This window comes from Hypanus sabinus, chromosome 4 (assembly GCF_030144855.1).
Source record: "Hypanus sabinus isolate sHypSab1 chromosome 4, sHypSab1.hap1, whole genome shotgun sequence".
Lineage (NCBI taxonomy): Eukaryota > Metazoa > Chordata > Chondrichthyes > Myliobatiformes > Dasyatidae > Hypanus > Hypanus sabinus.
In genome coordinates, this window is record NC_082709.1 from 168730530 (window position 1) to 168802618 (window position 72089).

General features: G+C 41.7%; 1 protein-coding gene across 3 annotated transcripts; it reads right to left on the minus strand.

The window, feature by feature from the left end:
* Positions 1-12551: 12551 nt before the first annotated feature.
* On the minus strand, positions 12552-54738 carry LOC132393473 (interferon-induced GTP-binding protein Mx3-like). Of its 3 annotated transcripts, none has more exons than XM_059968747.1 (16): positions 54620-54734; positions 53759-53826; positions 52344-52431; positions 48197-48421; positions 40665-40857; positions 38643-38780; positions 30955-31109; positions 29829-29967; positions 29136-29334; positions 26827-26905; positions 25948-26070; positions 22795-22939; positions 18874-19032; positions 15522-15598; positions 13804-14004; positions 12552-13069 (listed from the first exon to the last, which is right to left on the minus strand). In XM_059968747.1, the coding sequence occupies exons 3-16, from the start codon at positions 52416-52418 to the stop codon at positions 12842-12844; spliced, it is 2136 nt and encodes a 711-aa protein (XP_059824730.1). In that variant the 5' UTR covers positions 52419-52431; positions 53759-53826; positions 54620-54734; the 3' UTR covers positions 12552-12841. The 3 variants fall into 3 exon arrangements, with proteins under 3 accessions (XP_059824730.1, XP_059824731.1, XP_059824732.1); XM_059968748.1 differs by having other exon boundaries at positions 53759-53815; positions 54620-54674; XM_059968749.1 differs by lacking the exon at positions 52344-52431 and having other exon boundaries at positions 54620-54738.
* Between the last annotated feature and the right edge of the window lie 17351 nt (positions 54739-72089).

Consider the following 72089-nt stretch of genomic DNA (forward strand, 5'->3'; position numbering starts at 1 on the left):
TTTAATTTTAGTCCTAATTTTATATCATGGATTAAATTAATATATTATAAACCTGTTGCTTCTGTTCTTACAAATAATTATAGATCCTCTTTTTTTCAATTATCTCGTGGTACGAGACAAGGTTGTCCTTTAAGTTCTTTATTATTTAATATTGCATTAGAACCTTTAGCTATTGCTATTCGTGAGTCTCCTAATATTTTTGGTATTACCCGTAATGAGAAGTTATACAAATTATCGCTTTATGCTGATGATTTGTTGTTATATATTTCTAATCCTAGTAGGTCTATTCCTGCTATTTTATCCTTGTTGGCTCAATTTGGTAGTTTTTCTGGTTATAAGTTAAACTTAGATAAGAGTGAGTTATTCCCTTTAAACGCGCAAACTTTATTGAGTGATAGGATGCCATTTAAAGTTGTTACTGATAACTTTATCTATTTAGGTATAAAAATCACCAAGAAATATAAAGATTTATTTGGACTGAATTTTTTACCTATGCTTCATCAAATTCAGCAACTTACTACTAGATGGTCTCCCTTATTTTTATCATTAGTTGGTCGGATTAATGCTATTAAAATGATGATTTTACCGAAATTTTTATATTTATTCCAAGCTTTACCAATTTTTATTCCTAAATCTTTTTTTGATAATATTGATTCAAAGATTTCCTCATTTGTTTGGCAAAATAAAAATCCTAGGTTAAGCAAAAGGCAATTACAAAAGTCTAAAAAAGATGGTGGTCTAGCTTTACCTAACTTTAGATTTTATTATTGGGCGAATAATATTCGTAACCTAATGTACTGGAAACTAGATTTGGATTCACCTGTGTGCCCACAGTGGGTAAATTTGGAATGTAGTGAGGTTAAGGGATATTCTATATTTTCCGTTCTTGGTTCTTTTCTTCCTATTGATTTAGCCAAATTCAATAAACAGATATCTAACCCTGTTGTTAAACATACACTACGAATTTGGTTTCAATTTCGCAAATTCTTTAATCTGAAAAACTTTGCTCTGGACAGCCCTATTTTATGTAATTTTTTTTTCAAACCTTCATTGACAGATCAAGCTTTTAGTATATGGAAAAGGAAAGGTATAAAATGTTTTCGTGATCTTTTTTTTGAAGGTACTTTGATGTCTTTTGATCAACTATCCAACAAATTTGAATTACCTAAATCTAATTTTTTTAGATACTTACAAATTAGAAATTTCTTACATAAAATTCTTCCATCTTTTCCTAATTCAACTCCATCGGATTTTTCAGATTTGATTTTTACTTTTAATCCTTGTCAGAAGGGATTAGTAGCTTTTATTTATAACATGATTATGAAGATACAGCCAGAAATATCGGATAGAATTAGACAAGAATGGGAAAAAGAACTTCGATGTAATATATCAACAGATAAATGGGAAAAAATTTTACAAATGGTTAATTCCTCCTCTATTTGTGCTAAACATGCTTTAATACAATTTAAAATTGTACATAGAGCTTATATGTCTAAAGATAAACTTGCCCGATTTTATTCGCATATTAATCCTCAATGTGACAGATGTCACTTAGAAGTGGCTTCATTGACTCACATGTTTTGGACATGTCCCACTTTACATAACTATTGGAAGGACAGTTTTGATGTCATTTCCTCAGTATGGAATATCGATTTACAACCCCATTTTATTACTGCAATTTTCGGTATACCAAATGAAGATGGCAATCAGCTTTCCCCTTCAATCAGACGAATGATTGCTTTTGTAACATTAATTGCCAGAAGGTCTATATTACAAAACTGGAAAGAAGTAAATCCTCCTACTACATTTCAGTGGTTCTCCCAAACTATTTCTTATCTGAGTTTGGAAAAAATCAGAAGCACTATCTTTGATTCTTCAATTAAATTTGAAGAAACCTGGGGACCATTTATTCGACACTTTCATATGAATTAATTTGGCTTATTTCAGATCCTTTTCTCTATTTATACTTGTTCAGGTATGGAGTTCTGGAGTTCTTTTCTTGACACCTTTATATATTTATAAAGTGCTATTATTGCCCATGTTAGTTTTAGTTTAGTATTTTTTTTCATTATATATTTTTTCTCATATATAATTTCAATTTTTTTTTCTTTTTTCGACGATTATTTTTGTTTTTCATATATATTTATATAGACTTGATTGATTTATGTACCTTTTGTTGATGGATGTTTTAATAGGATATTATTATCCTATTACTAATGTAATCTCAAGTTTATTGAATCTGTAATCTATTCATTATTTTGTGTTGTTTTTTTTATATATGAAATTTAATAAAAAGATTGAAAAAGAAAAGAAAGAAAGAATGACAGAAAGATGGGATTACAGAAAGAAGAACTAGAATTCATTCCTCAATCTTAAGTGTCTGTGACAAATGACTTGTTCAACTGTGACTTACCGGTATATTGTTTTAGTTTGTAAGAGTTATAGCTGTGTTTGGAAATCCTTTGCAGTTTGCAAAAGTTTTTTAGTTTGGAAATCTTTTACAAATCAGAATTCCTCAGTGAGTGTTAAATCTGTGTTAAGATTTGCTTAACCAGATGTGTATCATTAAAAATAAAACAATCTGTGTTTTACCTACTTAATTAGCTGGAAGTATCTCCTCCTTGGTGGTGGTGGGGGGGACCCATCATTCAAGCTGTGGGTGTTGGCAGTAAACTTCACGGCAGAGGCTGGACAAGGAAGTAAGTTTGTCCTTGAAGAGTAGGTTGAAACAGTATAACTTCCCTATTGTGAGAGTACCCGTAGATATTGATATGAGCGAGGGCTTAAACTCCTCTTTAGAGTTTACGGTTCTGTGTTCAGGGAATCCAGTATCGTCACACTGTGAGGGAAATGTTGCTCGTAACTTGAACTTGGAGGCTAACATCACAACATACCTTAAACATGTCCTTCCCGTGAGATGTAACCTGCTCTCTGAAATGACCAAACATTTCAATGACAGTTAGCGGTTCCTATTTGGAGTCTCGTCAACACTTATGACTGTGAGGCTACGCACAGCTCCAATGCCATATTCAAGTTTGCTGACGACACCACTGTCATAGGCGGAATCAAAGGTGGTGACGACTCAGCATTTGGGAGGGAGATTGAAAATCCGGCTGAGTCGTGCATTAACAATAACCTCTTACTCAATGCCAGCAAGAGCAAGGAGCTGATGATCAACTTCAGGTAGAGGAAGCTAGAGATCCATGAGCCAGTCCTCATCAGAGGTGGAGAGGGCCAGTGACTTTAATTCCTTGGGGATATCATTTCAGAGGACCTGTCCTGGGCTCAGCATGTAAGGGCAATTATGAAGAATGCACAATAGTGCCTCTACTTTCTTAGGAGTTTGCAAAGATTTGGCAAGATATCTATAACTCTTGACAGATTTCTATAGATGTGTCGTGCTGAGTATTGACTGGCTGCCTCAGAGCCTGTTATGGAAAGACCAATGCCCTTGAATGGAAAATACTACAGAAAGTAGTAGAAAGCAGGAGGAAAGCAGAATCCATCATCAGGGTCTCCCATGACCCAGGTCATTCTCCCTTCGGGAAGAAGATATGGGAGCTTCAGGAGACACATCACCAGGTTCAGGAACAGTTATTTCTTCTTAACCATCAGGCTCTTGAATTAAAGGAGATAATGTCATTCAGCTTCACTTGCTCCATCATTGAGATGTTCCCACAACTTTAAGGACTCTTCATCTCATGTTCTTGATATTTATTGCTTATTTATTTATTATTGTTATTATCTCTCTCTTTTTGTATTTGCGCAGTTTGTTTTCTTTTGCACATTGGTTGAACAGCCAAGATGGTGTGGTCTTTCATTGATACTATTATGGTTATTAGTCTATTATGTATTTATAGAGCAACCTGGAAGAAAACAAATCTCAGGGTTGTATTTGGTGACGTACATACTTTGATAGTGAATTTACATTGAGGCCATCATCTGCAAGGTTATGACTGATCACCTTTAAATCAGAACAGTAACAACTAAGTATGATTGTACTTTTCAGCCAGTGTGGGGCTGGAATGCAGGAGGGAATCCTGCTGCTCTCTTGAGTTGGCATCTTTTATCATTGGTGCAAAGAATAAGTTCCCAGATAGAGGTGATGGGGCAACTGGATAACGGCCCTTTATTAAGGATTAGTAAACCTTTCTGGCAAAGGGATGCTTGGTAAATGGGGGGCCTTATAAAATGAAATATTTAGGGTATGGAAAACAGTCAGTCGCTACTTTATTAGGTACACCTGTATATCTGCTCATTAATATTGAATCAGTCACTCAAATAGCAGCAACTCTATGCATAAAACTATGCAAACATGATCAAGAGCAGGGGTTCCAAATCTGGTGTCCACGGACCCCTTACTTAATGGTAATAGTTCATGGCATAACGTGGTCGAGAGGTTCAGTTGTTGCTCAGACCAAACTTCCGAATGGGGAAGAAATATAATCTAAGTGACTCTGACCGTGGAATGTTGGTGCCAGACGGGGTGGTTTGAGTATCTCAGAAGCTGCTGATCTCCTGGGATTTTCATGCACACTAGTCTCTAGAGTTTACAGAGAATGGTGTGAAAATCAAAAAAACATTCAGTGAGCGATGGTTTTGTGGGCCAAAAATGCCCTGTTAATGACAGGTTAGCGGAGAATGGCCAGACTCATTCAAGCTGACAGTAAGGCATTAAGCCATGGAAAGCAACAACTTTCAGGAGCTTGATTCATTAAGTTATAGCATGCAATCATTTTTGTAATAGAAAACTGTATTTGCTGTTAAACCTGCAGATGATCACATTATTCTTAAGCAGGACCTCGTCTGTTAAAGTCACTGGCCCTCTCCACCTCTGATCTGGTGAGGACTGGCTCATGGACCTCTGGCCTCCTCCATCTGAAGTTGATCATCAGTTCCTTGCGCTTGCTGACATTGAGTAGGAGGTTGTTGTTGTGGCATGACTCGGCCGGATTTTCAATCTCCCTCCCAAATGCTGAGTCGTCACCACCTTTGATTCCGCCTACGACAGTGGCGTTGTCTTCCTGTAGCCACTATTCTGTTATCAAAATGTACTTTCGCTGGTAATCTTATCAAGTAATATTGTAAAAGCTGTCCCAAATTCAAGCTCAGGTAGATTAACTTTGATTTGTCTCCCGGTGCGCACCAGTTTTTAATAAAACACCAATTCCATCTAGCCTTTCAGCTTGCTCCAACATAACTGCTCTTGAGCCTGGTGGCGTGGCCCCGAGAATGACGATATTTTTCAGGCAGCCCACAAAAGTACTGAGATTTTTTCTATTGCATATACAGGCGGCCCTCCTTATCCGCGAGGGATTGGTTCCGGTATCCCTCGTAGATACCAAAAAACGTGGATGCTCAAGTCCCTTATTCAACCTGTCTCAATGCGGTGGACCTTAGGACCCGGCAGAACCCCAGACCTTATTTAACCTGTCTCAGTGCGGTGGACTTTAGGACCCGGCGGCAGAACTCTGAATCCGCAGTGTTTCTGTTCACGAAAATAGTCACGATCATGGCTGAAAATAAAGTGGAAATAATAAAGCAATCGGAAAGAGGTGAAACACCATCGGTCATAGGAAAAGCGTTAGGCTACAGTCGGTCAACGATCGGAACAATTTTAAAGGATAAAGTGAGAAAGGCCCTACCCAATGAAAGCTACAATTATTACTAAGCAACGCAGTGGTTTAATTATTGGGTTTTAGGGTTTTGAGTTTTCCTTTTCCAAGATGGCGGCGCGACACAGCTTGCAGCGGCCACTCCGGAGCTGATATTTGTTATTTGTTAAGCGGGGTGCCATGCGCAATCCTAATCTGATGAAAAACGGACGTGGGAGCACGGAGGAATATCTGGAAATCTCCAGGAAGGCCTTCTTCATTGCTGCTGCTGTTGTGAGGTCCGGGACTCTGCTGAGAAGAACAGGCCCCCAGTCTTCGGGGTTGCGTTGCCGGTGGCCGTTGGCGGGGGCATTTTAATGCGCTCGGCAGAGGATGGTGCTCAGAGAAGCTGTGCCGGAGGGGATGGTTGGAGGCTCGGAGGTTCAATGGACTCGGAGTCCGCTGCGGTTGGGGCGCTGGGGAGCTGTCTGCGAGGCTGGGTCCAACGGAGCTTTCAGTGTGTGCTGCGTCTGCGAGGCTGAGTCTGGCGGCGCCTTGTTAGTCCATAGTGGGGGTATTCCCGTCTGCCGCCTGCGTGGGATGATGAGTCTATCGGGATCCTGAGTCTTGTGGAAACTGTGTGGTGGTTTCTTTCAAACTTAGTCTTTTAACATTTTTACTGTGCCCATGGTCTGTTTTTGTAATCAATTATGCTATTGTTTGCACTGTTGTAACTATATGTTGTAACTATGTGGTTTTTGTGCAGGTCTTGTAGCTTTAGTTTTTGGTTTGTTGGGTGCTAGAGTTGATCTCCTGACTTGGTGTGTCTAGGTAGTCTTGTGGGTTTGGAGCTCCTTTCCAGGGAACACGCTAAGATGGTAGCGTGATATTAATACGCAGCAGCCTCTCCGTACTCTGGATTGGGGATTGCCAAACGCTATGTGGATTTTCTAGTGTAGTCTGTTTTGTCATGTGCTTTTGTGATATCATTCTGGAGGAACATTGTCTCATTTTTTAACTGCATTGCATTTGTGGTTTCTAAATGACAATAAACTGAAACTGAACTGAACTGATCCTCCACATCAACCCAGCACGGATGGAGAGCGCGCTCGATAGCGGTCTGTCACTGGATCAAACTCGGGAACTTCCATTCCCAAAAACGGCGCTGAAACATACATTCTTAAGTGCTTTATATGCACAGAAAAGTAAAATATATTTAAAAAAAGAAAGGTAAAATATATGCTATATACTAAGATAAACGTTATACTAACTGACGCTAAATAATACCGGATGTACCTGTTCCGACTTACTTAGTAGGAGAACTTGTGATTTTTTTCGATCCCGATCCATGATAACCCATAAACATCCTCCCGTATAATTTAAATCATCTCTAGATTACTTATAATACCTAATACAATGTAAATGCTATGTAAAATAGTTGTTATACTGCATTGTTTAGGGAATAATGACAAGAAAGAAAAGTCTGTACATGCTCGAACAACAACAACTGGAAGAGCACTTCCGGGTTTTCTCGATTCGCGGATGAGGAACTTGCGGATAAGAAGGGCCAACTGTACTTCTGAACTACACTCAACCTGTAATTTCCCTTTATGGAATGTTCTTTCGAACCATCTAAATAAATTAGCGATTTAACAACTCCAGAAGTATTTGGTGAACTTGATTCTCTGGGATGCAGGTATGGCATCTTGAAGCATTTTAACTTCGGTCACAACCAGAAGAGAATGCACAGGGGCAGACTTCAAGCCAGATTAAAGTGCCGAGGCCCGAGAGTGGAAAGTGAACTGGAGTTCAGCCCCACTACTCCAGGTCCACCTGAGTAGGTCCTGTCTATCTGAATTTCACCTGTCTCCCGCTCTTTTTGCCCCTACCGTCAGGCGGGAGGTGCAAAAGTCTGGGCTCCGACACCACCAGGTTTAGGAACCATTGTTGCCCCGTGACTATTAGGCTCCTCGAGCCCTGTGGGTGGCTTCACTCGCCTCAGTGTTGAACTGATTGACTCTGCGTTTGGTAAGTAAGGTTCTTCGGTGATTCTATTATATTTCTTTATTTTCCTGTGGGTGCCTGCAAGAAAATGAATCTCAAGGTTGTATATGATATATATACTTTAATAATAAACTTACTTTGAACTTTGAACCAAGGCTTCTGTACCTTCTGCCTGATGGTAGCAGTGAGAAAAGGGGATTGTTGATGGTGGAGGTGAATTCTTGTGCAGTGCTCCATGTAAAAGTATTCAGTGATGGGAAGGGCTTTGCCTGTGATGAACTGGGCCATGTCCACCACTTTCTGTAGTCCTTTCTCCACCTGAGCACTGGTGTATTCATACCAGGGAAGATCTTACAGCGGTGTACAGAATTATGAGAGTATATATAGGGTAAATACGTGCAAGCTTTTACCTTCAGGGTGGGTGAAGTGAGAACTCAAAGTCATGGGTTCACCATGAAAGGTGAGATATTTAACAGGATCTTGAGGGGGAGCTTCTTCACTCAGAGGGTGGTGCAAGAGCAGAACAAGCTGCCAGTGGAAGTGTAAGACCCGGGTTCAGTAGGTACATAATGGAAAGAGTGTGGAGGGCTATTGTCCAGATGTGGGTAAATGGGACTAGGTAGAAAAACAGGTCAGCATAGACTAAATGGGTTGAAGGGCCTACTTCTATGCTGTAGACTCTATTAAAGGTCATCATGACCTTGCCAGGCACAGGATGTGCCTTTCTTTCTAGAATTATGACTGGCACAGGTAACACAACTTAGTCATAAACTTCTGTGCCAAATCCTGGAAGATTTCTCCACAGGGGCCAGATGAAAAAGAACTGTCCTCCAAATTATGTGCCCCAGGCATAGCCTTACCCCCTCTGGCCTCTTCTTCATCCTCCTGCTTCAAGGGCAGGCCAATCATAAACACACTCTCCCCAAGACCACAGACAGCCTGATCGCCAATGCAACCTTGAGTCCATAAGACATAGCTGCAGAATTAGGTTCTTTGGCTCATCGAGTCAGCTCTGCCATTTGATCATGGCTGATCCAATATTCCACTCAGCACCAGTCTCCTGCCTTCTCCCCTGTATCCTTTCAAGCCCTGACCAATCAAGAATCTATCAATCTCTGCCTTAAATATACATAAAGACTTGGCCTCCACAACTGCCTGTGGCAATGAATTCCACAGGTTCCCCACTCTCTGGCTAAAAAAAATTCCTCGTCATCTCTATTCTAAAAGAATGCCCCTCTATCTGAAGCTGTGTCCTCTGGTCTTAGACTGTTCCATCATCCTCAACACATCCACTCTATCAAAGCCTTTCAGCATTCGATGGGTTTCAATGAGGTCATCCCCCATTCCTCTGAATTCTAGTGAATACAGGCTCTTCATACGACAAGCCATTCAATTCTGGAATCATTGTTGTGAATCTCCTTTGAACCCTCTCCGGTGTCAGGACATCCTTTCTAAGATGAGGGACCCAAACTTGCTCACAATACTCCAAGTGAGGCCTCACCAGTGCTTTACAAAGTCTCAACATTACATCCTTGCTTTTATATTCTAGTCCTCTTGAAATGAATGCTAACATTGCATTTACCTTCCTCGTCATAGACTCTACCCTCAAATTAACCTTTAGGATAATATAATGTAAAAAGAATTGGTCGACACAGACCAGTGTGGAACTCCACTAGCCACCCAGAAAAGTGTCCCTTTATTTCCACTCCTTGCCTCCTGCCAATCAGCCACTGTTTATCTATGCTAGAATCTTTTCTGTAATACCTTGGGCTCATAGCTTGTTAAGCAGCCTCATGTATGGCACCTTGTCAAAGGCCTTCTGAAAATCCAAGTACACAACATTAACCAACTCTCCTTTGTCTATCCTGCTTGTTATTTCTTCAAAGAATTACCACAGATTTGTCAGGCAAGACTTTCCCTTGAGCAAACCATGCTGACGATGACCTATTTAATCATGTGCCTTCAAGTATTCTGGGTCCTCATCCTTAATAATCAACTCCAACGCCTTCCCAACCACTGAGGTCAGACTAACTGGCCTATAGTTTCCTTTCTTCTGCCTCTCTCCCTTCTTGAAGGTTGGAGTGACATTTGCAATTTTCCAGTCTTCCAGAACCATTCCAGAAAATAATGATGCTTGGAAGGTCATTACTAGTGCCTCCAGAATCTCTTCAGCCACCCCTTTCAGAATCCCAGGTTGTACGTCATCTGGTCCAGGTGACTTACCTACCTTCAGACCTTTCAGTTTCCCAAGAACCTTCTCTCTAGTTATGGTAACTTCAGAAACTTCATGGCTCCTGACACCTGGATTTTCCACCATATTGCTAGTGTCTTCCACAGTGACAACAGATGCAAAATAGTTAATTAGTTTGCCTGCCATTTTGTTGTCCCCAAATACTGCCTTTCCAGCATCATTTTCCAGTGGGTCGATATCAACTCTTTCCTCTCTTTTACACTTTATGTATCTAAAGAAATTTTTGGTATCCTTATTATTGGCTATCTTACTTTCATATTCCAGTTTTACCTTCTTAATTGCTTTTTTAGTTGCCTTCTATTGGTATTTGAAAGCCTCCCAATCCTCTAACTTTCCACAGAATTTTTCTCTTTGGCTTTATGTTGGCTTAGACTTCGTTTGTTAGCCATGGTTGTGTTACCTTTACTTTAGAATACTTCCTCTTTGGGATGTATATATCCTGTGCTTTCTGAATTGCTTCCATAATTTCCAGTCATTGCTGTTCTGCCATCATCCCTGCCAGTGTTCTTTTCCAATCAATTCTGGCCAACTCCTCTCTTAGACCTCTGAAATTCCCTTTATTCCACTGTAATACTATAACATCTGACTTTAGCTTCTCCTTCTCAAATTTTAGGGTGAATTCAATCATCTTATGAACACTTTCTCCTAAGGGCTCTTTTACCTTAAGCTTTCCAATCAATTCCGGTTCATTGCACAGCACCTTCCCACTAGGATATTAGTCCTCCTCCAGTTCGGGTGCAAACTGTCCCTTCAGTACAGGTCTCACCTTTCCTTAAAGATAGACCAATGATACAAAACATCTTATGCCATCCTTAGCCATGTATTAAACTGTATAATCTTCCTGTTTCTGACCTCACTAGCACATGGCACAGGCGGTAATCCTGAGGTCACAACCCTGGAGGTCCTGCCCTTTGGCACCTAACTCCCTATGCAGAACCTCATCACTCATCCTAATAATGTCATTGGTACCTACATGGATCACGACTTCTGGCTGTTCACTCTCCTACTTAAGAATGCTGAGACTCGATCCAAGATGTCCCAGACCCTGGAATTCAGGAATCCCATCCTCGCCCACAGAGCATCCCATCTATTCCCCCAACAAATGAGTCTGCTATGACTACAGCATCCCTCTTCTCTCCCTTTCTGAGTCACAGAAGCAGACTCAGTGTCAGAGACCCAACCACTAATACTCTCCTCTATTAGGTCATCCCTTCCACAGTATCCGAAGTGATATACCTGCTATTGTGGGGAATGGCCACAGGGGTACTCTGCGCTGGCTCATTGACACCTTTCCCGTCTGTCACCCAGTTTCCTGTGTCTTGCACCTTGGTTCTACTTACCTCTGTGTATGTCCTGTCAGTCACCCATTCAGCCCCCCCCCCCCAAATGATCTGGAGTTCATCCAGTTCCAGCTCCAAACTCTTTACAGAGTTTGTTAGAAGCTGCAATTGGATGCATTTCTCAATTGTAAGGGACACTGGAGGTCTCCCTGCCTTCCCACATTCTGCAAGAGGAGCATTCAGCTATCCTGCCTGGCATCTCTACTGTCCTAGTGGAGCAGATATAGAGAAGGAAAAAAAAACTTGAGCATCTCTTTCCTTTGCTTTCTCTGAAGCCTAAATCCTTAAGATCACCACTCTGACTCTGTCCACTCAGATGACAGACACTGCATTTGCCCCGCCTTCCTTTAATCTGCTCTAATCCCAGATGCTGAGTGGTCACTGCTCAAAGCTCTGTTATGTTGCTGTGACCTGCTGCCTTTTATCCCTGGACTGTGAACCCGATTGAAGTACTCTCCTCTCTAAACTTATGATGTCCTGATTGACCGCTAGTCAAAGCTCGCAGAGCTTGGTAAAAGTCAAGACGTGGTTTGCATCATCAGACAGAAGACAAACCAAGTAACTTCCTGAAACTAAACTACTACCTCAAAGTGCAAACTGGCCAGATTACAATGTAAAATTTAAATGCACCTTTTGAAGGGTTCTGATTGTGTATTACATATTAACAGCCATGTTTATCATATGAATCATGCATAAGGTCAGACCAATATCATGAAAGGCTGCTCTACTAAGCATAGGTTAAAAAATCTTAATGCTGGTTCAGGAGGCAGATGTTTGTAGGGTAGTAACTGTTTCTGAATCTGGTGATGTTGAATCTTGTGGAAGCGAAGACTTGGCAGTTACGGAGATTTAGTATCTGGGGTTAAAATCAAGCAGACTAAGAGATAATGAGATAAATTACTTTTCCCTTCAAAACTACACTGCAAATATTCCTTAGCACTAATGCTGTACCAGGTGGGTACTCAGTAGATGAACAGTACATCTTTGGTCATCAAATGTGTGCAAGTTCATCAGTTCCGTGGTACTTTTTAATCCATGTTTAACTAAATGTACAGAAGTGAGTGTAATTAATTAATTAATGACCACTAAGTTGATGATTAAAGAGATTTTGTCCCCCTTGAACCCACTTGTACACTGATTTCTTTTGATCATGAAAAATTAAAAATTTGTTACTAACTTACTGAAGTTATATAAATTACAAATAGAATTATGTACACATAGGAGACATTTATAACTTAGCAAGTGTAATATATTTTGTGTAACATTGAATCACAGTCTGAAGAAATAGCTTATCATCCCATGGGTATGGATCACACCACCATAACCCTAAAAGCACAATAAAGAAAACATGTCAAACGTTAATTCTTACTCCCCATTGTCTTTATTTCTATGTAAAATCTGGAATATTACACAGTATGTAAATACTTGGAATACTCTGTGCTACATCATCAGGTGCATTAAAAATAACTGAGTTTCTTGTCAGTTTAAACCAGTTTACATAGTGTGGAGGTCAGTATACGTGAATAGGCTTATAGTATTTGCAGGGTTGAAGACCATCTGTAACACAGTGTGACTTCTGATTCCCAAGACCAAATAGAAAAAAGTGTAATAATATATATGCATTTTCATAGCATTGAATATATTCAGGTTATTTAACCAAATTCAAGCAATATCTTCTGGGCTTTTCTCAATCGCTCTATTCTGCATTTAAGCTCGTCTCTCTTTCTCTGTATGTCTTGATCTTCCATCAGATATTCATTGATGTGATCCTTCTCTTGGATGATCTGTAACATCTGGATCCGTAGCTTTTCAGCCATTTCACTTAAAATGTAGCAACGTATGACCATGGGAATCTGGTCAGCCAGTCGATTAGAGGCAATCTAGGGGGTTGGAGAATAAAAGTAATGGAAAAATGATAATGAGGCAAAACTTGCAGATTGGCAAGTCTAGAATTAGGACATGAATCCTGAAGTTGGAGCTGAAGTTTTCAAGAGTGAACTTAAGCGACTTTTCTGAACAAAGAGCTATTATAACTTGTGAACCATACCAGTTTGTTTGGAAGAATGCGGCAAGTGTGTGCAATGCGGCTGATTGATCATGTGGTGAATCGATCTGGCACATTCTTTTGGTGCTGGCTTTTGAGTGTGCAGGGAATCTGACTCGGTGGGTCCAGTTCTTAGCTTCTGCTCTATAAGTTGCTCAGCGTGTATAGTGGCTAATATAACTCAATAAAAATGTGTAATCCTACAGGCCCGTTGTCGTTCTTGCACTACACATAGGTAACAATTTGGAATTTGCTTCAGTAGATGGCATTGATAGTTCTTTATGAAGAAAGGTCTTAAGGTATATAGGTCAGAGTTGAGTAGAAAAAGACAAGCCACAGTTGGAACAGGATTGGGAGCTGGACAACCCACTTCACCTCCCATGTTCCTATGATTCTGCTATTAAATTTTCAGCAGTTACTTCAGCTTGATGCGTAGAAGTAACTCTGCATGTTGCCTCTAGCTCTTTCGCCAGTCGTATTGCTGGGAGCAAGAAGGAATGAGCCCACCAGCAGCCGGAACACACTGGACTGTGAGCTAATGTGCTTCAGTATTATTCAAAGTATATTTACCTGGTAATATGCGTGTAAGTGATAAGTCATTTCCAGGATGCTGGCATTTCCCAAGGTTTTTCCTTGGCCTTCTTTCTGTTTGCTAAGGCTGCCACTATAGAGACTATCCTGAGAGTACACCGTACTCTCGATCTTAAACTGGGCTTGCAGCAGCTTCTCTGCTTCCTGTTCTTGCTCACAGCTGAGAGCTGCGATATTGACCTGTACACAAAGAAAAACAGCAAATACAGTCAGATTAAGGCTTGCTTTCTAGTAGGAAAATTTACAATCTAGAATGGTTTTTATGCTCTGTGAAACTGGAAAACTACCACCTACAACATGTACCACAGTTACCCATACAGTCTACTCCAACAACCCCTTCCTATTCCCACCATCTCTATCACCAAGAGAAACAAGGACCATGGATGCAGGTGAACACTGCTGCTTTCAATTCCAATCCTAACCTGGAAACATATTGTCAGTCCACCATTGATACTAGGTCAAATTCCAGCACTCCTGTCACAAAAACACTGGTGGACCTTCACCAGTAATACTGCAGAGTTTAAGAACATGGTTCTCTACCTCCTTGAGCAATAAACGCAGATTGCTCATAATGAAAACAAATACTAAACATCTTGTGTCGAAGAAAATAAAATATTTACTAACAGGACAGTTAGAAAATGGAGAGGAGGAATGAGGCTTGTTTTGCTCCTGTTGCTTTCTTGATTATCATGTTGCTTTGATGCATTTTGTGTTGTTCTGCAAGCACGGTGGGCATGCTATGCCGGCATTCGAATATGAGGTGATGCTTGCTGATTCTATTGGTTAATACATATAACACATTTCACTCTATGTTTTGATGTACATGTGGTAATATAAATCTGAATTTCAATCTCGGAGGGGATGCCCCGATAGTGAGGGTCTTTAGTGTTGGATACTTGCTCCCTGGGGCAGCGCCCCTTGAAAATGCACTCCAGGATGGAATGGATTACAAGGGCTAAAAAGAGTCTACATCATCATTGTGAAATTAATTTTGTTTTTTGTTCCACCTCAGCCCATTTTTCAAAACACACTCAAAGCTGAAAGTGGGCGTGTGCTTGAATTAAGGAATTTTACACTATGATTGAGGGTGGAAGTGGGATACAGGGTGATGCTGGTGATCTCCAGAGAATTTATACTAGTGCCTTTATCTTTTCAGTGTTTTGGTTGAGGATCAGAAGGCAGATATTCGGCTGAGTTGCTTGAGGTCTTCATGCACATGCTGAAAGTGCCAAAATGAAAATGGAATCATATATCTAAAAGGAAATCCTACCATTTCCAGCAACATGCACGGTGGGAGCAGGGAGAGAGGAGCATGTGGAGCAAGACAGCGAGAGAAAGACGTCACCATGTACGTGGATATTACATGAGGAGACCAGATTATGAAGGATAGAAATTTGTTGCATGGAGCTATTGATAAAGAACAGAGAGAGATAGAGCACAACTATCAAATCATAGAAATTTATGACATGCGGGAGACCATTCATTTTATTTTGTCATTGACTAGATTGGAGCATTCAAATAGGGAACCATCAACAATGGGATGAATGGCCTGTGTTTGCTCCAATGTTCCTATTGAGAAAACAGCTGAAATGTAATTGGGCAAGAAATAGTTTGCAATTGGCAGAAATCTCCTTGCTACCCCTTGCTGAAATACGACCCTGCGCTCTGGCTAAAAAAAGGCAGATTTGTCTACGTACCTTGGCAGCTTTGTAAAGGTTGAAGAAGGTACTGAAATGTTGCTCAGCGATATCTAAAAATGCTTCCCTTGTGATCTCTACAATAGAAGAGAGCAAAAAAATCACTTATCCACCTCAACAGCAGGTTATCCTGAATAAACAAAATGTCACCGTTTCGTATTATCTGTTTTGGCAAATAACACGAACGAGGGTTTAAAATTGAAAATTATTGCATCTCTGCTATGGTGCCTTCTTTGTAATTGCATCAATATGTTGAACCCAGGATGAAACCGCAGAGAAACTGACAACCAGGAATTTTAAACTGCTCACCCTTTCCACTTCTGATCCCTCAATGAGGACTGGTGTGTTCCCTCAATTTCCCCTTTCTAACCCTTACTGATATCGAGGGCAAGTTGTTGCTGCAACACCACTCAGCCAGCTGATCTCACTCTGCATCCTTGAAATTCTGCCAACAGTAATTGTGTCATCGGTGACTTTATAGGTGGTGTTTGAGCTGTGCCTACACACAGTCATGGGTGCAGAGAGAGTAGAGCAGTGGGCTAAGCACACATCCGAGGTGAGCCAGTGTTGATTGTTAGCAAGGAGATGTTATTTCCAATCTATACAGACTGTGATCTTCCCAGTGAAAAAGTGAAGGATCCAGTTGCAGAGGCCCACGTTTTGGAGCTTGTTGATTTGCACTGTAGAGCATAATTGTGTGGAATGCTGAGCTGCAGTCTGACGTAGGTATTGCTAATATCCAGGTGATCTAACACTAAGTGCAGAGCCAGAGAGGTTGAATCTGCTGTGGACCTATTATGGAAATTAGCAATTTTCAGCAGTCCAAGCCCTCCCTTCAGCGGACGACTCTAGCCAGGACCAACCACTTGAAGCACTTTATCACAGTAGATGCCAGTGCCACCGGGTGATAGCCTTTGAGGCAGGTCACGCTGCTTTTCTTGGGCACTGGTATGATTAAGGATGTTCTTGAACACTCCCACCATTTGGTTGCCAGAGTTTTTTCAGATCTCTAACTTCACCGTCAGTGTCCAATGCCCTGTGAGGGTTCAACTCTCTTTAAAGATGTTCTGATGTTGGATTTCAAAACAGAAATCACTGTCACTGGATGCTGCAAGGATTCACTTAAGTGAAATTTTATTCTCTCTTTGAAAGCATCCTTTAAAAGGTGTTGAGCTCATTTGGGAGTGAAGCATCACAGCCACTAATGATGTTAGGCTACACTTTATAACAAGTAACGGCCTGCAAACACTGCCAAAGCTGGCGTGCATCCAATTCCATCTCTAACTTCACTCAAAATTGTTTTGTCTCCTTTAAAGTAGTCTTCCATAGGTATTACCTGGATTTCATGAGTAGTTCTGCATCACTTGTCTTGAATGCACAGCAGACTACAAATCTCCTGGTCCAACCATGGTATGTTTTTGCAGGCACACACTCATCCACACACATCTTGTGAAGTCAGTGAAAACTGTGTGTGGCGTATTCAGACTCAAAAGATGAATCCTTGAATATTCTTCAATCCAGACTCAAAACAATCCTGTAAGTCCTCCTTCACCTCCCTTGACCATACCCTCTTAATCCTCCCTGCTGATGCTGTGGCCTTTAGTCTACACCTATAAGCTGGGAGTAGAAGTGCACTCGTGATCGGACTTTCCAAAGTGTGAGTGTAGGATGGTACAGTAAGCATTCTTGATGATGGTTAAGTGGTTGCACGTGTTGGCCGTTCTGGTCCCATAGGTGTTGGTGGTAGTTGCTCAGAGAATTCAAGTTAGCTTGGTTCACTTGCAATGACAAGGAAGGCCTGCTAGTTATGTCGCTCAGCTCCTCCAGTGCCTGCCTGGCATTTGATTGCTGGATGTTCCAGGTCAGGTGAGCAGGACCGAGACAGAACCATGATGTCTGTGTACCATGAGTTAATCATAAAGCATACTCTGCTGCCGTCTTTGCAGAGATTGGTGAAGCTGCTGAGCTGCAGCTCTGCACCTGAAATGGTGGCAGTGAGCCACGTTTCTATAAAGCAGAATATATAGCAGTCCCTGATGTCCCTCTGGTACAGCATGAGGTTTTCAGTTCTTTTTCCAGAGACTCTACATTTGCTAGTAAGATAATTAGGAGAGGAAGTCTAAAGCCTCTGCATTTCAATTGTATCTGTAGACTGATGCAGCTTCTGTTTTCTTAAAGGGGAACTGCACTCATGATCCAAGTCTGCTGAGGCTCATTAATTTTTTAAACATTTTATGTTGCTTACTGAAGTAGCTATGGCTGTGACTGCGGATCTCAGCTGTAGCAGTCCTAAACAGGAATATTTGATTATTCCCATCGGAGCTACATGCCAAAAGTGGGCTTTCAATGCTGCCATCTACTGGTCGTAGTCAGCCCTACATACGTTTCTATTGATGTTAGAATATTGTAAGGGAAAGTGACTATCAGCCCAGATACAGCTACCACTGGTGAATTTAGGTAATGTTTATGTAACCTGTGCCTTGCCAACACATTAAGCATCGTCACTGCTTGGTCTCAGAAACTTTGTACATCTTCCTCAAGTTGCAGGAAGACAATTAATTTATCATGAAGAAATTTCACAAGTTCACTAATAGCACAGACTTTCTTTCAGACTGGCTTAATTGATAGCCTGTCTGCCATTCAGAAGTTGTGACGTGAACGTTTATGAAGCAAATGGAGAATGAAGGATATCTTGTTCTGATGTGAATAAGAATTTTTGGCTTGTGCCTTTGTAGCCTGACTTCCTTTTGATTATTTAGAATGACATAATAAATTAATTTGTTGAATAGCTGGTGTTGAATCTAATGAAAAGTCCAGTGTAAATGCTAATATCTGAATTGTGTATTGTGTAAGACAAACACATGATAAAGTTGCTGGAGAATTAGGTCAGACTATCTGTGGAGGTAGACATTTTCAGGTTGAGATCTTGCATTGGGACACAAGAGACCACAGATGCTGTAATCTGCAGGAGAATCTCCTATCAAAGATACAGAAATTTGAGCACACACACCATCAGCCTGACGGACACCTTCTATTCTGCTGTTACAAGACTGTTGAATGAACCTCTTAGATGATAAAGATCAACTCTTGGCCTCTTAGTTTACCTTGTCATGATCCATGCACTTTGACCTGCACTGCACTTTCTCTGCTTTTCTCTGTAAAAACTATATTCTGCATTCATATTTTTCACATCCTCGATGCATGGACTCATGAATGCATACAAATAACAGCTTTTCACTGAATCTTGGTATGTGTGACAAGAATAAACCAGAACCCTTGATGAAATATTCTCGTTAGGATGACCAGTATTCTTACAAAGAAAACTCTACACATTATGCACACAGTCACATACTTGTAATGTTTTTCATCTTTTTAATTGCTGGATCTTCGAGTTCAGCAATCTCTCTCTTTATAAGAGATTCAAAGGTTTTGTAGTTGACGAATCCAGGCAGCTCTCTTCCCCGGTAAAGATCTTCATACTGGAGAACTTCGTCACGGACGTACACTCGGACTGACAATGAAAGCAGATATGAGACTCATCAGTTCTTTTCCAATACTGCATTTGGAGTAGATGACTGGATCAGTCACCTGTCAATCAAGCTCAGAGACAACACAGTAACCAAAATGATTTTATGTATATAATTTCTATGCACCTATGTTTCACTACTATTTTTTTTGTGTATTTGTTTTATTGGGAGGTGTTTCATAATTGTATTTTATTTGTACTTTCAACTAACGTATTACTCAGAACTACGTACACAAAATGTCTGGTTACAACCCACAGAAAATAAAGGGCAAAAAAACCCCCAACTCTGATTGAAGAAAGAAACAGAATTGGATGCCCATCAGCTCTGGCAGGGTCTGCAGGCCTTTACTTCCTACAAGGCAAAACCTAACACCATGAAGGGCTGTGATATTTCATTCCCGGATGAACTCAACATCTTCTATTCACACTTTGAAAGGGAGAATAAAACCACACCTGTGCGAATCCCTGCAGCATCTGGTGACCTTGATCGGAGGCCGATGTCAGAACATACTTCAGGAGGGTGAATACTTGCAAGGTGTTAGGCCCTTATAGTGTACCTACTAGGTCATTGAATACCTGTGCCAACCAACTGGCAGGGGAGTTCAAGGACATTTTCAATCTCTCACTGCCGCAGTTGGAGGTTCCCACCTGTTTCTAAAGGGTGACAAGCCCAAGAAGAGCAGGGTGACCTGCGTCAATGATGACCGCCCAGCTGCTCTCACATCTCCTATGATGAGGTGCTTTGAATTTGATTGAGGCCAACATCAACTCTTGCCTAAGCAAGGACCTCAAACCACTGCAATTTGCCTCTTGCCGCAGTAGATCTAAAGCAGATGCCATTCTCATTGGCTTTCCACTTGGCTTTAGATCATCCGGACGATAGCAATTCTACCTCAAGCAGTTGTTCATAGATTACAGCTCAGCACAATTACACCCTCAGTTCTAATCAAGAAGCTCAAAATCTTGGGCATCTGTACATCCTGGATATTTCACTTCGTCACTGGGAAACCAAAGTCTGTGCAGATCAGAAATAACACTTCCTCCTTGCTGACAATGAACACTGGCATACCTCAAGGATATATGCTTAGCCCAGTGCTTTACTCTTCCTAAACCCACGATGGTGTGGCTAGGCACAACTCAAATTCCATCTCTAAATTTGACGATGACACAACTACTGTTGGCAGAATTTCTTCCAAGGTGGTGTACAGGAGCAAGATAGATCAACTGACTTGAGTGAGTGGTGTTGCAGTAAAAACCTCGCACAGCATCAGTGAGACCAAAGAACTGATTGTGGGCTTCATGAAGGGGGACACGCATCAGTCCTTATTGGGGGGATGAGGAATGGAAAGGGGTGAGCAGTGTTACGTTCCTGGGTGACAATATCTCGGAAGGTCTGTTCTGGCCCCAACATTTTGATGCAATTACCAAGAAGGGATGGAAGCAGCTATATTTCATTAGGAGTTTGATAGATTTGGTATGTCAACAAAAACTGCAATTTTTACAGGTGTACAGTGGAGAGCATTCTAACTGCCCGAGTCAATGTAGGGGCAACTGCATAGGATGGGAAACAGCCGCAGCAAGTTGCAAACTCATCTACCTCCATCGTGAACACTAGTCTCGCAAGTATCAAGGATACCTTCAAAAGGCAAATCCTCAAGGTGGCGGCAGCCATCAATAAAGAACCCCATCACTAAGGATAAGCCCTCCTCTTATTGCTACCATTACAGAGCTGGTACAGGAGCATGAAGGCACATACTCAACATTTCAGCAACAGCTTCTTCCCCTCCATCATCAGATTTCTGATTAGACAATGAGCCTATGAACACTACCTCACTTTTACTTCGCTCTCTTTTTGCATGTTGTCCTAATTATCTAATTTTCTTATTATAATTCACTTCAAAAAAGTATTGAAATGTAATGCTGCTAAAGAACAAATTTCATTTTGTATGCCACTGAAATTAAACCCACTTCTGATTCTAATCATTCTTTAGAAATCAATTCTGTGCATGCGTCACATGGACTTTTTAAGTATGAATCGTATATGCTGCCCTGTCTCCAATCTACTAACCGAGGACTACTGTCAAGTGATACTAATGTAGGACTCTCAGTACCAGTAACAGTGGTGTTAACTGTTCAGGCTAACAAAATGGCTTCTCTGTAACGCTGTAATAGGATCCTGTGTCTTGTATGTTTGGGTTATGGGTATTGATAAGGGGAAAACTGACCAATGGAGAATTGTTATGCTATCTTGTAAGCGGAGCAGGAGTTGGCGGTCTTTTTCGGGAGGAGAGTGAGGAGAACGGACATGTGTGGAGCAGGCAGCGGTTCCAGAGCAACGGATACTGGACGTCGGTGGTTCGGACGGTGGCCGAAGGCTCGGAAGGTCGTTGTGAAAAAGAACCGGAGGCATGAGTTCCAACAATTACAATATGTGCACAAACTTATTATTACTTTGGCGCTTTTAGGTTATCTGTTTCTACTAACCCATCACTAAGAAATCACTATAAAGTTGCAATTATTTACTCGCTTTTGGGTATTGTCTGGTATTTGTCTTGTGACTGTGTACAGGGGGGCATTACACCCTATTTACACCGAAGTATTGCACTAACCAGCAGGGCAATGGCAGTTTACCCTAGACGAAGGGGGGGGGGGGTCAACTGGGGGCATGGAGGCTACACTAGGTTTTTATTTTAAGCTTTTTTTTTTCATTTTCAATGAGTATGTGGCCTAGAACAAGCAAGGCCAATGAAAGAAAACTCCAATAATCTATCACACTCGGGATTTTGATGGTGCTGAATTGCCAGATTTTCTGGACCACTGAGTGTTTTGTCCAAATTAATGCCTCACTCTATAAGTTCGCCATTTTAAAGATGGTTTAAGAGAAGATTTGCTTTCATACCGTGTAACAAACAAGTTACAAGGACATTGGGAAAAATAAGCCACAAGTGACTTGAAAGGGAGTGAGGGAAACTTGTTTATGGGACCCTGCAGGCTGTAACTTGGCACGCACTTTTCAATGTTCAAGCTCAAATTTCAAAATAAATTTATTATTTAAGTATGTATCTCCATTCTTGAAATTACACATTAGTGACTAAAGATCAAACAACATTCAACTCGCTGTAAAATGCTTTGCAATTAGTATAAAATTTGCTCTATAAATCTGTAAGACAATGTCATTGGTATGTGTCACTGACTCAAGGTTAACTTGGGTGCGTACATACGTACACAAAATGCTCAAGGCACTCAGCGGGTCAGGCAGCATCTATGGATGGAAGTGACTAAATGATGATTCAGGCCGAGACCCTTTATCAGGAGTCCTGATCTGCTTCCTGAGATGTCGAATTCCTCCAACATTTTGTCTGCATTCCTCCAGACTGCCAGCACCTGCAGAACCGCTTGTTGTGTCTGTGTGTACATTCCTTCTTTACCCTGAGAGGGCACTCACTGATGATTCAGGCACTGGACAAACTGACCTGGTTAACAGAGTACTAGGTAGCACCTCAGGGCAGGCCAAGCAAGGCAGAAGCAAGCATAGTTAAGATGCCTCCTTGTTTTTCCTAATGATTGATAAAGAACATCCTTGCTTTTGACCTTTTTCCAAATGACCCTTATAATGCAAATATCTGGAAGCTGGAAGGTCTCTTTTAACATTAGCTCATTAGATTATATTCAATCAAAAAAAAAACTAGATCATATAGCCTAATGCACAACAGTTAAACAAGGTAAGTCCAGTGATTTTCTACTCACAGTTTTCTACACTCTTTTGCAGGAATGAATTCCATTCTTCAAACTCCTTCCGCACTTTGGTGATGTATCTCTCCCCTTTTGACTTGTCGTGTGGCTCCTCCCCTGAAGTCAAATTTTTTATATGGCCACTGAAATTGTTGATCTTCTGCAATTAAATCACAAGTCTTGTAAAATTACTGGCATAAGCATTTAGGAAGGCTTCAAACAGAAAAAAAGTTTGACCAGAGCAATGCCCAGAAATCCATTACTAAGCGATACTTTAAGACTTAAATGTTAGCCTTACATTGTGACTGCAGGCTGACTAATACAATGTGTGACTTGCACATGGAATTTATGAGGGTAGGTTTTGTTAGTGCATTATGGGTAGAGAAATATGGGATGGAGAGGGTCGTTTAGTTTGTAGAGAGGGAATTTCAGAGGAGGTATGTTCTAGAGATCTCCAAGAGGACCACAACTTTTTCATTGTGTTTGGCAACTTGCATGCCTCAATGACCTGGAGAACTATGTTGGTAGGGTCACCCGTGCCAACAGGTCACGGGTTAGGGGCCAGACTAGGAGTGGTCCACTGGTCCTCCAAGTTTGGGGGTTCAGCTCAGGGCTAACAACTGTGACTAGTAAAATTGTTAGAGACAGCAATGAAGAATCCTTTTACATCCGAGTTAGACAGTATTCCTGAGTCTCCACCTGGGACTTGGATGACTGACAGTAGTGAAAACCCAGAGGAAGCTACTGACGTGATGATGGAACTTTGAATACCACCGGAGATGGAGAACCTTCATTGCTACCCTAAAAGCTGGCAGCACAACAGGCACTGCTGCTACATGCTAGAGAGGATTGGGTTGGGCAAATGGTTTATCATACCATTGGTAAAAAAACATTTTGAAACGCAAGTAGATTGAAGCAGTGCAAGGGAAAAGCAATTAATTGTACATAGAATGGAGATACAAGGGACTGCAGATGTTGAGAACCTAAAGCAACACACAGCATGTTAGGCAGTATCTATGGGGGGAGATGGACAGTAAGTGTTAAGTTAGAGAAAGAAGTATTATCAGGTCCAAAGGCCATAATGAGATTGTCGGTAAAGTCAAGAATTCATTCAATAGTTATAGCAGTAGTAAAGAAGCTGACCTGGAGCCTGGTAGTGTACATTTTCAATCTTTTGTATCACTTGTTTGATGCAAGAGGGGGAAGAGAGAATGGCCAGGGTTAAAGAGGTCTTTGATTGTATTGGCTGTTTTCCTGAGGCAGTAGGAATTGCAGGCAATCCATGGAAAAGAGGGTGTTTTACAAGATGGACTGGGCTGTGTCCACAGTGGTAGCTGGTGATTGGTAGTTAATTGAACAAGTGGTTGGTACATGACAAAATATTTGTTGAGGGATTGTGTTCCTGAAGACAGTTGATTTGGGAAACAGCAAAGTGAAATGTGAAAGTGTACACCAGAAAGACCTCAATTCATTAGTTTTACACTCTCTGCAGTGATTGAGGTGGGATTGATTACATTTGCAAAACTTACTCCACCACTTTGGAGCTTATGCACACCTCAACACTGCATTCTAGGGATAGTATTCAGAACAGGAATCCACCAACAACACATCATTATTTTGACATATAATTGAGTATTTATAAAACTGATCAAATCTTAGTTAACTGATAAAATAGAAGCAAAGGAGGTGTGCTGGACAGTGAAAGCCAAAGAGATTTAAGATTATCCCAGAAGACAACGGATGCTTTGTAGTTCCCATCAACAGAGTAGGTCAAACTCAGTTTGTGATGAAAGCTGCTGGCAATCTCTTGTTACACAAGACTTGAGTACAAGTGACATTTAAACACGTTACACATGCCTGCACTCTCCTTACAGAGGGGTGCCACAAAGATGGACAATTCAGACTATCTTTCTGGAAGCAGAATACCATTATAATAAACAGACCTTGAATCAACCAATTTGAGTGAAAGCTTCATGCTAGGCGATGGAATTTCCAGGCAATGTACCCCAATTCTAGATCTCTTTTCCCAAACTTCCATCCTCTTCAAATGCCTTTTTCAATTACTGTCTACCTTATCATCCCCTTATGCTGAGAGATGGGTGAGGGCATCTTAAATTATGTAAAAATAATTCCAACTCCCATGTTTATATGGACTGCATATGGTTATAAAACTTATACCAACTATGGATCTCGCTACTTAAAAAATCTCTTCTTACCTTTTTCATCAAACAGAAGATGTGAAAGCCTGAAAACTCATACACGATGTTTAAAGACAGCTATTGTAAAACTATTGAATGGTTTCCATAAAAAAAAAGGATGGACTATTGACCTCACAGTTTACCTTGGTATGATCTTGCACCTTATTCTCTACCTGCACTGAACTTTCTCTCTAGCTGTTATTTATTCTGTACCTATTATTGTTTTACTTCAATGCAGTCTGGTGTAATTATTTTATATGTATGAACAGTAAACAAGACAATAATAAACCAATCCAATATCACCATGGCTAACAGACATCAGAATAATTTTTCTCCTGGTAATTTCAACCTTATTGAGCTTAGACTTTCTCTGTTACTTTTCCCTCCTATAAGAGGCAATGCTTGCAGGTTTGTCGGTGGTGGATAGGGTGGGAGATGGCCTGCATCACAGCCAGAAGAGTCAGGTTGTGATCCACTAACCGACCTGAGTTTTTGTTGGGGGGGGGGGGGTGAGGCTAGAAGGTCAAAATGGCCTTTCCCTTCCAATCTGTTTTTTTGTATTCCTTCTTGCACTTTCACTGTCCTGTCCATTTCATTCCATGGAATGATTATTCGTCAATCTTCCAGAAGGGGCGACTTTAACACAAGTGATAATGATGTTGGTCTAGTAATTGTTGAATAGTAATAATGAAAATAGTAACAAATGAAAGGTGGAGAATGAAACAACCTCTAATTAATTTCATTGCCTGCCTGTGCCCATATCAGTGATCCCCTACCTCTACTGAACAGCTCAAAGCCCTGTTTCAGTCAATCAACGTGAAAGAAATGGAGCCCTGAACTTCACCTCTTTTTAACAGTGAACTTGATTTTCCAAGCAAAGAAACAAGAGTCTGTGCACGGTTACAACCTCAATTGCCCTCTGAAAGCTGTTCTTTAGCAGACTAAATTCAGCCATTAAATAAAGACTTACCTCGATTATGAATGTCATTTTCTCACTGTAAGAAGAGGGGACCGCACAGTTGTACAACTTTATAGATTTCAATGATTTGTTCAGTTCCTTTTCCACCTCCATTCGCAACTGAGGCAATGATTTCTTGAAAAGACAAATCACGCAAAGATCACTGTGTGTTAAGTAGAAAGGTGAGCCTGCCAGTTCTGATGCTAACTCCTCACTTTTACATCCTGACTTATTCCACAACCCTCTTCTCTGAGGAAAGCTTGCAGCATGAGCCCATGGCAACCAGTGATACAAGATGTAATGCAGTATTTGATATCACAGTGACAATCTATTATTATAAATATTGGCTAGGATCCCAGAGAACAGTCCTTATGTCATCTGTGTATTTGAATTTTGTGATCTTTTATCTTCACTGAGAGAACAGTAATATTTTGAGATTTCATCTGAATATTGACATCTCTAGACAGCCCCAGTCTATCAATGCAGATCTTGAAGCCTCTAATATGGGACTCAAATCTTAACCTTTCAATTATTGTTGCCACAGTGCAACTAAAGAGTGGGAACAAACCTTGCTCTGTCCATTAATATTGTTGATTTGATCCACTTACTGCAGTAATATTCAACAATATATTTCTCTAACTTGTTTCCTCAAGTAGTAACACATCTCAGTGGCAAAATTTCTTTCATCAGCTGAATGGTAAAAATCTGAAAGTTCAGAGAATCACAATACACAAAATATCCAAATTCCCTGAACATGCTTGAGTTAAATAAAACTGATCTTAGGCTTGTCATGGTCCCCACAGTAGTGATACAGAATTACTTTAAAATACAATTGAACAGAATGAACTAATGTAATTGAAAATGGATATTTCTTTACAGAATAAGACTTACTTTAATGTGGTTAACAAGTTCCTTTGTTAGCCGAACAGCCAAATTTGGAATACCAGCCTTTCCTTCTTCTAGAAGCGGTCTAGTCATTAAAAATTAAGGAAAATATCATAGTCAAGACCAATATTTTATAGTAGTAAAATAATTACATTTTTTGCCTTGTTTACAGTAATGTAAAAAATAAATTGATCCAATGAGATTGATCTTTTGGAGGCTGTAGAATGGTTATTTGGTACAAGCTTCTTGTGATGAATTTCTAAATGTGCATTGCCTTAACTGGGAAGTGCTATGTATATGAAGTGTGGAGACTGTACTAACAAGCCTCATAATATACTAGCAACATGAAGTAGGCGCCCATGATCCAGGTGATACCACATGGCATAGAGAAATCCCTGCATCTCCTCCACACTGGATTATCTCCACTCCAGACAATCCTAGCACTGAATTTAGAATCCTCCCCATGCTGCTCATAAACTCTGAACTGAAGGATGTGGGACACAATACTGTCAACGTTATCACTCGATCAGTCAGCACCAGTAATGCAACATTCCTAGTTTCTATGGGTAAGCTATTGGAACACAGACAACTCCAACAGAAAAGGAGATGGAAGAGCAAGCACTACCTTTATGGCTGAACACAATCTTTTTACACATATCAGAAACCACTGGGGATGCTGTGTTTGTCTCTCTCTCTTCCTAGCTAGCGAGACAACCAGATCATCTCCGAGTGTCTCTATCATCTGCTGTTTCGATTTCACATTTCCAGCATCTGCTGTTTTGTTCTTGCCTCACTATCTCCCCATTGTCCACCAGCAGTAAATAACCGGAAAAGTCCAGAGTATTCCTTCTGATTCTCTGTGCGTGAAAACTGACAAACTTGGGCAATCTACACCTTTCATTTTACCAATCTCACACTTTAAGTGACACTTCCCCAGCTCCATCATCACATTCTGCACCATGTCAAACACTTTCACCTTTGTTCCTTAGTCAGTCTGCTCACGTACTGTCTGTTAGAGCAGTGAATGAGGCACACGGCAACCTCGCCTTCAATGGTGAGGACACTGAGAATGGGAGTGGGGATGCCAAATACCAACCTTCAATCCTCAAGAACTCCACATGCAGGCTATGCTCTCTTCTCACTGCTGCCATCGGGAAGGAGGAATAGGAGACTTGGGGCCCACACCACCCAATTAAAAAGCATTCATTCTTCAACCATCAGGCTCTTGAACCAGTGTGGATAACTTCACTCAGATCTGCACTGAACTCATTTCATAACCCCTTGATGCTACAACACAGATCCTCAATATTATTTAGTATTTATTTACTATTATTAATTTTTTTCTTTTTGTATTTGTTGTCTTCTGCGCATTTGTTGGTTGTCTGTCTTTATGTGACGTTATCATTGATTCCATTCTTTTTATCTACTGTGAATGCCAAGAAAATGAATCTCAGGGTGATATATGGAAAATGTGTACGTACTTCCACAGTAAATTTATCAATGATTTATAACCAGTGACCCAATAGTCTTTTTCTAGTGGTAGGGGAAATCTAAAGCCAGAGAACAGAAGTTCAAGATGAGAGGGAGAACATTTAAAAGAGATCTGAAGGGCCAATTCTTTCCACATGGAGTGGTGGGTGTACAGAACAAACTGCCAGAGGAAGTGGTGGAGACAGGTACAGTATAAAATTTAAATTATATTTAGACAAGTGGCTGGATAGGGAAGGTTGAGGGGCATGGGTTCAATACAGGAAATGGGACAGCTCAGGCCAGAATGGACAAGTTGTTTCTGGTTTGTATATTTCTCTGACCTTGCAGTAAAAACAACGTTACATGGAAAAGACTGAGCAGTTTTGACTCCTGAAAACCACTGTTTTCCCCGATCTACCATAAAGACAGGCAAATTCAATACTCAACATTAGCTCACACCATCCTCAGGGGCTGTGTATAAGTTATGCCATCTGTATTTTTTTTCTAAAATATGGTTTGAAATAATGTTACAGACTGAATTTTTTGTCAGATATTGGAGGAATATTAGTATTATTCAAGTCAATTCAGGTTATTGCCAGAGCCTCAAATATCCATCTTAGTGCAAATGGTTCAAATCCAGAGAATAACATGCATTTGACTCCAAATCTCTGACCATTCCAATGTGAAACTAAAGTTGCCTCCTGATAGTAATCAGATGAAAGACAACCAAATTCACTAACAATAAAATCAAAATATGTAAAAGGACTCTGAGCAAATAGCGAGATGGAGGAGCTAGTAACAAATATAGTGAGAGATTAATTAAAAATGTGTCTCCCATCATTTACCTGAATTGTTCATGGTCTTCAAAAAAAGCCTTTTCCTTCAAGATAGCATCAGTGAGTGCTATCTGGTCATTGATATCTTTCTGGCCTCGACACTTAACAATCATGTAACCCTTACTCAGCTCCACCACCAAGTTCTCCATAATGTCCACCACGTTCATCTCTGTTCCTTTGTCAACCAGGTCAGGTTTAGTTAAAATGCCTTCAGATTTAAAAGAGAAAGAGAATAAAGAAAAGGTGATGAAATAAATTTTCTGCTGTGATTGAGGGAATCTTAAAGTTGATTTTGAGGAGCGAGGGAATAGAGAGAAAAGATTGGAAGCAACTATCACATAGTTGAATATACATTTACATTGGAGGGCATTAGACAAAAACATCAGAGAGAAAAAGCAATTTATTTTATTTAATAATTTAACCTTTAAAAAACCTGCTGTAGCAGGTATTATTTCATGGCACATTGGGGACAGTGACCCAGAATATACTGCTTAAGACCTAGCCGAAGGCAGCTTGCTTCATGTTATTATCCACAAGTTGAGCGTGAGGCAAGGGGAGAGTGGAGTTTTTTATGCTTCTGTAAAGTATAATGGGTGGAGAATTGGAGGAGTGGATTCAGACCAGGAGGATCTGGACCATCAATGCTAAGACTTTCTCCAACGGTCGGATGTAGAAAATGGTTCTATATTTCTATGTAATTACCCAGAGTTCTGTCCCCGGTAGGATCCACTTCCTGAGCCATTTTCAGCGCTTCTGTGGTTGCTATGTCGACATTACATGGCACAACTACAAGATTAATTGTCTCTTGTTTCATAATAAATGATTTAATAAGTCTCTTAATCTGGAATAAAACAAACCGCAAAACTGTAAAATCATAAAAAGGTTGACATTGACACATTCTAAAATAACCAAATTGAGGTAAAAGTGCAATGGAATACAGAACAACGAGCAAAACATATTTGGAGTTCTCTGGTAAACAGAAATACATGCTCAGTGCAGGGATATTGTTAATACTATTGGATGTATTTATGTTAATACATCAATACATTGGCTAAGTTTTCATGTTAAGAATGCCATTCAATGTGCAAAACGTAAAGGAAGTCCAATATCTCCTAACTTCAGGACAATCACAATTGCTTAAGAGGCAATTAAATATATTCTTGGAAAAATTTCACTTGTAACATAGGAAATACAGAGAACAAATGTGATGCAGCTTCCACGAACAACTTGAGGGTAATTTTCCCTACAAGCTGTGAATTCTGAACAACTTGAGACCCTCCATTTGGTTGGGGTTAACCATGGATGTTGTATCCCAGTTGTCTTATCAGCAAGCCAGTACACCAGGCAATACAGAAAGCAAGCAGGCTCCTCCTCTCCATGCAGCCTATGAACCCAGTGGAACAGCAGAGACTGATACAGTTTGGACCAGTGCCATCACAGGATTTGCCAGGCAGTGATGAACTCAATGTAGGAACTCCAGCTCTGGATTTTTCCTTGGAGATTACTCCCCAAGCCTTCTCCATGAGTGGATATAGCCGCAAGGCAGTGAAGGTTTGAGATCAGTTTTCCTTCTAGATCAGTTCCATCCGCCCTAATTGACTGGCTTTAAGGGGCTAGTAACCTCTCTGTCAAGGGAAATGGTTTCGCCAGGCTTAGTAGCTAAGTCACACATGAAGGCCAGGAGCTGGACTTGGTTGTCAGAAGATACCCGTAATGTACATCATAGGGTGCATTTGATAGGTACCAGGAGCTTATCCCCACCTCCTCTCCCAGCCATGACTACCTTGAGGAACCTTCAAAACATCAGATAGAAATCAGGCCCCATTACCTGTTCTCCAATATCAACTGGCTGGTCACCAACTGCTACCCGGGCAATTCCTGGCAAGTCTATCAAGGTCAGGTCAGGGACACTGGTGGACTCAATTTCCAGACTGATCAATTCATTGCTGATTCCCACTCCTTGCCCTGCAATACTGTCCTGGGCTGGAAACAGTTACAAATTATATTAATTAGTCAGAATATTTAATTAGCAGATTTAAAGACAATAATCCATCACTTTGAATCATAAGCTAAATAGTAAATAAACTTGAAACAAGTGAAAACAAATTAAGACAGAACTTGTGTTGCCCCGACATTGAGAGAAAAATCCAGGGGAATGCTTGTTTATTCCAGGGTGATCCCTGGTGTCATTATCTACAGGGACACCGACTCCCATTTCTTCAGAATGCCTCAGACCACTCTAGGGACTGTATCAGAACAAAGACTTACAGACCGTCTTTGACAAGCAGCAAGACCCAGTGTTGACAGTCAAAGGTGACTACTCTAACAACTGATTATTTTAAACATTAAAAACCACACACTAACAAGAAAAACGCAGAAACTACTACTTGACCCTCTCCCAGGGCTGACGGTTTCTTGTCATTTGAATGGGACTGCCATTCTAAAGCTAGATTTACCTTAGCTGAGGGACAGCAGGAAGGTTGCCCAGCTGGAGAGCTGGCAAGCCAGATGGAACTTGCATTGCCATCCTAGAATGGACGAGAGCAAACTACTGGTGCAGTAGTCATTGGCTTGGGCCCATTTTAATGCTAGAAACACTGACTGCTGCAGGGAGCAGTAAATGCCACCCAGTCTATCAGAGGTTCTTCAGTTCCTACCAGTCCATCGCTTCAGGAAGGCTAGTAGTTTCATCAAGGATGCTCACCAATCTGGCCTTCCCCTTTTCCCTCTTCTATTGGGACTCAAGAACTTATGAGTCTTAAAAATAGCTTTTTACTCCATTGATATCAAGACTTCTGAACTCTTTCCAATGGTGCTGCCACCTTCTCAGACTCCTGGGATTTCCTTTCTCAGTTATCGGGTTTTCGCTATTTTGGCATTACACTACCTTCGACTGTACTACAGTCTCTGAACCATTCCATTATTTAGCACTTGTATTTATTACTGCCACTCAGGGTTTACTTTATGACTTCACATGGGCAGGGAATCTCATTGCACCATTGTATATACGACAACAGGCTAATCTGTTCAGTGGCCTATGTTCAAGTTTAAGGCTACCACTACCAGGGTAGAAGCTCTCAGCCCTTGTGTGTAATGCTCATCAGAATTGTTTAGATTTAGGGTGAGTGTGAGAGAGAAAATCACAAGCAGGCACCTTAACTTAACCCTTTGCAGCTGCTGTTTGATATTAAGTACTTGACTACCAATTGAAACCCTGGCATTTACAAATCCCTGAATGTTATATTGAGAACAATCAGCTTTACACTAAAGTGGACATTAGTCATGGAGAGACAATCAAGTTGGGAATTCCTTACCGGAAGAAACATTTGATACAATGATTTGTATTTAAGAGACTAGTATCAAAGCCCAAAACCATATTTCTCCTTTTTATTGATGATTACTGAGACAAAATGGTGATTTTACCAAAGGTTCAAGACCTGAATATGCCATATTTAACTTAGAAAGAAAATAAATAGGGGTTCCGGTGACATCATCATCGAGAATGGCAGCTTAAGTCACTAGCTCCTCCGGAAAAACGCGTATTAAGCCCCATTAACCAATCAAATGTAGTATTTTTCAAAAAATATTTGAACTGGGAAGAGGGGCAAGAATGGGGAAAAGGAATGGAAATAAAAAAAGCGACACTGCAGAGCCTGCGGCCGAGAGGGGTGCAGCGAGCAGCTCTCCTACCCGACCGCATGTTAGCGAGGCAGACGCTGGGCCTCATTCAGGCGAAGCGGCAAATATGATCGAAATTCTGAAAGAGGTAAGGGAGTTCCATAAAGATATAAAGCAGCAGCTATATGTTATTAAGTCAGAGCTTGCCAACGTCAATCAAAAACTAGTGGTGGCAGACACTCGAATTGAGAAGGTGGAAGATTGCATTCAAAACGTGGAGCGGATACTGAGTAAGACAATAAAAATATTAAATCACCAAGAAGGTAAACTGCTTGACCTGGAGGGAAGATCACAGCAGAAAAATATCAAAATCTACAACGTTCCCGAAGGAGCAGAGTGCTCGTCTATGATGGAGTTTGTCGGAAAGTTTCTGCGGGACACGCTGGAGCTTCCCTCGACTATGGAGCTGGAAATCGAGAGAATGCACTCTGTGCTAGTCCCGAAGTCTACCCAAGATAAGCCATGCTCAATAATAATTAAATTCCTTCGGTACAGTACCAAGGCAGAGATTCTATCAAGGGCCTGGGGTAAGAAGAGGGTGTTTTTAGGTGATAAATTAATATATTTCGACCAAGATTACCTCCACGTGGTCCCGCAGTATTATAAAGAATATTCTGAAGTAAAGTGAGTACTAAAGCAAAAAAGGATTAGATTTCAAACTCAGTACCCTGCTAAACTTCGAGTGTTTTATGGAAACGGGACTCGGTTGTACCAGACAGTGGAAGAGGCGACTACAGGCATGAAGGCCAGAGGGTTGCTCGTCAGCATGATCAAAATGAGGGAAAGCCTGGCAGAGGAATTATCCCGCTCCGCTTGGGAAATAGTGCGAGAATCAAGAAGGCAGGAAACGGGAGGAGGCCGAGAGAAGTATATCAGGAATAGACCGGGAGTTTCCCAAAGACAGTCTTCACCCCCTCCAGAAGAGCCATAAAGTTTGGCTAATTTTAAAAATGTTGAGATGCTAAATGGAAGCAAAAGTAGACGGTGATACACCTATCTTAAGAAATACTTACAGTAATGTGGATTTTATATTACTTTGTTATTTTTTTTATTTGCTCACTTACTCCTTTTTCCCCACCAAAATGAGAATATATGTATGTGTGTGCGTGTGTGTATATGAGGAGTACACAGGGAAATCTTTTCTGTGTAATGGATTTGTTCACTGACTTTTATGAATACTGCAATAGGGGCTCTCAACTCACAAGTAGGAAGGGTTATCCCCCACAGCTAGATATTTGCATTTCTTGGTTCTTATTTGTTCAGGGAGTGGATCGATTAAGTTTTATTCTGCTAATTTCAATGATACATTGACAGATTAATAAAGATGGCTAAGGACAAAGTAAAATTCATTTCTTTTAATGTCAATGGGCTATTAGATCTACTCAAACCCAAGAGAATTTTATCCAGAATGAAAAAAGAACAAGCCCATTTAGTATATTTACAAGAAACTCATTTAAGTGATAATGAGCATAGAAAACTAAAGAGAATGGGCTTCACTAATTTGTTTTTCTCCTCATAAATCAGGACGTAGCAGAGGAGTTACTTTTCTTATCACAAGTAAGCTAAATTTTGAAAAAGTATTCGAAATGGGAGATAAAGAGGGCAGGTATATTCCGGTAAGGGGGACTATAGACGGAAATTCAGTTACTCTATTGAATATATATGCACCCCCTGGAAGTGATATTGGTTTCTTTCAGAAAATTACTGATATTATGGTAGCGGAAACATAAGGTCTCCTGATATGTGGAGGGAGACTTAAATTTATAATTACAACCAAACTTAGACTCTTCCAATTGAAAAACCTATGAAATAAAATCCTTACATAAGAAAGTCACACTTTTTGAGGATGTTGGTTTAATTGATAGATGGAGGGACCTTTTCCCTGACAGAAGGGACTACACTCATTATTCTGCTCCACATTCTGTATATACAAGAATGGACTATTTTATTACATTTGGAGAAGACAAAGACAAAATAAACACCTGTGGAATTGGGACAAGAGATGTAAGTGACCATGCACCTATATTTTTATCTGTTGATTTTGACCTACAACCAAAGAATACTATTTGGAAACTAAATTCAAGTCTACTCAATGATCCCTACTTTAAGGAACAAATTAAAAAAAGAAATTGGTCTTTTGTCTCTACTTGGTCTCTACTTAAAATTTAATGATAATGGAGAGTTTTCACCTCCCATTTTATGGGATACTCTGAAGGCTGTCTTAGGAGGGAAAATTGTAACGGTATCATGTAAGGAAAAATAAAACAGAGGAATTACAAAATAGGCTGAAGGAACTAGAGAAAAAAACACATTGAATTTAGCACAGGATACATTAAGGGAATTTAAAAGAATTAGGAATGAAATTAATAGTTTGGCTATGCAAGAAATCAGGAAAAATTTAATGTTTCTGAAACAGAAACATTATGAAAGTGGATCAAAATCTATGAAAATACTGGCGTGGAAACTGAAACAAAAGAAAGCAGAAAATACAATTCATAGAATTAGGGACCCAAGAACAAAAATGATAAAAAAAAGCTAAGTGAAATTCAAGAAGCTTTTTAGGTGTTTACAAAACTCTATATTCCAAAGTTCCAGGGGGGAAGCATAACCCAAATTGACACCTTCTTGAATTCTCTAGAGTTACCCACTTTAAGCGAAGAACAAAATAGAACGATGACTGCTGACATAACTGAAGTTGAATTAAAAACAGCAATTAATAGGTTTAAATTAAGCAAGTCACCAGGATCTGATGGATATATGGCAGAGTGGTACAAATAATTTAAAAATGAATTAATTCATGTTTTACTCCCCACACTGAACTGGGCTCTAAAAAAGGCACAAATGCCTCCCAGTTGGAAGGAAGTGATAATCTCAGCTATACCGAAAGATGGATAAAATGGAATGCAGGTCATTTAGACCAATATCCGTTCTTAATGTAGATTATAGCTTATTTACCTCCATCATGGCCAAACAATTAGAGGAGTTTCTACCCATACTGATACGTAACGATCAGACAGGTTTTATACGACAACGCCTGACACAGGACAATATACGAAGAACACTTCACATATACAAAAATATAAAATCAAAGCAATAGTGATAAGTGTGGACACTGAAAAAGCATTTGATTCGGTTAATTGGAATTTTCTCTAGAGTTTTACATAGATTTGGTTTCACAATTATTAAAAGTATACAGACACTATATGACAATCCTACTGCTAGGATTAATATCAATGGATATTTATCAAATAGTCTTACCCTAGAAAGGGGCATGAGACAGGGTTGTACATGGTCACCACTACTCTTCGCATTTTATCTGGAACCATTAGCTCAATACACAAGACAAAATGAAGATATCAGGGGAATTACTATTAAAGGGACAGAGCATAAATTGGCCTGTTACGCAGATGACATTTTGATCTATCTAGGGCAACCAACATACTCTTTACCTAAATTGATGCAATCCTTGAACAATATGGTGAATTATCAGAATACAAGATCAACATAGATAAAACCCAATTACTTTCATATTACTATAGCCCACCAAGAGAAATTGAAAGTAGATATCCCTGGACATAGCACACAGAGTCTTTCAAATATTTAGGCATCATTATGCCAAAAGATTTAGCAAAATTATCAAATGTAATTATCAGTCTTTATATAAAAGAATTAAGGAAGATATGGCAAGATGGAACCTGATTCCTTTTTTCAGTCTCAGTTCAAGGATTGAGTCTATTAAAATGAATATGCTGCCCAGGCCATTACATTTCTTTCAGACCCAATAGAGATTAATCAAAATCAATTCAATGAATGGAACAAGATGTTATCAAGGTATATTGGGCAGGATAAAAGGCCTAGAGTTCCTCTCAAAACCTTGCAATTAGCAAAGGAAAGGGGGGGGGGCTACCTTCCCTTAGAGATTATTATTTTGCAGCACAGTTGAGAGCTGTGATATGTTGGTGCAACTCATCATATGACGCTCAATGGAAAAACATTGAGGAGCGGGTTCTTCCCATCCCTATACAAGCAATTTTGGCTGATAACAACCTGCAATGGTACATAAATACTACTGATAACCCATGGGTGAAATTGACTCTTAAAATATGGAAAACTACTATAAAAGAATATAATCTAGAGGGAGATATTGCAATTCTTAAATGGTGTACATTTGACTCCGATTTTACAACAAATAAATTGGATGCTAGATTTAAGGACTGGACAGCTAAAGGAATAACAGTTCTTTGCAACATAATGAAAGAAGAAGTACTGTTCAGTTTTGAAATGCTAAAGAGAAACACTTATTAGAAAAACAAGATTTTTATCGATATTTACAGATGTGACAATGTGTTAATAAGATGCTTAAAAATGTCACCAAGGCAAATACATGCTTGATAGAGCTATTTAGAAAAGCATATAATTCAGATAACGGTAGTAGAATCATTTGAAGCGTGTATAAGGGGTTGTCAAATCTTCAAACACATTTGACTTCATACATTAAAACAAAATGGGAGAAGGAAGGAGGAATAATTATATCGGAGGAAGAATGGACAATAATATGGAGGTATCAATGGAAGTGTACTAGTTCACAGAAAAGGAGGGAGTTTGGATGGAAAAACTTGATAAGGTATTTTATTATACCGTCTCAGAAATCCCATTATGATAGTAACCTCCCTGTTTGCTGGAGAAATTGTGGAAATCAAAATGCAAATCATTATATTTTTTGGGACTACCCTGTTATCAAAAACTATTGGAGGGAGATACACAATGCTCTACAAGACATCTTTAAATGTGAAATACCCTTAGAGAGTAAGACCACATATTTTGGATATATACCTCAAGAATGGTTGAAAAGAGATAAATATTTAATGAATATACTGTTGATGGCTGGTAAAAAGACTCTTACTAGGAAATAGTTATCACAGGAGAGCTCAACTTTAAATGCATGGATGGAAAGTACAATGGACACTTACAAAATGGAGAAGATAACAGCATCTGTTAATCATAAGCTGGAACAATTTGATTCATACTGGGAAAAATGGTTTAACTACATAATGCCTCATAGGCCTGATTTTATTCTCACAAATCAATGAATCTGTTGTAAAAAAAAACACTCACTACTTGTACATAGATTTTTCCTTTCGCTTGTTTTTTTTCTTTCTGCTCTTTTCTATAAGTGTATACCTCAGATAAATACTATGTGGAGATTTGTGATGTATATGATTTATATGTACAATGTCTGAAATACATCTTATGGAAATGTTTGTTTGATGATGAACTTCAATAAAAAATAAATTACAAAAAAAAGAAAATAAGTAGCTGGCTTTCACAATATGTTAAATTAATTTTTACAGTATGTTTGTAATGAGCTCTTTGGACCTTTGTGGGGAGCAGGAGAGTGAGGGGCTCTGATTTGTTTTTTTTAAAAAAAAAGAGTACTCAATTGGTTAATTATTGTTCAACAAGAATCGTTAACTGTTTAGGGCTCCTTGCGTTTTTCTCAAGCAACCTCTCTTTTGTAATGCGATCTCCTAGTGTTTTCTGTTTACACTTGTTATTATTTTGATGGGCTCGGATTCCATATTACGTAAGCGGACGCATAGTGAGCACTAATTGTGGGGTCCTAGTTTTGAGAATGTTATGCCTCGCAGTGTTGAGACACTAATGTTCCGTAGGAATTCTTATAAATAAACTCTGGTCATCATCTCTACATCAGAGTTTGTCTTTCCTCTGCATTTGGGTTCTGACACTGTCAGCACACATCGTGGCAATGTTAAACCCCAATTTATCATTAATTTTGAATCCATAGCTGGTCCTACACAGCAATGTTTTGGAACATACCTTTGACAATTTCTTCTTCCACCTCAGCTGCACTGCTGAGTTTCTTTGAATAATCCCTGTAGCTGATTTTCCCCTTCCAAACATCCTCCTGTTTAACATTTTTTAGCTTCAATTCCAGTGGGCATCTGGTTACAATTCCTGTCACAAGGAAAATATTGCCAGATATCAATTAGGACCAAAAATCTATTTTGGAAGGCAATGTTTTTGACTCACATGGTGAAAACAAATCAGCACAACAAATAATCATCAACAGAATGTGATTTACTTCTAAAAGACCATCTTTACTGAAAAATGAATTAAGATGAGAGAAGATATTGATAGTGTCATTCAGTTGAGCTTTTAAACAACATTAAAGTCCAGAATCAAAATGGTGACCATTTAACTACTGAATGTTTACAGCTGGGAATGGAAATCATCTATCCTTTATCAGTCTTATGTTTATGTGACCCCAGAAACACCAGAATGTTTGAACATTAGCAGAAAATGCCTGATAAACTAGTTATGTGCCATGGTTGCCATCGAGGTCTGTGTTCCCAGAACAAACAAGAAGCTTGATTGACAGAGATACTGGCCAACCAGATCTACTCTGGCTAGCCGTAGTGTTCCCCTTAGACAAGCCCTTTGTAAATCTACCTGCTACTCAACTGATAAAACTTATAGACACACTGCTCTCACCTGCCTCATGGTTCTGCCTCCTCCTACTATCCATAGTGCTTTCCCCTTACACACCTCCTTCACCTTTCCTGCCTATCCCCTCCCCCACCCCTTGATCTTTCCCCTTATTGGTTTTTCACCTGGCACCTACCAGCCTTCTCCTTTCCACCCTCCCCCATCTTCTTTATAGGGCCCCTGCCACCTCCTGCTTCAATCCCGATGAAGGGTCTCGGCCCAAAACATTGACTATTCATTTCCATAGATGCTACCCGACCTGCTGAGTTCCTCCAGCATGTTGTGTGTGCTGCTGATTTACTTATTATATGAACTTCCATTATTTGTAGCAATTACCTTAAAAATCTCCTTCCACTTAACCTCATCTTCTTCTATTGACACTTAGTAATACAAAGGAGTATTAGACAGAAGGACTGAAGTATTTTTCCACTTAGAGCAATGGCAGCAGCTTCAGCAATTGAGTTAGTTCAATAAGGAAATGTAATTCAGTACATGTTTACTCCTAAATGTTTATTAGGAGGACAATTGCCCGGAACACAGGAAGAAGGAACTTGTTTTGAATAGCAGGGCCAACACTACAGTTGCTGCTTCATGTTCCAATGAAGTTATTGAGTAGAGCACACAATGAGAGTCTGATGCAATGTTGCTAAGTGAGAGCAAACACATAAAACATGTTTCTCCCTAGAAACATTTACAGAATCAAATTATACCCAATTAAATCCCAGTTTTGATTACATCACTAATCATTAAGCCTCTTATCTTCAGTTCTAGATATGTTTGAAAATCTCTGTGAGAAGGCATTGGCTGCTATTGAACTAGTGGTAACACAGTGATAGGTGGTTGAATATATTAATGATTGTCAATCCTTCCTTTAAAAGGTATCTCTGCCATAATTTATTAATGTCTTAAAATCTGATCCTAGAACCATGTGTTTATTGTCAAAGACCTGTCCAGGGCTTCTTTTGTTTCTATGCACTTTCTTTTTGCTTGAGGGAAAGGTGCTTTTCTTCAAAGACACTTTCCACTTGATGGAAGATTAGCCACCAGTAAGACGAGAGAAGGCCAGCTGTTCCCGTCTTGTGACATCCAAGCCTGTTTTGAGGAGATATTCCTTGAAAGTTTTAAAAGGTTCAAAGGCTCATTTTGTTGTAAAAGTACGCATGTAAAATACAACTCTGATATTTAACGTCTCCTGATAGCCATAAAATGCACAAAAAAACCATGGAAGTCATTGACCCTATGCACTTGCAGCACCATCCTTAACTGCTACGGGATTTCTGACTATGAGTAGGGCATCTATGTACAACAAATAAATTTACAAACAGTTAATGATCGACTCCAACAGTCTCTTACCACTCCCTCTGGGAAGGGACACTCCAGAGAGGGCCTCCAAGACGGAGCTCTTCCCAGAGCTCTGATCACCAATCACTGCGATGGCTGGAAGCCCCAGGTCTTTGTCCACACCAAATCCTCTCAGCGAGTCGATGAGATCGATGCATGGCCGTACCTCTTGTTCATATTGACTGGACAATGGAGTATCCATTGCCTAAAGAGAGAGGGAGAGAGAGGGAGGTAATCTTCTAGAGCTACCTTCAAAAGAAAAATGGCATTTTACATTGTTTTAACAGAGGAGGATAGAAAGCAGTTTGAGGATTGAACTGAGTCACTGGAAAGAATGGCAACGGAGATCATCTTGGTAGTAAAGACCACCCTTCCATATAACTTAGCAGAGTTTTGCCCAAGGACCAAAACAGAACAAGAATAAAATCTCTAAAGTAAAACAAGACCAAGTTACCATGTAAGATTAAAATTTTGCAACACTAAATAGCTTTCTGAATGTTTGAGCAGTTTTGAGATTTTCAAGGAGAAACAGTGTGGATTCAGACCAAATTCCACCTACACATAATAAAGTGGCCACTGAGTGTTTGTTTGTGGACTTCTGTTGCTGTAGCCCATACAAAGTTCAACAGGTTGTGCATTTAGAGATGCTCTTCTGCACACCACTGATGTATGGTTATTTGAGTTACTATTGCCTCCCCTTCAGCTAGAACTGGTCTAGGCATTCTCCTCTGACCTCTCATTAACAAGTTGGACTGTAGTTCACTGGATTTTCTTTTAAATTTTTTCAACATTCCTTGTAAACTCTAGAGACTGTTGGAAATGAAAACCCCAGGACATCAGCAGTTTCTGAGATATTCAAACCACCCCTTCTGGCACCAACAATCAGTCCACAGTCAAAGTCAATTAGATCCCACTTCTTTCCCATTTCGATGTTTGGTCTGAACACCTGAACCTCATGACCATGTCTGCATACTTTTACGCATCGAGTTGTTGCCACTCGTGTTGCTGGTATTTGCATTAATGAGGTGTACAGATGCAGATGTAGTAAAGTGGCCATAGAGTGTATATTGCCAAACAGAAAAATAAAGGTACTTCCAAAATTTAAGCCAACATTGACATTGGCAAGTGTGCAAGGCAATACAATACACAGATATGGTGAAGTCAACAAATTAAAATTCCTGAAAGAGCATTAAAGGACAGAAGTTTACTGTCATATGCACAAGAGCATGTATACAGTTTCAGTGGGAAAACTTACTTGCAACAGTCACAAATTTATACCCCACACCATGTTTGGTGCCTTGGGCAGCAACCTCACTGTTTCTTTAGCATTTGTCTGTTTTTTTTCAAGGCCAAGTTGCCAGCCCGATGCTCAACCCAGCACAGATGGAAAGCATGCGAGGAGCCAGCTGGATTTGAACCCAGAACCATTATGCCAAAGTCTGGGTGTGAATCCCAATACACCACTGTCAGAGACACACAGCACATAGTTCAAGTGAGATTAATGAAAAAGTTAGAAAAATATTGTGGTTGCATAACAAAATATAAGCATAAAAAATTAAGGAAAAAGTAAGCAGACTTTGAAACCCAAATTCACAGCCTGTGTGCAGAGATACAATATATAACTCTTAAGCGCAAATTCCAAACTGATGGAGGAACTCAAAGGGTCAGGGAGTGTCTGTGGAGGAAGTGGAACAGTTGACGTCTCTAGCTGAGGTTTTGCTTCAGGTCTGATGACAATTGGACTCAAGAGGAAATTGTTCATCCTGACAAATTATTCCAAGTACTCTGCATTACAATCATAGAATCAGAACTTTTATAAATTTGCATCCTGAGCAATGTAATTACCTAGGTCATTTAACCATTATTTAATCTTCCCTTTGCTCCCATTGAAGTTGCCTAACCTCCAAAGTTCCTTCAGCAGTTTGTTTTTTTTTTGCACTGTAACACATTATCTGCAGTCTTTGTGTCTCCATTATTCTAAGTGGATACTTCGTTCAGGCTTCACAGAAGAAAGCCTCTGTTAATGGCATTAATAAGAAGAATACAAAATTTGTGGTATAATAAACAGTATTTTCATATTACAGATGATGCTAGGTCTGGAAAGTAATATTTACTATGAGAGGATTGCAGCAAATTTTTTTGGGACAAGAAAAGCTGAGGGTAATTTTAATCAGGTTGTATAATTGGAACACTGGTATAGTTTCAAGTGACTGTAAGACCATGAGATACAGGAGCAGAAGTAGGCCATTTGGCCCATCGAGTCTGCTCCACCATTCAATCATGGGCTGATCCAATTCTTCCAGTCATCCCCACTCATCTGCCTTCTCCCCGTACCCTTTGATGCCCTGGCTAATCAAGAACCTATCTATCTCTGCCTTAAATACACCCAATGACTTGGCCTCCACAGCCTCTCCTGGCAACAAATTCCACATATTTACCATGCTCTGACTGAAGTAATTTCCCCACATCTGTTCTAAATGGACTTCCTTCTATCCTGAAGTCGTGCCCTCTTGTCCTAGACTCCCCTACCATGGGAAATAACTTTGCCATATCTAATCTGTTCAGGCCTTTTAACATTTGGAATGTTTTATGAGATCCCCCCTCATTCTCCTGAACTCCAGGGAATACAGCCAAAGAGCTGCGAGACGTTCCTCATACAGTAACCCTTTCACTCCTGGAATCATACTCCTGAATCTTCTTTGAACCCTCTCCAACATCAGTATATCCTTTCCAAAATAAGGAGCCCAAAACTGCACACAATACTCCAAGTGTGGTCTCACGAATGCCTTATAGAGCCTCAACATCACATCCCTGCTCTTATAGGCAATAGACAGTAGGTGCAGGTGTAGGCCATTCAGCCCTTCTAGCCAGCACCACCATTCACTATGATGATGGCTGATCATACACAATCAGTACCCTGTTCCTGCCCTCTCCCCATATCCCTTGACCTCGCTATCTATAAGAGCTCTATCTAACTCTCTCTTGAAAGCATCCAGAGACTTGGCCTCCACTGCCTTCTGGGGTAGAGCATTCCACATATCCACCACTCTCCGGGTGAAAACGTTTTTTCGCACCTCTGTTCTAAATGGTCTACCCCTTATTCTTAAACTGTAGCCTCTAGTTCTGGACTCACCCATCATCGGGAACATGCTTCCTGCCTCCAGCATGTCCAATCCTTTAATAATCTTATATGTTTCAATCAGATCCCCTCTCATCCTTCTAAATTCCAGTGTATACAAGCCCAGTCGCTCCTATCTTTCAACATATGACAGTCCCACCATTCCAGGAATTAATCTTGTGAACCCACGCTGCACTCCCTCAATAGCAAGAATGTCCTTCCTCAAATTTGAAGACCAAAACTGCACTCAATATTCCAGATGGGGTCTCACCATGGCCCTGTACAGCTGCAGAAGGACCTCTTTATACTCCTATACTCAATTCCTCTTGTTATAAAGGCCAGCATGCCATTAGCTTTCTTCACTGCCTGCTGTGCCTGCATGCTTGCTTTCATTGACTGATGTACAAGAACACCGAGATCTCATTCTATACCTACTTATTCTATTCCTCTAGAAATGAATGCCAACATTGTATTCGCCTTCTTCACCACCAACTCAACCTAGAGGTTAACCTTTAGGGTACTCTGCACAAGGACTCCCGAGTCCCTTTGCATCTCTGCATTTTGAATTCTCTCCCCATCGCTGGCATGTGACATGAAATTTGGTAACTTAGCAGCAGCAGTTCAATGCAATACATTATTTTGAAGAAAAAAATAATAAATCAATCACAATATAAGTATATTGAATAGATTAAAAATCATGCAAAAAGAAGAAATACTGAATATGTAAAAAATGTGATTGTGTCCAAGGGTTCAATGTGCATTTAGGAATCAGATGGCAGAGGGGAAGAAGCTGTTCCTGAATCGCTGAATGTGTGCCTTCAGACTTCCTACCTGATTGTAACAGTTAGAAAAGGGCATAGTCTGGGTGCTAGAGGTCCTTAAAAATGGATGCTGCCTTTCTGAGACACTGCTCCTTTAAGATGTCCTGGGTCCTTTGTAGGCTGGTACACAAGATGGAGCTGACTAAATTTACAACCTTCTGCAGCTTTTTTCAGTCCTGTACAGTAGCCTTCTGCCATACCAGTTCATCAGTCTGCCTGTTTATTTCTTCCACCTAAGTACATGACCATACACTTTCCAACATTGTATTTCATTTGCCACTTCTTCACCCATTCCCCTAAACTATGTCTCTCTGCAAGCAGTTTCAACACTACCCACTCCTCCACCTATCTTTGTATCATCAGCAAATCTTGCCACAAATCCACTAATCCCATAGGCCAAATCATTGATATACATCGTGATAGCAGTGGTCCCAACACTGACCCCTGTGGAACTCCACTGGTTAACCGGCAGCCAGCCAGAATAGGAACCCTTTATTCCCCCACTCTGTTTTCTGCTCATCAGCCAATGCTCCACTCATGCTAGTTAACTCCCCTATAACTCCATGGGCTCTTACCTTGCTAAGCAGCCTCATGTGTGGCATCTTGTCAAAGGTCTTCTGGAAATCCAAGTACACCACATCTGCTGCATCCCCTTTGTCTACCCTGCTTGTAATTTCTTCAAGAAATTGCAGAAGGTTATCAGGCATCACACACAAAATGCTGGTGGAATGCAGCAGGCCAGGCAGCATCTATAGGGAGAAGCACTGTCGACGTTTCCGGCCAAGACCCTTTGTCAGGACCGAAACGTCGACAGTGCTTCTCCTTATAGATGCTGCCTGGCCTGCTGCGTTCCACCAGCATTTTGTGTGTGTTGCTTGAATTTCCAGCATCTGCAGATTTCATTGAGTAGGTTATCAAGCAGGTTTTTCCTTTCAGGAAACCATACTGTCTTTGGCTTATCTCGTCATGTGCCTCCAGGTACTCTAATCTCATCCCTAACAATTAATTCCAACAACTTCCCAACCACTGATGTCAGACTAACAGGTCTACAGTTTCCTTTCTGCTACTTCCCACCCTTCTTAAATAGCGGAATAACATTTGCAATTTTCCAGTCAACCGGTACAATGCCAGAATCTTATCAATTCTTGGAAGTTCATCACCCTCAGACCATTAAGCTTCCTGAGCACCTTCTCAATTGTACTTTTCAATGCATACATTTCACTTCCCTGACAGTCTTCAGTGTCCAGTATACTGCAGATGTCTTCCACTGTGAAGACTGATATAAAATACACATTCAGTTCCTCTGCCATCTCTGCATCTCTCATTACAGTATCTCCAGCATCATTTTTCTATTGGTCCTATATCTATCCTGAAATCTCTTTTACATATAATTCTCTTTATATGTTCAAAATTTTTGTATCTTCTTTGATATTAGTCACCAGCTTCCTTTCATAATTCATCGTTTCCTTCCTAATGGCCTTCTTAGTTTCCTTATGCAAGTTTTTAAAAGCTTCCCAATCCTCTACCTTCCCACTAGCTTTGGCTTCCTTGTATAACCATATAACATATAACCATATAACAATCACAGCATGGAAACAGGCCATCTCGGCCCTCCTAGTCCGTGCCGAACTCTTAATCTCACCTAGTCCCACCTACCCGCACTCAGCCCATAACCCTCCACTCCTTTCCTGTCCATATACCTATCCAATTTTACCTTAAATGACACAACTGAACTGGCCTCTACTACTTCTACAGGAAGCTCATTCCACACAGCTATCACTCTCTGAGTAAAGAAATACCCCCTCGTGTTTCCCTTAAACTTCTGCCCCCTAACTCTCAAATCATGTCCTCTCGTTTGAATCTCCAAACGCTTTTGCTCCAAATGCCCGCTTTTGCTTTTACTTTGCCTCTGACTTCACTTGCCAGCTACAGTAATGTCCTTCTTCCATTCGAAAATTGCTTATTTGGTATTTATCTGTCTTACAGTTCCCTCATTTTTCACAGAAACTCCAGCCATTGCTGCTCTGCTGTCCTTCCTGCAAATTTCCCTTTCCAGTCAACTTTGGCCAGTTCCCCTCTCATGCCATTGTAATCTCCTTTATTCCACTGAAATACTGACGCATTGGAATTTAGTTCCCCCTTCTCAAAATTCAAAGTGAACTCAATCATGTTGTGATCACTGTTCCCTAAGGGTTCATTAAACTTAAGCTCTTATCACCTCCGGATCATTGCCCAACACCCAGTCCAGCACAGCCGATCCACTAGTGGGCTCAACAACAAGCTGTTCTAAAAATCCATCCCTTAAACATCCTACAAATTCTTTCTCTAGAAGTCTAGAACTGGCCTGATTTCTCCAATCCACTTTCATGTTAAAATTCTCAACTATTATCATGACATAGCTATTCTGACACGCCTTTTCTATCTCATGCTGTAATTTGTAATCCACATCCCGGCTGCTGTTTGGAGGCCTGTGTACAACTGACATTAGGGTCCTTTTACCCTTGCCATTTCTTAACTCAATCCATAGAGACTCTACACCTTCTAATCAAGCTGTCACTTTTTATTGTCATTTTTGCCATAACTGCTGGTACAGTACACAGTAAAAATGAGACAACCTTTTTCAGGACCACGGTGCTACATGAAATAGTACAAAAACACTGAACTATGTGAAAAACCAACACAGAAAAAAAAACAGCACTGGACTACAGACCTACCCAGGACTGCATAAAGTGCACAAAACAGTGAACACAAAACACTTTACAATAAATAATAGACAAGACAATAGGCACAGTAGAGGGCAGTAAGTTGGTGTCAGTCCAGGCTCTGGGTATTGAGCAGTCCAATAGCTTGGGGGAAGAAACTGTTACATAGTCTGGTCGTTAGAGCCCAAATGCTTTGGGGCCTTTCTCCAGACAGCAGGAGGGGGTAGAGTTTGTATGAGGGGTGCGTGGGGACCTTCATAATGCTGTTTGCCTTGCGGATGCAGCGTATAATCCTTTTCTAATGATTCAATATTATTTCTTACACACAGGGCCACACCACCCCCTCTGCCTACTTACCTATCTTTTCAATATACCGTATATCCTTGGACATTCAGGTCCCAATGACAGCCATTCCCAAGACAAATTTCAGAGATGGCCACATCATACTTGCCAATCTGTACCTGAATTTCAGGATGGTACATTTTATTCCTTATGCTGCGCACATTCAAATACAACACTTTTCAGTCCAGTATTTGTTGCTTTCTGTTTTAACTGCACCACGTCTCTAATGCCCTGTAACTCATGCCACTGACTGTGATTAAGCCTCATCTCCTGCCTGTCCTTTCTGTTATCTCTGTTGCACACTATCTTTGATTTATTTCTGTTTTTGACTGCTCTCTAAAAGGTTCTTCAGTGACTAAACCATCTTTCCGGACAACCTGACATTGAGCCAATTGCCACGCATACACTTCTCTCATATTACCTTGCACACTTACTTGAACGAAGTAACAGAATGTCCAGGTATCTGTTGTGTTGAATTCAGGAAAAAAAAATTGAGTTGGAATTTCAGGGTGGCTTTGGAGGCAAATTGCATTGGGATTTTCATATACTATGGTCACTCACCTTAACTGAGTCACTTCTCTCATCTTTCAGTTCCAGTTCCTGCTGTGCCACTGCTGCACTGAGTGCCTTCCCCCAGACATCCTTCTGTAGGCCATTCTTCATGGAGATATTAATGTCTCCATTTTGGACTGGAACATCCTTCAGATCATCATCTGATTCACCTAGTGACAAGTGTTCCTTGAAACTATTCTCTGTCTGTGTCATGGATGTAAAATCCATCCCCTCCTATAATAGAAACACAACTCTTTAGCTCTGTACCTATAGTCACTGATGTTTATTGATCACCAAGCAATTTATTGTCCATTCCATATTTTGCCAAAACTTTATAAGACAGAACATGAAGCAGAACAGTACAGCACAGAGATAAGCACTTTGGGCCACAATGTTGTCAAACTAATTAAAGTAGAAATTAAAACTAACCAACCAACCTAATCCCTTCTGCTATACAAAGTCCATATCCCATCCATTTTCTACACATTCATGTGCTTATTGAAGAGCACCTTAAATACATCTATTGTATTTGCCTCCATCACCACCTCCACATCGCAACCCAGGAACCCACCATTCTTTGTCTAAGAAAATTGCACCACACAACTCCTTCAAACTTACTCATCTCACCTTAAATACATGTCCTCTGGTGTTAAGACATTTCAACCTTGGGAAAAAGGTTATCTATTTCACCTATAGTACTCATGATCTCATAAACGTCTATCATGTTGCTCTTCAACCTTTTAATCAGTTACATGGTTGGCACAACATGTCCGAAGTCCGAAGGGCCTGTAAAGTGCTGTAGATTTCCATGTTCTATGTTCTTTGCCACTGAGTTAAAACCAACCCAAGTTTGTCTGACCTCTCCACATAGCAGTTGGTCTCTAATCTAGGCATCATCCTGGTGAACCTAATCACAACGAGAAAATCTGCATGCTGGAAATCCAGGCCACAGACAAAATGCCGGAGGAACTCAGCAGGCCAGGCAGCATCTAGGAAAAGAACAGTTGACATTTTGTGCTGAAACCTTTCAGCATGGCTGGGAAGTTTCATCCTGCTGAAGGGTTTCCACCTGAAATGTCAACTGCACTCTTTCCCCAGATGTTGCCTGGCCTGCTGAATTCCTCCAGCATTTTGTGTGTGGTCCTGGTGAACAGCTGCACCCTCTCTAAAGCCACCACATCCCTCCCACAATGAACTGAAGAGAATTAAATGCAAGACTCCAGTTGCAGCCTAACTATAGTTTTATACAGCTGCATGCAACTTCTGAACTCAAACTCAGTGCCTTGACTAATAAGAAGCAAGTATGCTATACAACTTATTTAGTGCCCTATCAAACTATGCAGCTGTCTTCAGGGGACTTTGGACATGAACCCAAGATTCAACTCAAGCGGCACAGTGCCATAGTGGTTAGCACACTTTACCAGTGATCCGAGTTCTGTTCCTGCCATAGCTCGCAAGGAGTTTGTATTTTCTCCCCATGTCTTTCCTCTGAGTGCTCCCATTTTCTCACATAGTCCAAAGATAAACTAGGTGAATTGGTCATTGTAAATTATCCTGTGATTAGGCTGTCTGTAGAAGTAGTAGAGGCCAGTTCAGTTGTGCCATTTAAGGTAAAATTGGATAGGTATATGGACAGGAAAGGAGTGGAGGGTTATGGGCTGAGTGCGGGTAGGTGGGACTAGGTGAGATTAAGAGTTCGGCATGGACTAGGAGGGCTGAGATGGCCTGTTTCCGTGCTGTGATTGTTATATGGTTATATGGGCTAGGGTTAAATCAGGGGTTGCTGGGTAGCACAGCTGGAAAGGCTGGAAGGGTCTACTCTGCACTCTATCTCAATACAAATACTTCTGCACATCAACACTGCTAAAGGTCCTGCTACTAATAGCGTATTGTCTTCCAAAACATGTCAGTGCAAGCTTGACAAAGCGAGCAGGGTCAGTGGGGACATTCAGCAGGCCTGAGATCGAAAGACCTGTTGACTTGTGATGAATGGATCCCAGATATAAAAAAAAGAGCCTGGCCATCTGGGACATTCAGCAGTGATTGAGATTGTTGGGTAGTTAAAACACTTGGCAAGGACTAGTAAGAGAAGAAATTACTGTAGATTTAAAGCAGAATTGTTGAGAATTGAACAGTGTTAGCATGGAGGGATTGAGGCTTTGGCTCAAGAGGCTTCAGCAGGAAGAAGCAAAGATAGAGTACCCCTGCGGTCGTCTCCCTCAACAACAGGTTTGCCACTTTGGACACTGCTGGGGTGGTGGGATGGGAAATGACCTAGCTGCAGAATCACAACAATCAGGAGTCTGGTACTGAGTCTGGCTCTGTGGCTCAGAAGGGAAGTGGGAGGAAGAGGCATGTTATGGTGACAGGGGATTCATTAGTTAGGGGAATAAACAGGGGTTACAGTGGACGAGAACAAGGTGCCCAGATGGCCTCCTGGGTGCCAGGGTCTGGGAAATCTCTGATCAAGTTCTCAGTATTCTTAATTGGGAGGGTGTGCAGCCAGAGGTTGTGGCCCATATAGGTACCAATGACATAGGTAGGAAGAGCGGTATGCTTCTACAAAGTGGGACTAATGCTCCGATTGAGTATATTTCAATACAAATAGTACTGTAGGACAGGCAGGTAAGTTCAGGGCATGGATCAACTCCTCAAAATTATGATATTGTGGACTTTAGTGAGACTTGGCTGCAAGAGTAGCAGAACTGGCAGCTCAGTATTCTGGGGTTCCATTGTTTTAGATGCGAAAGAACAGGAGGGATTAAAGGGGAGTGGTGGCAGTGCTCCATCAGGACAGACTGGAGAACTTGTCTAGCGAGGCTTTATGGATGGAACTGAAGAATAAAAGGTATGACCACATTAACAGGGCTTATATTATAGACCACCCAACAGTCTGCAGGATTTAGAGAAATAAATTTGTAGGGAGGTTGTAGACTGTTGCAAGAAACACAAGTTTGTGATAGCAGGGGATTTTAACTTTCCACATATTGACTGGGACTCCCATTCTGTAAAAGGGCTAGAGGAGATAGTTTGTTAAATGTGTTCAGGAAAGTTTCCTTAATCAGTACATGGAAGTCCCAATGCGAGTGTGCGCGATATTTGATCTGCTATTACAGAATGAGAAAGGGCAGGTTCAAAATTTTGTGTAGAGAAACACTTTGCATCTAATGATCACAATGTCATTGGTTTTAAAGTAAATATGCAAAAATATAGGTCTGGTCTGTGGGTTGACATTCTAAATTAGGGAAAAACCAATTTTAATGCTATCAGAAAGGATCTGGCAAGTGTTTATTGTTTTCTGGCAGAAGTGTACATGGTAACTTGCAGGCCTTCAAAAGTGAAACTGTGAGAGTAGAAAGCTTGTATGTGCCTGTCAGAATAAAAGGCATGGGCAACAGGTTTAGGGAATCTTGGTTTTCAAGAGGTATTGAGGCCCTGGGTTAAGAAATAGAAAGAGGTGCATTGCAGGTAGGAACAAATGAAGTACTTATGGAGTACAAGAAATACAAGGGAACACTTAAAGAAACTAGGAGGGCAAGAAGGCATGAGGTTGCCCTAGCAGACAAGGTGACGGAGAATCCGAAGGCTTCTACAGGTATGTTAAGAGCAAAAGGATTACAAGGGACAAAACTGGTCCTCTAGAAAATCAGTATTTGTGAAGCCAACTGAAAGGAATGGGGGAGATTTGCATCTGTCTTTACTCAGCAGACAGATATAGAGTCTACAGACGTGAGACAAAGCAGCAGTGAAGCCATGGACCCTACACAGATTACAGCAGAGGCGTCTGCTGTTTTGAGACAAATCAGGGTGGACAACATCAATGTCCCTCTCACTGGTGAATATTGAAGGGAAGTATTCATGAAGAACCCTCCTTAACATCTGGATTCATGCTACCCTAACTCTAACCTCACTATCCCTGATTAAGCCTGGAAATGTCCAAAATCTTCTAAGATATGCAGAACAAAGCATCAAGCCCGACTCTTAATGCCCTACCCTCTTTTCCCAAACAGCCCAGGAATATTTTGATGAGGAAGATGCTCAGCTATGCTATTTTGAAATGCTGGAGACTTGGTTGTTGAAGATTATTTGCCTAAAATAACAACGTGCCAGGTGTCTGCTAAATTGATGTGCTTTGTTTGTTTTGGACATTAAGTACCTTGAGCCCTGCTGCACTTCTTCTTGAATGGGATTTTCGAGATTGGTGATGTTTTGAATTCTTGCATTTGGACATATTGCAGTTAAATCTGTGGAAATTATTAAAGATATGTATTCCATTTTCATTTCTCAATGACAAAAGACCGAATCCAAAACACTCAACAGATTTTGAGCTACCCCATTGGGTAGCTCAAAATTCAGCTCATTCATTCAGTTGTAAACCTGCCATTGGTCCAGTGTTAATACCTTGTTTGGATTGTTTGTGAATCATTGATATTCCCTCAGAAACCTGGTATTCAGTTGAGGAATTTATTGTTCTTCATTTCTTCTGAACAAGGGCCAAAGTAGCTGAATGTTGGAAAACACATGCAACTCCAGGCAAGAGTAAGAATAATGCTGAGAAATAAGAAAGTGCAGCTTGTCAGCAGCTGTCTCTCAATGTGAAGGAAAGACTGTCCTCCAGATGTCCTAACTTCCACTGTGCTCAGACACCAGTCAGGAACTGTGATGGGCATGTCCACAACATTCACCCCCACCCTTTACTTGTTTTTGTATTCAGCTACTTGAGCAAAAGAAGGTTGTTCTGAAGTTGACACTGAATTAATTTCATTGGCTCTCCAATAGCTTCAGTGTAAACAGTGCCCCCTCCAGATAGGGTCAAGATGAGGGAGTTACTAGCTCTCATGCAGAACTGCCTTGGGTCAATGGGTTTACAACCTTACATGTAGTCAGGCATGAAGATTTTTTCATATCAAAATACCTGCAGATGATTAGAATCTGAAACTAAAATAAAAATGCTGCATCTTCTGTGTGGAACATTCTGTGTGGAATGAGCTTCCTGTAGAAGTAGTAGAGGCCAGTTCAGTTGTGTCATTTAAGGTAAAATTGGATAGGTATATGGACAGGAAGGGAGTGGAGGGTTATGGGCTGAGTGCGGGTAGGTGGGACTAGGTGAGATTAAGGGTTCGGCACGGACTAGGAGGGCCGAGATGGCCTGTTTCCGTGCTGTGATTGTTATATGGTCATATGGTTATTGAACACACCAACAAGAGTAGCAAGGTTTATTTTCAAGCGTTCAAATAGATGCCATACAGCAAATCCTAACCACACAGAAAAGAGACTACACGTTTTGAAATAACGTGCCGTGTCTGGCGCACACCTCTCCTGGAAATCATACCACAGTTTTAGAATAGATAGTACAAGCGGGACAGAATACACCCAAGGAAATACCAGCACCAAACATGATAGTGAGGGGACCCTGAACAGCAACACAGACAAAGTGCATCAGCCCAGCGAATGAACACACAGATCAAAGAGCACATGAGCGCGTCTTCAGATTCAGCTCCTAAAGAACCATTTTCAGATCGGAACTAAAGTTGTTGGTAGAATTTGAGCATCTGTGCGTTACTCACGTACCCAATCTGGTTTAAGGGCGTAGGCGACACAGGTCGAGAGGAATCACGCGTCCGAAATCTGCAAGAAAACTGAAACACACGTTTCACTTTGAACAAGTGTTTTTGCCGAAGCAAAGCTCAGACCCTGACTGGTGCTCAGTCGGAACCGTCGCCCCTTCCAAGCACGGTGAGTATTCTCATTAGGAGGGAACTCCCACTGAACATCCATCAACTACCAAACCCTCCACCCTCATCACTGGAGATGTCAAGTACCCCGGAGCAAAGCCCGACTAACTCTGAACTCCACGTCAGTTCTCCAGGAACGGCCTCTGTTACCTATTTCACAAACACCATCCCTGTGTCCCAAGCTCACGGATACTCTGACCCCTCTCCCTACCCCTATCCTGTCACCCACTAGCACGGGCAAGGGGGCTCACTATTTGAACACGGAATCCTGCTCCAGGGGTTCTGTACCGGCCGCGAGGCTGACATTCTGCGGTACAGTACTTGCGGGGACTGCGACGCTGTCAGAGACAAGCCGTTAAGGATCGACCACGCAAACTGTCCGATTATACCAGCCATCTCACTTCTCTGCGTTTGCTAGTCCAAACTGGGACTTGACAGGCTGGTTAAGGAACTTCTTCCGGAATCAAATGACATTAAAGACTTCTCCCCTCAACATGGCTGAAAATCTACCCCGTTTGAACATACTGGATGCAGCAAAGTGGATGCAACAAGGATAATAAATATATTTCTATATATTATGTAACAATAGTGTTGCACGCAACAGTAAATACTTATTTTTGTGGGAATTAGTTTGGAAATAATTACGAGACTGTAATAAAAACCTAAATGAACCGGCTTAGTTGCAAGAGGGACGTACCTGTATTAGACCGACGTGGAATCGCCCGTCTCACTGAGCTGTCCTGCGTGGATGTGTCTTTAAATACTCAAGCGTGCAGGCATCGCATAATGAACCAATAAATTCCCCGCCGCTCCGACACGAAATCCGCAGGAACACGAAAGTACTGATTTCTAGTTTTGTCCTTGATGAATCGAAACCGAAACTCAGGCCGTCAGCTTTGAGGAAAATACAAGAAACGCAAAGCAGCAGCCCAGATGCAGGGTCCGGGACGCAGACATCCCACTCTGCAAAAACTCATTTCAGGGAGGTAGCAACCCCCCCACCCCCACCTCCAAGGGTCTATGTAATACTTTGTTCAGCGATTTTGTCTGATCTGTAAACCAAGTTGGGTATATTCCTTAGAAGAACGGCGGGCACGCAGTTATGGTGGAGGTATCAACGACCCTCTTGGCCGCGCTCAGGAGCAGAGTAATGAGGAGAATACCTCAACTGACTCGCCTTCTCTTTCTCTCCTAAAGGGTGCACAAAGTTCGGGAGAGTGCGGCTGGCTGAAGTGCCAGCTGAATCTGAGGACAAGTAGGACAGAAGGGACTGCAATGTTTTGTGTAAATGGCAGGCAGCTTTGGAGGCTGCACCAACTCTAGCACAGGTCACTGGTCTGGGCAACACTCTGCAGCCCAGGTTTCAGATGGAAAGTGGGAGGACTTCGGTGTACTTGGGACTCTGTCCACTGTCAGAGGGTATAAGTGTCTGTCACAGTGCGGCTGGGCGGCCGCTGAGCACAAGGAACTAGAACAGGCAGGGAACAGATCCTCAACTTGTGGAGGGGCACGGAGGTCATTTCCTGGAGGTAGCTCTGTTGTGCACGCCCCCGTCCCAAGGAGGGTTTTGGGGTATTGAGTAATTCCGGCTGAGCGAGTCAGCCCAGTCAGGGTCATTCCACAGGTTTGCCCTTGTGACAGGATGGCCAAAAGCCACAGCCAAGAGTCCAAGTGAAAGCAGCATGTTTATCCATCTTCCAATTCAGTACTTTGGCCATCTGGCCTAGCAGTGGCATCAATAGGGTGGCCATTTCCAAATTTCCAAAAAGGAGGACATTGCATGCATGGTCATAGGTTACCATATAGATACAGTGTGTCTCAAACAAATTTATTTTATAAAATTTAAACTGGATTGCAAAAACAACAAATGCAAACAGATGATCACTTTAGTTATTAAATGAAAATTCTAACATGATACTTTTTTGCCTATTTAAATCCAGCAAAAACCTAGCTATTTCACCATTAATCAGTGATTTTCTGCCAGAGCCCTTTTTTCTATTCAATGATTCATCATTTTGCATATTACATACATGCATTCATATAGTATAAACAAAGAACTGAAAGAAATGAATATTCATTTTTATTCCTGATGAAGCAGATATGCTAACCAAATAACTTCACAAACTAAAGGAAGTAGTGTACTTGGGCCTACCATAGACTGCCAGGTATTGATGTCTATTTTTTTGTGTTTCTGCCCTCGACTTGCCTTTAAAAGCTGTGATTCCGAGCGGGCGGGCAGCAGCACTCGTGCTCTGCAGCAGCCACTGTGTGTGTAGCTCCTTAGGCTAATACGTGAGTGTATTTAGTAAGTACTGTCGTGGTTTCTTACAATAACCAGGAGACACAGAAGATTCTTCAAGAAGTTTTAAGCTTTAATTTGCAAACCAAAGCAGAGACAGTCAGTGAGCTAGTTGCTGAGTGCCCGCCAATCTTTGTACATGACATTTTTTATAGCAATCTTGTTATCTTAGTTGCATTAACATAGCCAATCACTCTACAACTACATATCAAATCATATAAACTTCACTCACCTCAACTCTGAACTGATTCCACAACCTATGGACTCATAGAACATAGGAATCTACAGCACGTTACAGCATATCACCTTCTGACCTGCCACTATTATCTTTACCCAATCAGTCAAATTATGTCCCAGTTCACCTCCTGGGCCACGTGTTCCCTCGTTCCTGGCCACGGTTATCTCTCAGTTAGCCTCCCTTAACATTCCATTGCCTGTTTTTATCATTCTGTCTGCCACTGTTATCTTTTCACAAGCCATTCCATCTCATAATATATAGAGTACATTTCAGCTAATAATACACTGATGTTCTTATATGCCATAGTATGTACCTGAGAATACAATGTATCTAGTAAATCAATGAATGCATAGTAAATGCTGAATAATCGTGGTTATATAGTGAATGCCGCTAATGCCATTCTTCAGTATATTTTCCAATAGTACCTGCACCCCATGAGGCGGCAAACTGGAATACATTGTGGGGGGGGGGGGATGGAAGGGGTGTAGATACAGTCGCTTTGCACTGTACAATTAAACTCGTGGCTTGCTGACGTGACTCGTACACCGTGTGCGGCTCATCAGCAGTGTTGACGATGGCAACTACATATAATAAAAATACGTTAACGGTTGTTATAGCTTTCAGTTCCCACTGTTTTAAGTATATCTTAGGTAATTTATGTAAGTTTTTTAGTTAGACCCAAAAAAGGAGGACTTAACATCCGGCTCGAGGTGGCACCGGACAGAGGAGAGAGTGTTCAAAAGCTGGACGTCTGGCCTTCCTGGGCATCAATCCCCTTTGCTGGACGGGAGAGGGGCTTTCTGACTGAAGATAAACAAAATCCCAGACTCTGGAAAGGTCCCAGTAAAAGACAGGCAACTCCTGCAGAACAGCACGGCATTTATTCATTATAGTACATAGATACAAAAGTATAAACAGTGTATAAATTATACATTCATGGTCATTACATTTAGTAGTGTTCCTTTTCCTTTAAAGCCATGGTGTCATTGCCACCTCCATGCTCCCCCCCTCTAGGGTGATACACCCAACTCAGCCCCTGCAAGTCCTTGTAGTAGAAGGAGTCTTGATGGAGGTCCTTGCCCATGGAGCCCTTAAATCTACATTTCAATGCATTGAGATCAGCACCAGGTTCAGGAACAGCCATTGCTCTTCAACCATCAACGTGGAAAACTTCACTCACCTCAACTCTGAACTGATTCCACAACCTATGGACTCATAGATCATAGAACATAGGAATCTACAGCACGTTACAGGCCCTTTGGCCCACAAAGTTGTGCCGACCATGTATCATACTCTAGAAACTATCTCGAATTTCCATACCACATAGCTCTCTATTTTTCTAAGCTCCATGTACCTATCTAAGAGTCTATTAAAAGGCTCCATTTTATCTGCCTCTACCACTGTCGCTGGCAGTGTATTCCACGCACCCACCAATCTTTGTGTACAAAAATTACCTCTGACATCCTCTTGTACCTACTTCAAAATACCTTAAAACTTTGTCCCCTTGTGTTAGCCATTTCAACCCTGGGCAAAAAGTTTCTGACTATCCACACGATCAATGCTTCTCATCATCTGATACACCTCTATCAGGTCACCCCTCATAGAGTATGAGGTCGCTCCAAGGAGAAAAAGCCAAGTTCACTCAGCCTGTTCTCATTAGGCACGCTCTCCAATCCAGGCAACATCCTTGTAAATCTCCTCTGCATTCTCTCTATAGTATCCACATCCTTCCTGTAGTGAGGTGATCAGAACTGAACACAGTACTCTAAGTGGAGTCTAACTGAGGTCTTATATAGCTCTAACGTTACTTCAAGGTTCTTGAACTCAATCCCATGGTTGATTAAGGCCATCACACCATACACCTTCTTAACAATGCACAGCAGCTCTGAGCGTCCTGTGGACACAGACCCCGGCATCTCACAGATCCTCCGCACTGCCAAGAGTCTTATCATTTATGTTATATTCTGTCTTCAAAATTTGACCTACCTACCAAAATGAACCACTTCACACTTCTCTGGATTGAACTTCATCTACCACTTTTCAGCCCAGCTCTGCATCCTATCGATATTCCACTGTAACCTCTGACAACCCTCCAGACCATCCACAACACCCCAACTTTTGTGTCATCAGCAAACTTACTAACCCACCTCACCCAGGTCATTTATAAAAATCAAAAAGAGGAGGGGTCCCAGAACAGATTTCTTCTGAATGCCACTGGTCACCATCCTTCATGCAAAATACGAACCATTTACAACTACACTTTGCCTTCTGTGGGCAAGCCAATTCTGGATCAACAAAGCAAGATCTCCTTGGATCCCATGCCTCATTACTTTACGAATGAGCCTTGAAAGGGGAACCTTATCAAATGCCTTACTGAAATCCATATACACTGCATCCACTACTCTACCTTCATCTATCTTCAATGTATTTTGTTACTTCCACAAAGAATTTAATCAGGTTCATAAGGCATGACCTGCACTTGACAAAGCCATGTTGACTCTCCCTAATCAGATTATGTCTGTCCAAATACTCAGAAATCCTGCTAGTCAGAATCTTCTCCAACAACTTCTACCCACCACTGAAGTCAGAATCACTGGTCTATAATTTCCAGGGTCATCTCTACTCCCTTTCTTGAACAAAGGAACAACATTTGCTACCTTCCAATCCTCTGGTACTTCTTCTGTCCCTATTGCCGATGCAAAGATCATTGCCAGGCACTCAGCAATCTCCTCCCTCGCTTCCCATAGTAGCCTGGAATATACCTCATCTGGTCCTAGTGACTTATGTAACTTAATACCTTTCAGCAGCTCCAGCACATCCTCTTTCTTAATGTCTGTATACTCAAGCATTTCAGTCCATGGTAAGTGATCCCCACAATTGCCAAGGTCCTTTTCACTGGTGAATACTGGAGCAAAGTATTCATTAAGTACCTCCATCTTCATTCACATGTTTCCACGGTCACACCTGATTGGTCCTATTCTCACATGGCTCATCCTCTTCCTCTTCACATACTGCACTTGAAGAATGCCCTGGGGTTTTTCCTTAATCCTGCTTGCCAAGGCCTTCTCATGGCCCCTTCTATCTCTCCTAATTTCATTCTTGAGCTCCTTCCTGGCACCCTCGTAATTTTCTAGAGCCCTAACAATAAGTAGTTTCTTGAATCTTTCATAAGCTTTTCTTTTCTTCTTAACTAGATTTTCTACATCTTTTGAACACCATGGTTCTTTTATCCTACCATCAGTCCCCTGCCTCAATGGAACATACCTATGAAGAACATCATGCAATTCCCTGAGAACATCTACCCCCAATTTATGTTCCCAAGTTCCTACCTAATAGCATCATTTGAACCTCTAACCCAATTAAATGTTTTCTCAAATTGTCTGCTCCTATCCCTCTCCAGCGTTGTGGTAAAGGAAATAGATTTGTGATCACTACCTCCAAAATACTCTCGCACCAAGAGATCTGACACCTGACCAGGTTCATTTCCCAGTACAAGATCGAGTACAGTCTCTCCTCCAGTTGACGTATCTATATGTTGCGTCTGGAAACCTTCCTGAACACACCTAACAAACTCTGCTCCATCCAAACCCCTTGCTCTAAGAAGATGCTGGTCAATATTTGGAAAGTTAAAATCATCCATCATAACAGTATTATTGCACTGTTCCAGAATCCACCTCCCTATCTGCTCCTCAATGTCTCTGTTACTATGGGGGGGGGGTTCTATAAAAACACCCAGTAGAGTTATTGCTCCCTTCCTATTTCTGACTTCCACCCACAATGACTCAGTGGACAATCCCTCCAAGACCTCCTCCTTTTCTGAAGCTGTGATGCTATTCCTGATTAGCAATGCCACTCACCCGCGTTTTTGTCTCCATCCCTGTCCTTTTTGAAACATCTAAAGCCCAGCACATTCAGCAACCATTCCTGCCCCCGAGTCTCTGTAATAGCCACAATGTCATAGTTCCATGTGTTGATCCACACTCTAAGTTCATCTGCCTCATTTATGATATTCCTTGCATTAAAATAGATACATCTCAAACCAAACATGAAATCTGCAGATGCTGGAAATTCAAGCAACACACACAAAATGCTGGTGGAACGCAGCAGGCCAGGCAGCATCTTTAGTGAGAAGCTCTGTCGACGTTTCAGGCCGAGAACCTTCGTCAGGACCATCTCAAACCATCTGTCTGAGTGCATCTCTGGTCTATCATCTGCTTATCCTTCCTCAAACTCCCTACAAGCTGTCTCTACTTGTGCGCTAACCGCCCTACCCTCTGCCTCTTCACTTTGGTTCCCATCCCCCCTGCAAATCTAGTTTAAACCTTCCCCAACAGCATTAGCAAACTTGCCCCTCCCCAGGATATTGGTTCCCCTCCAGTTCAGGTGCAACTCATCCCACTTGTACAGGTCACTTCCTCCCCTGAAAAGGTTCCACTGACCCAAGGACTTGAAACCCTCCCCCTGCACCATCTCCTCAGCCATCTGTGCTACCTTCCTGTTCCGACCTTCACCAGTTCATGGCCCTCGGAGTAATCTGGACATTACCACCTTGGAGTTCCTGCTCTTCAGCCTGCTTCCCAACTCCCTAAACTTACTGCGCAGGGCCTCCACCCCTCTCCTGCCTATGTCATTGGTACCAAGATGTACCACGACCTCCAGCTGCTCACTCTCCCCTTCAAGAATATTCTGTAACCGCACAGAGACGTCCTAGACCGTAGTACTCGGGAGGCAATACACTATCCTTGCATCTCTATGTTGCCACAGAATCTCCTATCTGTCCCCCTAACTATCGAGTCCCCTATGACTATTGTTCCCCCCGACCTCACCCTACCCTACTCAGGCTCAGAGCTGAGCACAGTGCTATTGCTCTGGCTGCTGCTACCTTGCCCCGATAGGTCATCCCCCTCAGCGGTCTCCAAAGGGTTACACCACAGAGGGGCTTCCCACAGACGTAGTCATCAGGATCCATGAATTTCCACATCCCAAAGGAAGAACATTCCACCGCCATATCTGCCACCCTGCCTGCACTGTACAATGGGCAACCAAGACCAAATCTTCTAATCTGTTGCACCGGCCTCAGTACCTTGCTTGTCAAAGTCTCTTGAGTCAAAGCATGATGCTCTCAGTCTCACCACTGGTCCACTCCCAACCGTGGTTGCCCCACTTCTCCCTTCTCTATTTTTATTTACTTTGCAGTGCTCTGTCCCACCACTGATTGGGCCTCTGGAATATCCGAAAACCAACGAAGATCTCCTTTTATACAAGCTTCGCCGATGTGCGTGTAACCTCCTCGAAGTGCTCTGTTCACGCCACTGACTGGGCCTCTGGACTTACTTTCAAAGACTGTAGAATTTCTCAGCTTTATTTAGTTATTTATTTATTATTTGGACAGCTTGTCTTCTTTTCACATGATCCTTTCATAGGGGTTATTTTATCAACAATGTGTTTCAAACTTGGACCATTTTCTGAATTTCCACACAATTCTTTATTTTTAAGCAAGTTGTTAGTTTTATCTTCAGGACCCTTCAGCCCTTCAGGTTATTAGTTTTCAATTTACCCTCTGCAAGCGGTCCCTCCTTGTCCAAACAGCATTTCAAATTCTGCCTCTTCACAGCACTCTTTTGAATAACAGTAGCGTGTGGGGCATCTTTACATTCCAAATCAACCTGTAATTGATTCGCAGGCACCGTGTTACCAAGCCATTGTCCCTGTAGCCTGGTGGCTGCTTCTGCCATCAATCCAGACTTTAAATTTTCTTCATTCAATTTAGGAACTACACTCTTCCCTTTCCCTTCAATAATAATGTTCACCTCACCACCTTTTATCTCCTCACTGACTTTTAACACACCTTGTAACAACGCCACCCACTGATCTTTGGGCCACTTCTGACTCACAGCCACCTTTTCAAAATGCAAGAAATAACTATCAACATCCGTCTCCTCGAACGGAGGTACTAACCTAAATTCCCTACTAACATCTCCTCTCGGTCTGGCCTTTAAGCTCTTTGCTCTTGCCTTAACTTCTCCATGTCCAAGTCATGTTGCCTCTGTTTCTCCTTCTCCTCATACTCCCTCTCCTTCTCTGCTTCTCGTTTTCAGCTGCTTCCAGCTGTTTTAACTTAATTTCATGCTCCCTCTGCTTCTCAGCTCTGTCCTGCTCTTTTTCCTTTTTGGCTCTTTCTTTTTCCTTTTTGGCTGCTTCCAGCTGCTTTAACTTAATTTCATGTTCCAACCTTAATTTCTCCAACTCTAACTGAACCGTCCCACTAGAGAGTACCTTTTCAGGGATATTTTCCAATACCTCAGCTGAAAACACATTCTTCACAATATAATACTGAGTTATGGCCCTCTGCACCTCCTGCTTTTTCATCGACAACCTCACCTCTGCGAGGTTTAGTCGTTTCACAATATTTATCAAGTCCGACTTTGTGGCAGCCTCTAGCGCCTCCAAAGTCAGGTTTTCTATAAATTCGTCAATGTCCATCTTTTCTGGTTTCCCATCTGGTTACCCATGCAACCAGACCCACATGTGGACTTAAAAGCCCGATTCACTGGCCCTCCAATTTGGTATCAAATCCTGGATGAGCCCCCACTTTGTTACAAATCCCGTAACTGGGTCACTTACCAGCAAAGATAGAAAGGTCCGTTGAAGTCTGATGATACTATTTTTAACAGTATTTATTAGTAAAATACACAAAAACAATATCAATGCAAATATACAGATAATATGCATCATCAATACTAAATCTAAAAGTGCGGGTATAATAATAATCAATAAGAAATAAGCTCTATCGTTGTCTGGGGATAATGAATTGTCCAATGGAAATATACAGTTCACTGCAGTTCCACAAGCTGCCGTCTTTTGGTTGTCGCTGTGTTGCACTTTGTTGGAGAGAGAGAGAAATGGGAATAGAATGGGAACAGTTACCACTACGGGTTTTCCAACCTTTATGATTTTGATCCGTCAGGAGTCTTGTTGTCGTGGCCTTTCACTTGTGGCCTCTCCTTTAGCTAAAGCCATTCTTCCGTGGTGAGCCCGCCAACCCTGGCAAGGGAAGGATGCACACAAGCCCCCACCGGCTGTCGCTATTAAACGCTGTCATGGGATTTCTAGCATTTCTCTTGGTGCGTCTCAAGGGGTTCTTCCCCAGACCCTCTTTTACCCTTACTCACGGGGTCTCAGATGTCAATCAGGTTGGGATGATGCAATCCCTCAACTAGCCCACTCTGGTCGTCCCCTGAGGGGCTTCAATGAATAGTACAGTACTCAATACACAATCCCGTCTCCAAGAGACAATAGCCATTATCAATGGTTCTGTTTTGCTGAGGCCAGGACACATTCCAAACCTTGTGGATTCTGGACGTCTCTTTCTCATTTCCTGGGTCTCAGACCTGAATTAATAGATATCTTGCGATTCTCGAAAAGGAGGGGGGTGGGCGATTTTGTACCCTTCGGCCCCTCAGAGTTGTGGCACATTCGTAACAGCTGTATCAAAGGTGGTGATGAATCAGCATACGGGAGGGAGATTGAAAACTTGGCTGAGTGGAATAATAACAACCTCTCATTCAGTGTCATGTTACTAGAATCACCCTTTGTAATAATGATCAGTGAGGCACAGATAATTTGTAGTTACTGACAAGTATCTTTTATTGTTTCAACTAAAAAGCACGTGGGTTCACAAACTGACTACCTGTGTGCACCCTACTAGAATCCCTGACCCTCCATGAACAATGAAGAGAAAAGGTATTATCCGGGAAAGGAGTCTAGGCATAAGGCAAAACTACTTGCCGTGTTGTTCCATGTTGCACTATTTTAGCAATCATATTTTTTAATGTTCGACTCACCCCTTCCACAATTCTGCTAGACTGTAGTCTATAGGGTGTATGAAATCTCTACTTGATCCCTAAAAGTGCCATGACATCTTGCATTATCAGAGCTGTGAAATATGTGCTGTTACGTACCCCGTAACTGGGTCACTTACCAGCAAAGATAGAGAGGTCCGTTGAAGTCTGATGGTACTATTTTTAACAGTATTTATTGATAAAAATACACAAAATAATATCAATGCAAACATACAGATAATATACATCATCAATACTAAATCTAACAGCATGGGTCTAATAATAATCAATAAGAAATAGCTCTATCATTGTCTAGGGGATAATGTATTGTCAGATGGAAATATAAAAGTCACTTTAGTTCATTCAAGCTGCAGCGTTTTGGTTTGAGAGAAAGACGGGTTAAAACTTGCCCAGTCCTTTTATGATGTCAATCCTTCGAGAGTCGTTGGGAGTTGATTTCCCTGTTGTTAGCTAAAAACCGTTCTTCCGTGGTCAAGGCACACCGATTCCGGGGCAAATGGAAATGGATGCACGTGGCCTTCCCACCAGCTTTTGCTATTACGGGATTACTAGCGTTTCTTCTGGTGCATCTGACGGGCTGTTCCCACAGACCCTCTTTTTTCCTGACTCACAGGGTCTCAGATGTCAATCAGGTTGGGATGATGCAATCCCTCCACCAACCTCCCCCTCGGTTCATTGCCTGGGGGCTTCGATGCATCGTACAGGATGCAATACACAAGTCCATCTCCAAGAGACAATAGCCGGTATCAATGGGTCTGCCTTTCGGAGGCCAGGACACATTCCAACGCCTTGTGGATTCTGCATGTCTTTCTCTCATTTCCTGGGTCTCCTGAACTGACTCAATAGTGATCTTGCGATTCTCACAAGGAGGGGGCTACCCCGCACCCTTCGGCCCCTCAGAGCTGTGGTACATTCATAACACCCCCTTTCTTCAAAGTGTTTTCACCAGCGGTGAAAACAAAGTAGTACAGAGTCTTACAGGATTTTAGAATCTAACACAATACATAAGTTTTTTTTACAGAGTAATACAGTTATACATTCAATTCAGCATCTAAACAGTTAACGAATACAGTGTCACTTCCTTTAATATCTTAACATCTTGTACCTTACTAAAGTCTTGTAGCATCAGACTTCAATTTAATAACCACCTATTTTTATTTCTTTCCTTCAGCAAACAAAAACTAAAGAGTTGTGATCTTAGCTTACGTGTATACTACAAAAGTTCATGCAAATACTAATCTTTCTGTTGCTTTCAAACTTAACAGGCAGTCTTCCATGGGGTTGCCTTTATTATTCACATGCTTTGTCGAAATCCCGTAAAACCAGCTTTTGCTATTTAAAAATGGCGTCCCCATTAACCCTCGCCTGTTTTCCGGTTAATCCCCACGTGGGGAGCTTGGGTACCCTGGCGAAATAGGTGTTCGCCCGCTTCTTCTATTGGAGTTATTTTATCAACACTGTGTCCCAAACTTAGACCATCTTCTGAATTTCCACCCAATTCTTTAATTTTACGCAAGTTGTTAGTTTTCTCTTCAGGACCCTTCAGGCTATTAGTTTTCAGTTCGAACTCTTTGTTCAAGCAGCATTTCAAATTCTGCCTTTTCACACCACACTCTGGAGTACAATAGCATGGGGGGCCCCGTCATCTTCTGGCTCAACCTGTAAGTGGTCCGCAGGCTTTGTGGTACCACACCATTGAAATGACAGGAGCCTGGTTGCTGCCTTTGATACTAATCCAGCCTTTAAACTTTCTTCATTCGATTTGGAAACTACATATTTCCCGTTTCCTTCAATAATAATATTCATCTCCCCACTTTTGATCTCCGCATTAACTTTTAACACACCTTCGAGCACAAACACCTGGGAACTCTCACTTCCCACTATTACCAAGGTTAACCCTTTTTCTACTGAACCAAGTCTATTGGACCCACAAGGACTGCCTTCCTTTTCAACTGAATCAAATACCTCAGACTTTTTCTGATCTCCATTACTAGGTTCAGTACCACGTGCATCCACATCTTGGACACACTCAAACGGGACATTTGCCTCTTCCAGGCTTTCAATACCCGTACCCGATCCAAATTCTAAATTCCCCTGATTCTCCCAGCTACTCTCTGGGCAACTCCCTTCTGGAGTAAACTCAACCCCACGGGCTGAAACAACCTCATCTGTCAACCCAGCAGACTTCTTCAAGGTAAGGGCATCCTTTTTATCTAGGACTGCCCTCATCTCATTATCGGGAACACCTTTAGAATTTTCAACTTCTTCAAACCGTTCTGCCAAACCAGACAGATCATCCATGTCCAACCCTGGACCTTTTAACAGCTCTATCTGTTTCTCATCTTTATTTTCTGCCTCTAGAACTTTTCTCCTCGCTAAGGGCAGGTCTACCTCCTCTCCCTTACCCTCTTTCACTTTACTACTTTTCGTTTTACCACTCTCTAAACCCTCGTGGTACAGGGTCGGTAAAAACGTCTCGGCCAAATCGATACTGGCCTGATTTAAACAGCTCTCATTCTCAGCTGCCTCTCTCGACATGCTGCGAGTGACCACACATGCGGGATAGATCTTAGAATCTAGGGGCGGGACCGCAACACTCACCGGCCAGCTTGTCAGCATCATTGCTGACCAAACCTTACCACCTGCTAAATCGTTACCAAGAAGGACGTCCGCGTCAGTTCTCGGGAATTCTGACCACACCCCTATTTCAACTGGTCCAGACACCAGCTCACAATCCATAATGATCCTATGTAAGGACACCATTTCTGTCCCTTTTCCTATTCCTTTCACAGCTACCATTCCCGTCTTGCGACCAAAATCTAGTACATTACTGCTGATCAAAGATAGCTCAGCCCCCTTATCTCTCCAGATCCGTACTGGAACTGGTGTGTTTTCCTCCCTCACAGACACGGTTCCGTTTGACATACAAGTCTCAGACCCTTCTCGTACTCTGTCTACCCGGGGCTCTCTTATCGATTTACTGATTACCACGGCACATCCGATAGGGACTGCTGCTTTCCCTTTTCCTGTCTCTTTCCTTGGAGCAAAGCACCTAGATGCAATATGCCCCCCCCTTTCCACAATTAAAACAGGTCAAGCCCGGAAATCTCTGGCCGTCTTGCCTCTCCCCCTCAATCTTACCACTAGCTCCCGGCGGGACCTCTGCCTCAGCCGGCGGGCTTTCTCGATCGTTCCCACGGTCTCTCTGGGAACTTTTATTCGAGGAAAACTTTGTCTTGTGGGTTAGGGCATATTCATCTGCAAACCTAGCAAATTCTGAGATGGACGTATTCGGCTTCTCATTCAAATACATCCGGATATCCTCCGAAACACAACCTTTAAATTCCTCAATCAGAATTAACTCCCTGAGACGCCAATAATCCTCTTCCACTATCTCTGCTGTGCACCAACGGGTCCAAGAGTACACCCTTCTCATAGGCAAACTCGGTATATGTCTGATTCCACCCTTTCTTTAAATTTCTGAACTTTTGTCTATACGCCTCAGGTACTAACTCATAACTCCAGAGAATGGCCGCCTTTACTTTGTCATAACTCTCCTCCTCTTCCTCCTCCATGGCCAATGGCGTATATGCCCGCTGTGCCTTCCTTTTTAACACACTTTGTAATGGCGCCACCCACTGATCTCTGGGCCACTTCTGATTCACTGCCACCTTTTCAAAAAGCAAGAAATAACTATCAACATCTGTCTCCTCGAACGGAGGTACTAACCTCAACTCCCGACTAACATTAAACTGCTCCTCTCGGTCTGACCCTTGATCTCTTCACCCTTGCCTTAACTTCTCCATCTCCAAGTCATGTTTCCTTTGTTTTTCTGCCTCCCCATACTCTCTCTCCTTCTCTTTCTCAGCTGCTTCCAGCTGTTTTAACTGCATTTCATGCTCTCTTTGTTTCTCAGCTCTTTTCCTCTCTTTCTCAGCTGCTTCCAGCTGCTTTACCTTAATTGCATGTTCCAACCTTAATTTCTCCAACTCTAACTGAGCCGTCCCACTAGCTGGTACCTTTTCAGGGATATTTTCCAATACCTCAGCTGCAAACACATTCGTCCCAATATAATACTGAGTTATTGCCCTTCGCACCTCCCGCTTTTTCATCGACAACCTCACCTCTGCGAGGTTTAACTCCTTCGCCAAATTTATCAAGTCTGATTTGGTGGCCGCCTCTAGCACCTCCAGAGTCGGGTTTTCTATAAATTCACCCACGTCCATCTTTGCTGGTTTCCCGTCTGGCTACCCGCGTAACCAGATCCAAGTTTGGACTTACAAGCCCGATCCACTGGCCCCCCCCAATTTGGTGTCAAATCCTGAGACGAGAACCCCAAGTTGTTACGTACCCCGTAACTGGGTCACTTACCAGCAAAGATAGAGAGGTCCGTTGAAGTCTGATGGTACTATTTTTAACAGTACTTATTGATAAAAATACACAAAATAATATCAATGCAAACATACAGATAATATACATCGTCAATACTAAATCTAACAGCATGGGTCTAATAATAATCAATAAGAAATAGCTCTATCGTTGTCTAGGGGATAATGTATTGTCCGATGGAAATATAAAAGTCACTTTAGTTCATTCAAGCTGCAGCGTTTTGGTTTGAGAGAAAGACAGGTTAAAACTTGCCCAGTCCTTTTATGATGTCAATCCTTCGAGAGTCGTTGGGAGTTGATTTCCCTGTTGTTAGCTAAAAACCGTTCTTCCGTGGTCAAGGCACACCGATTCCGGGGCAAATGGAAATGGATGCACGTGGCCTTCCCACCGGCTTCTGCTATTACGGGATCGCTAGCGTTTCTTCTGGTGCGTCTGAGGGGCTGTTCCCACAGACCTTCTTTTATCCTGACTCACAGGGTCTCAGATGTCAATCAGGTTGGGATGATGCAATCCCTCCACCAACCTCCCCCTCAGTTCATTGCCTGGGGGCTTCGATGATCGTATAGGATGCAATATACAAGTCAGTCTCAAAGAGACAATAGCCGGTGTCAATGAGTCCGCTTTTCGGAGGCCAGGACACATTCCAACGCCTTGTGGATTCTGCATGTCTTTCTCTCATTTCCTGGGTCTCCTGAACTGACTCAATAGTGATCTTGCGATTCTCACAAGGAGGGGGCTACCCCGCACCCTTCGGCCCCTCAGAGCTGTGGTACATTCATAACACCCCCTTTCTTCAAAGTGTTTTCACCAGCGGTGAAAACAAAGTAGTACAGAGTCTTACAGGATTTTAGAATCTAACACAATACATAAGTTTTTTTTACAGAGTAATACAGTTATACATTCAATTCAGCATCTAAACAGTTAACGAATACAGTGTCACTTCCTTTAATATCTTAACATCTTGTACCTTACTAAAGTCTTGTAGCATCAGACTTCAATTTAATAACCACCTATTTTTATTTCTTTCCTTCAGCAAACAAAAACTAAAGAGTTGTGATCTTAGCTTACGTGTATACTACAAAAGTTCATGCAAATACTAATCTTTCTGTTGCTTTCAAACTTAACAGGCAGTCTTCCATGGGGTTGCCTTTATTATTCACATGCTTTGTCGAAATCCCGTAAAACCAGCTTTTGCTATTTAAAAATGGCGTCCCCATTAACCCTCGCCTGTTTTCCGGTTAATCCCCACGTGGGGAGCTTGGGTACCCTGGCGAAATAGGTGTTCGCCCGCTTCTTCTATTGGAGTTATTTTATCAACACTGTGTCCCAAACTTAGACCATCTTCTGAATTTCCACCCAATTCTTTAATTTTACGCAAGTTGTTAGTTTTCTCTTCAGGACCCTTCAGGCTATTAGTTTTCAGTTCGAACTCTTTGTTCAAGCAGCATTTCAAATTCTGCCTTTTCACACCACACTCTGGAGTACAATAGCATGGGGGGCCCCGTCATCTTCTGGCTCAACCTGTAAGTGGTCCGCAGGCTTTGTGGTACCACATCATTGAAATGACTGGAGCCTGGTTGCTGCCTTTGATACTAATCCAGCCTTTAAACTTTCTTCATTCGATTTGGAAACTACATATTTCCCGTTTCCTTCAATAATAATATTCATCTCCCCACTTTTGATCTCCGCATTAACTTTTAACACACCTTCGAGCACAAACACCTGGGAACTCTCACTTCCCACTATTACCAAGGTTAACCCTTTTTCTACTGAACCAAGTCTATTGGACCCACAAGGACTGCCTTCCTTTTCAACTGAATCAAATACCTCAGACTTTTTCTGATCTCCATTACTAGGTTCAGTACCACGTGCATCCACATCTTGGACACACTCAAACGGGACATTTGCCTCTTCCAGGCTTTCAATACCCGTACCCGATCCAAATTCTAAATTCCCCTGATTCTCCCAGCTACTCTCTGGGCAACTCCCTTCTGGAGTAAACTCAACCCCACGGGCTGAAACAACCTCATCTGTCAACCCAGCAGACTTCTTCAAGGTAAGGGCATCCTTTTTATCTAGGACTGCCCTCATCTCATTATCGGGAACACCTTTAGAATTTTCAACTTCTTCAAACAGTTCTGCCAAACCAGACAGATCATCCATGTCCAACCCTGGACCTTTTAACAGCTCTATCTGTTTCTCATCTTTATTTTCTGCCTCTAGAACTTTTCTCCTCGCTAAGGGCAGGTCTACCTCCTCTCCCTTACCCTCTTTCACTTTACTACTTTTCGTTTTACCACTCTCTAAACCCTCGTGGTACAGGGTCGGTAAAAACGTCTCGGCCAAATCGATACTGGCCGGATTTAAACAGCTCTCATTCTCAGCTGCCTCTCTCGACATGCTGCGAGTGACCACGCATGCGGGATAGATCTTAGAATCTAGGGGCGGGGCCGCAACACTCACCGGCTGGCTTGTCAGCATCATTGCTGACCAAACCTTACCACCTGCTAAATCGTTACCAAGAAGGACGTCCACGTCAGTTCTTGGGAATTCTGACCACACCCCTATTTCAACTGGTCCAGACACCAGCTCACAATCCATAATGATCCTATGTAAGGACACCATTTCTGTCCCTTTTCCTATTCCTTTCACAGCTACCATTCCCGTCTTGCGACCAAAATCTAGTACATTACTGCTGATCAAAGATAGCTCAGCCCCCTTATCTCTCCAGATCCGTACTGGAACTGGTGTGTTTTCCTCCCTCACAGACACGGTTCCGTTTGACATACAAGTCTCAGACCCTTCTCGTACTCTGTCTACCCGGGGCTCTCTTATCGATTTACTGATTACCACGGCACATCCGATAGGGACTGCTGCTTTCCCTTTTCCTGTCTCTTTCCTTGGAGCAAAGCACCTAGATGCAATATGCCCCCCCCTTTCCACAATTAAAACAGGTCAAGCCCGGAAATCTCTGGCCGTCTTGCCTCTCCCCCTCAATCTTACCACTAGCTCCCGGCGGGACCTCTGCCTCAGCCGGCGGGCTTTCTCGATCGTTCCCACGGTCTCTCTGGGAACTTTTATTCGAGGAAAACTTTGTCTTGTGGGTTAGGGCATATTCATCTGCAAACCTAGCAAATTCTGAGATGGACGTATTCGGCTTCTCATTCAAATACATCCGGATATCCTCCGAAACACAACCTTTAAATTCCTCAATCAGAATTAACTCCCTGAGACGCCAATAATCCTCTTCCACTATCTCTGCTGTGCACCAACGGGTCCAAGAGTACACCCTTCTCATAGGCAAACTCGGTATATGTCTGATTCCACCCTTTCTTTAAATTTCTGAACTTTTGTCTATACGCTTCAGGTACTAACTCAT

Bases quoted from the DNA above. Each gene is read 5' to 3' on its own strand.
- LOC132393473 (XM_059968747.1), bottom strand. From the start codon at position 52,418: ATGTCCAAATGCAAGAATTCAAAACATCACCAATCTCGAAAATCCCAT. The intron at 48,422-52,343 runs GTACTTAATGTC...TTTCTATTATAG, and splicing joins GAAGTGCAGCAGGGCTCAAG to GAGGGGATGGATTTTACATC. The intron at 29,335-29,828 runs GTAATTACATAG...TTAAATCTGAAG, and splicing joins TACCGGGGACAGAACTCTGG to GCATTTTAACTAAACCTGAC.